Here is a 72,089-nt window from a genome sequence, read left to right on the forward strand (position 1 = left end):
GAGTGGTGTCCACCTTTCACACCTTACTTTTCAGGTGCCCTATTGTGCAAGACCCTGGCCAGGAGCTGTGAGAGAAACCAGGAAATGTAAGACAGAACCCCACCCTACCCCTGAAGAGTTCACAGTCTAGTAAGTCTAGTATGGGAGCCAAGACCCAATTGTGTTTTGATTTTTTTTAAGAGCAGCCATAAGTGGTCTGCTCCATGAGGGGGGTGGTATAGAAGAGAGGATTGTCCCATGCAGTAGAAATTTTTGTGGACCAGGATAGTCAGACAGGTCTTCATGGAAGAGGGTGGATCTTTGAGAAGTAGATGATGGATTTGAATGGTGGAAAGAAGAGAGAATGGTGGAAAGAAGAGAGTGAGGGTAGCCAATGATATTTATTTATTGAGGATTTATGAGGCAGGATATTCAAGACTGAACATTGCAATTCACTTTTCAGGCACCGCCTTGGTGCCTACAACCTAAAGTTGTCATTTGAAGAGACTTTTGGTCATTTCAAGTTGTAATCTTCTATTAGAGGTTTTTACCATTGTGTGTACGTGTGTGTGTATTTGGCTTGATCATGAAAAAACTTGTACACGTGTTTGAGGCAGGAGGAAATCTTTCCTATGGTCTGGGCAAGCTGATCTCTGCTTCTATGGAGGCACATGAGCCTGAATAAGGCAGAACTAGTGGAAGAGTTCTTGCCAGTATCAACTGGAAACTCCCTTGACACGTTCTTTTTAGACTAATCAAATGGGAATTTTCCTTTCTGAGCATCATCTTTGCATACAGTATGATTGTTCCAACGATGTTCATGTTGTGGGGGAAAGGCAGGAGCTGTGGGAACCATCAAGACTTGAGTTGAAGCCTGGCACTGCTGTTCACTAGCTGTGGAATCCTGGGCATGGTTTGTCTGAACCCCAGATCACTGACTTGTACCTCCCTAGAAGAGATGCAGCAAAGGATCAAGAGAGAGCCTGCAGATTTGCCCAGCCAGCCCTCTCCCCCAGGCTCCCCTTGCTCAGAAACCACCACCAAGCTCACGGCCATCCCACTGAGCGTGGGTATGTACCAGAGTCATAGAGAACCGACTGAAAGAGGAGTTGGAAGTTGCATAAACTCAAATAGTGAATCAATGTCTGAATCAGGAACAGAACGAGTCCCCCATCACCTGCCACTGTAGGGTCTTTTGCTCCACTCTGCCTCTTGTTGACAGAAGGTCCCGTATCACTTCCCCAGAACCCCTATTCCTCCAACCAGGACATGCTTGGTGGTGTCTCCCCACCACCCCTGCATTATCAGGACTGCCTCCTCCCTGCTGACTGTAACCATGCTCATGCTTTCCTTCTTAAAACAACACAACACAAGCCTCCTGGGGGCTTGCATCCCTCCGGTTAGCTGGGATCTCCCTCCTCTCAAAAGGGTAGCCTGAATGCCCTGCATCCATTTTTTTTTTTTTTTTACCTCTCATTCATTCCTCAAGTGTAGTTTGGCATCCACTCCCAGCTCTGGGAAAGATCACCACCAACTCTGCCTCAGGCACCCCAACAAGTCCTCAAAGTCTTCATCTGTTCAGTGTTCTCTTCTGCACCTGACACTGTCAATCACACACTGGTCTAGATACCCTCTCACAACCTGGTGCTCTCTTTCCTGGTTCTCCTCTTACAGCCCCAACGTTCCTTCCTGCTCTCTTTGGCTGGTGTCTCCAGGATCCTTCTCTGCTCACTCTTCACTCACTATCTCGAAAATCCATCTGTTGCTGTGACTTCGGTTACCATCTCTGGCCACCTCTTAATGGGAGATGAGAGAGAGGGATCCCAGATTATCCAAAACCACTTCAAAACAACACTCCCAGTGACTCTCTGCAATTCAGGGATGGGTTCCCCTACCTGCCAATTGCCATGGCTAGGATCCAGCAGAGGTCTGGGGTCTGTATATCTCCCCGGCAGGTCCCGTGGCTGTCCAGCAGCTGCTCAACTCTGCATGTGCTTCTTCAGCCAAGCATGCACATACACCCTGCAGGGCACAGGGAAAGAATCAGCACAGCTTGGAGTCCCTTCTGACAGCCCCATGAATCACATTTTAAGGACTTTCTTCCTCTATTTCTGCCTCCTTCCAGGTTATTGTCATCCCCAATTCAGAATTCTCCTTCCAGCCAAAAATCTGACTTTGTTATGTCCCTGCATTAAACCCTCCCATGGCTCTCCCTGGCCTTCAGGATAAAGTTCAAACTCCTGGCAGAGATTCCAGGTCTTCACGACATGGTCCCAGCTGGGGCAACCCGTCTCAGGCCTCCTCCTCATATGAGCTCCTCCATGGCTCCCTGTGCCCAGGCTGTCCCTCTACTTGCAGCCCCACATCAATGAAGCTGCCTGTGCTGGTTTGAAGCTGTTATGTACCCCAGAAAAGGCCATGTTCTTTTAATCCATTCCTGTGGCTGTAGACCTATTGTGGGTGGGATCTTTTGATTAGGTTATTTCAATTGAGATGTGACCCACCTCATTCAAGGTGGGTCTTAATCCCCTTACTGGAGTCCTTTATAAGAGGATAAGAACACAGAGAAAAAGCCCAGAGAGCTCAGAGAAGCCCCAGAGAAGCTGGGAGACACGGACACACCCACTGAAGCTGAGAGAGGAAGCCACTGAAGCCAGAAGCTGAAAGCAATGGAACCCAGGAGAAAACGACCAGCAGATGCCAGCCATGTGCCTTCTCATATGACAGAGGTGTCCCAGATGCCACAGCCTTTCTTCAGAGATGGTATCATCTGCTTCATGCCTAGAGTTGGACATTTTTTTTACAACCTAAGAACGGTAAATTGCAAGTTAATAAATCCCCATTGTAAAAGCCAACCCATTGCTAGTATATTGCATTCTAGCAGCATTAGCAAGCCGAAACCCTGCCCAAATTCCCCATCCCCCACCTCAGCTGTGGGTGCAGGATTGCACAGCTATTAATGAAGTGCAGCCATGAAGGCAGAACTGTTATCACTCTTCTATTGATGAGGTGATTGAGTCTTGAAGAGGTTGATATACTTGGTCACACAGAGCTTGTAGCAGAGTCCTGGGTCTTAGGCTCCAGGATTTAAACTGGCCCAGAGCAATCCCAAGGGGATGGTGTTTATTTTTGCAGAAAAATAGCTGGAAAGGCTGGCTGCAGTAATTATCATTTGTTCTGCTCTCTGAGGAGGCTGCTATCTTTGGCAAACTAATTACTAATAAGGTTTGCTCAACAGCCAGTGTAATCACTAGAGAAAACGATCTTTAAGGACTTATTCTGCCCAATTTGAGGTTTCGTGTCACAGGCCTCACTGCTCCAAGCAGCTCTGGTCTGTGAGTGGGAGGGTCAGTGCACCGGGCCTTCTGGGCCAATTGTGCCTCTCTGTACCTGAAAAACGACCTCCTTCTGGCCATCCCTCCCCAGGGGACCCTGAGTGGGCAGAGAGGGGCCCCCAGGGTCCTCCAAGGTGAATACAAGCATGTTCAGAGCTGCCCCCTGTCCTCCCCTGCCCCTCGTCCTCCACCACTAACAGGGCAGCTACCCTGCCTTTGGGGTCATTTTTAAATTTTCTTCTCCGTGAATCCTTGACATGAGTCCTGTAGTGAAAGAGGCATCCAAGTTGGAACCCCAGCTCAGCCATGAATCTTGGGTGAATTTCTTCATACGTAAAATAAAGATAATGATACAGACCTCATAGGGAGGGGACAGCAAATGAGGTAGTGCATGCAAAGTACCCAGTGCAGTGCCGGTGCCCAGCGAAGGATGCTGCCGTCCTGTCTGCTTCCTGTGGCACACAGAAGCACGGCTGTGGCCCCTTTCCTTCTTGGCTTGTTGATGGAGAGGCTCTTGTATGCGCCCATTCCTGTAAACCTGACAGCCTCTAGAAGGATCTGGAAACATGTTCACCCAAATATCAATGATGTTTCATTATCTCTGTGTGGTTGGATTTCCACTTTTTATTTGCACCTTCTTGAATTATTTTAATTGTTTATAAAAAGTGTGCGCCATGTTTACAATCAGAAACAAATGCAAAAAGTTGCGAGTCAGCTGCTCAGAGCCCTCTCCACAGCCCCAGCTTTGTGCAGGGGACGCCCGACAAGCTCCCTGCACTGGTGGAGACGCCAAGGGCAGGCTGTGTCCAGCCCAACAGCTCAAGAGGCAGAGTGTCCAAAAAGCAGTTCAGGCACCCAAGTTTTATCATTTTAATTAAAACATATTCTGCTCCCCTTGACTCCTTAGAGTGTTTAAAATTGAACCCAGGGCTATGGGCTGTGCCTTCCATGTCATTGCCAATCACGGAAGTCATAGCACATTTTTCTTGTCAAATGCTCCGAACCAAATGGAGATGACTTACTTTCTGTAAAATGTACATGTTTCCTCTCCTAAATCAGTTCCCATTGATTTATTTCTAAAAGCTGGTGTAGGTATTCTCTCTAGTAGCTACTAGAAGTCATAATTATGGATTTAAGAATTTAAAGAAAAAGAAAAAACCTTGGGAATGTTTCCACGCCTCCAAAGCTCCTTTGATGTAATAAGGACCAGTTGTTTTCTCCAGCATTGTTTCTGGTGGGGGCACCGAGAAAAGAGCTGTAGACTGGGGCTAGAAGGCTGGGGCCAGAGCGCTGCCCTGATTGTTATCTGACCCTGGGGGGACCCTCCCCCGCTGGGCCTGGAGCCCGTATTTGTAGGAAAAGCAGTGGACTTGAATGCTCTCTCAGCCCATCACCTGGTCCAAGGCTGAGAGCCACAGGAATCCTAACCCCAGAGGGCTGGAGGGCCTGGCAATTACACGTGTGAGCTCCAGGGTCTGTGCTCCAGGGTTTCAATCCTGTCCCACCTCTAATAAGCTGTGGGATGATTCTCCGTGCCTCAGGTTTCTCATCCATAAACTCAGGATGATTGAAATAGCACTGCCTCAGAGAGCTGTCTTGAGAATTGAGGGTTTTATAATTCTAATTCAAAGTAACTTAGCACCGTGCCTGGTGCTCAATTAGCGTTAGCTATTATTATCTGGAGAAGGTGGCTGGGGGCAGGGTGCACATTCTGCAAAAACGCCCTCCCCTTTGCCTAACTTCTCTGCCTTTCTCATCACCTCGCTCCACACATGTCATTTCCTCTCATGTCTTTTCCCCAGAGTCTTAAAAATCTTTGTCAATATATTATCATTAAAAGTGTTGCAAAGGCAGTGCCTTTGGAGGATGTGCTAACAGGGAGGAGCCCTCTCCTGTGGCTTCCCCTTAGCTGCACTCGTGACCTGAGCAACCTCACACCCTGGTTCTTTGGGAAGATGGTTCCCGGCCAGCCTGAAGCAGGTGTCAGGGCCCCAGCCCCCTGCCCTGCTGCTTCTCTCCTCGCTGCCTGCCTGAAACTTGGAGTCCTGCTTTTCTTTCCCGACTGCTGGAATTCTCCAGTTCTCCAGATCTTAACTTCCTCTTCTCCCGCGTACCCCTTCAGCTTCTCCCTCCTGCTGTGGCGGGGTGACAGCAGCCACCTGCTGTTGTTACATCCGCCTGAAAGAGAAGCTGGTCTCCTCCAGGCCGCCTCCAGAGACAGGGAGCCTTTGCATCCATCGGTGAGTCATTAGGCAACAGACATTCCCGGAGGGCCTTCCACAATCCTGGCAGGCAATGTAAGGTCCCGGAGGGAGAGGATGAGGGTGGCAGAGGAAGGAAGAAGTCACCGTCTGTTGAGTGGCACCTTCTCCAGCTCAGATAGTAGCCTATGTTCTCTCTGATTCACACGAACCCTGGGGTGGGGCGGAGGGGGGGTAGCGCCACTTCCAATCCCGGGGTGATTAAGTAATCCATCCAATGTAACAGAATTAACTAAGAACGGGAAACAAGGACTGCCTGGCTCCAAAACCCTTGTTCTTACCACCAGATGGTGTTTTGCCCAATAGATCAGAGACACCTGATTCAAGAGACAAAGTACTCAGCTCCATGACAGGGCTTTGTCTAGTTAGTGGGTACACTAAGACAGCCTGGAATTTCTGGGACAGTTCTTTATTTCAAACAATCTGTCTCATTGTGCTCATAATCCATGAAGATGCCTTGGAAACTCCAGTATTTGGGCACACAGACAACATCTTCCAGAGTCCCTCCTACACCTTTAAGTCACCCAAAAATTTATCCCCAGGGAAGGGTCCCGGAGTTGGCATCTTGAGAGTAAGGAGACTTTTTTTCCATCTCGGCATCCTCCCTGGGAATGAAGGAGGCACTCCACACACGAGATAATTCTCTCCTGCCTTCTAAGGGCAGCAACGGTGTCTTATTCCTCTTAAATTCCCTGGGCCCCAGGCAGGGTTTGTCAGGGTATGCTCAGCTCTCGTGGAGCATCAGTTCCACAATCATCCAGTGGTAGAGTGAGTGTGTGATTAAGGCTGGCTCTCAAGAAGAAAATCAAAAAGGATGTCTGTCCAAAGGGCTAAGGAGACACAGTGCCATCCCCCAGAAGCTCGACTTATTTTGTGTGGCACCTATCCCCCCATACAACTTAAGTAAGGTTGCCAGTGTTGGGAACATGGGAAAACAGCGATGGTGCCCGTACGAGCATAGCTCCCTCCGGCCAGTATCTTCCCATATAGTCGAGAGTGCATCCCCCTCAAGGCTCACCTCCCTATACGTTAAGGTAAACGAATTCCTAGATCATCATATATTAGCGCCGCCTGGTGGGCCCTACACCATGCTACGTGGCATGTGTGTCAGGTAAGACAACTGACTAGGTTGTCAATTCCTGACTCAACTCCCCAAACCAGGCATAACCCTAAATTTTCCAGCCCAAAAGAGGGATTAGCAAGCAGGATTGGCTTAGATGCTCCAGAATGATTCTTCCCAGCACCCCTGCCAGTGGCAGTGGGGCCAAGACAATTACTTGCAGGCTCTCCAGCCTGATATCCGAGACCCTTCCCAATCCGAGCCCTACTGCCAAGTCTCGCCCACCAGCCTCGGGTTCCCACTAGCTTGTCTATTCAAAGCCACCAGCCCTGGTCTTTACTGAGCCAAAGCCAGGGTCCCTATGGGTCCCCTGTCCAGGTATCCAGAAGAAGAGATGGAACTGCCTAACTTTTATTCATTCAACAAATACTTTCTAAGCCTCCCTAAGCTCCAAGCCCTGTTCTTGGTGCCAGAGAAATGAAACATCTCCTGACAGAGCCTCTTCCTTCAGTAAGCTCTCCACCTGCAAGGAGAGACAAGACACACCCCAGCCACTCGTGGAGACAACCCGGTTTGCCGATGCCCTTCCCAACAAAGAGTCATCTCCTCTGAGCCTCCTCAGGACCCTGTGGGTTCCTAATTCCTCTGAGCCCTGAATCCTTATTTTTCTTGGCCACTACCACCTCAAACAGAATCAGCCATGGAGCAAATACTTAGAGCTTGTTGAATAATAACTGTGTTGAATGAACTGTGTCATCTGCCTCAGGGCGAGCTCTGTGTCTCTATCTGTAGAAAGGGGAAGGTTGAACTTGGTGTCTCTCAGGCCTTTCCAGTTGAAAAGCTCTTTCTGCTTTTGGAGCAGGGAGTGGAGGCCTGGATGTGTGCATGCGAATGCGTGTGTGTTGGCGAGAGCCAGGGGAGCATTGCTTCGGTGTTGGAAACATCTCCCTCTCCACTCTGGGATGGAGGCTGAGAGCCAGAAGCAAGCTGGGAGTGGGGTGGAGGCAGACCGAAGAAGGGTCCTCTGAGGATCCCCTGGCATCCTCCCCGCTTATGGCCACTGGCTCTGCAGCCACCTCTGGCCAGGTCCAGTGTTATGCTCTATGATTATTTGCAACCCACAAAGAAATTGCTTTAAAAGATTTATTTTTAAAACTTGCTTTGGGCCTCACAGAGTTTGATAGAGACTGAAACAGAGAGAGAAATTTAAAGTCTTCTCTTTCCTATAAAAATCCAGGCCAAAGAAGGGGGGTTTGATGGTGGAAAGGCCCCACCAACGCAGCTATTATTAGTAACTGCATCTGCTGTCATCATAACCACCGCCAGGCTGCCCGCGAGGGGCTGGCACTTCCTCAACTCCCCGGTGGCCTCTGCACTGATGCTCACCAGTGACAGGGGGCACGATGTGTCTGGAGACACGGCCCAAACATGGTTGCTCATGGGGAGGGGCTGTGAAGGCAGTGACTGCGGGGAGAGGCTGATTATCACAGCTGAAACAGCCACGCCTATGGAGCACCCACCATGAGCAGGTGCCCTCTGGGTCCTGCCATCCCCCACGCTTCTGTATGCTCAGGCCTGCGGGGTGGTGGCATCTCCATTTTAGGAACCAAGATTCAAGGAAGGAAAAGGATGTTCCCAGGGTCCCACAGTGATAAGTGGCAGAACTTGGATTTTAACACAACTTTTGGAGCTGAGATCAAAACCGCACACTACAATACAGATGGGGTGGGGAGGATGTAGCATGCTTTATTTCCTACGACTGCCCCTATCTTTCTCGCAAGACCCCTTCCATCTATGTAGTAGGAAATAACTTAAACTTGCCAATTACAGATATCTCCATTTCTCTAGGTTTAAAACATCTTTTTGGTCAGCTCAGTCTGTCCTGCATAGATACTCCTTTACAGAGTTTCTTCCCCACTGTTGCTCCTTCCCAAGAGGGCAGAAGGTGCAAGGGATATGGCGAGGGCAGTCGGGCACAGAGAACTCGAGCCCATGTGCTCCTTTCCTCAGGTCCTGGCTGCCCCCTGTTGAGCTGCCTTGGCCCCCGCACAACTGAAGGAGCTGGTGCCTCCACCTGCTCCTGCAACAGGGCAGCAAGGAAGTCTAGATTCACTCGCACTGTTCCCCAGCCCTGAGGAACTGGCAGCGCGCTCTCGGGCTCAGTTACCTGGACCCTGCCCTGCTCACTGCTCTTGCACTGCCTTGCCTCGCTGGGAATGAGAGGCTCCCCTTCTGCTTCCTGTGGGCCCAGCACCTGCCTTACACTATAACCCGAGTTTCGCTTCTTTGTGGTCCAAATCTACAGGCCCTTGTTTTTATATGTAGAGGAGATTGTTGGAATTTTAAAATCCCTTCTTTCCCCTGATGAAAGCTGGCTGCTGTCTTGCTCTCTAGACTTCAGGAAATCTAATCTAAAGGCAAAGCTGGAGCTGAAAAGTGCCTGGTGTCCATTCTTCCCTTGAGGCACAGGAATCCATTGCCTCAAATGGTGGGGACCTCAGGACACCATGATTATGGAAGAATGAAAATATGCATCTGTTTAGTATCTTCCATGAAAGTACACCGATTAAACCTGTCCGACTCCAAAGCCCACTCTCCTTCCCCACCTCGCTGATGACACTAGAAGGCCCCAGTGCTGGTGCAGGGTGGGGACGCCCCAGCTGAGATGCACACAAACAAATGTTACCCTGGACTTTGGGGCTACAAGCAGGGTGACCATACAATGTATCGTCCAAGCCCAGTGATTAAGGTTATTAGTAATTACACCAGAACAACAGGCATAAGTGGGGGCTGTTTCAGGCAAACTGGGACATGTGGTCACCCTAGCCCTAAGCTATAGTTTATGGGTAGCACCCAAATGAAATCCTCTTTCCCATCACTCACCTACTGTTCTTCACCCATCCTGCTGTATAGTGTCAGGACTCTGCAACTTGAACCCCAGGCTCTTCTTCTATAGAACAAGAGAGCAGAAGCAAAAGTAGGCTTTGGAGTCAACCAGACCTGGATTTGAATTATGGCTTTCCCTGGCCTTGTGCAAATTGTTTAATTTTTCTGAGCCACCCTTTCTTCATCTATAAAATAAGAATAATACCACCCTACAAGATGGTTGCGAGGAACAAATGTGCCAAATGACTCATGTAATACTTGGAACATAGTAGGTGCATGATAAAGAGTGAGCAGTCCCCTCTCCATCAATTTCCCAGCAGCAACAGTGACTCCCCAACCTTTGCAAAAGTGCAATTAATCTGCAAGGTACTTTCACATCCATTTCCTCATTTGATCTGTCTATTTCTCTCTCCACCATTCCTTTGGCACTCATTTGTTATCATTCTCTTTTAATCCATGCACCCACCAAGGCATACTTCAGCACTTCCTACATGCCTGGGCTTGGCCTTGGGGGTGCCACGGTCAATTGTCATGGTGTCTCCCACCCACCAAATGGAATTCACCAGTTGGCTGCCTCCTGGCCCATCGGAGCCCAATAGAGACTTACCCCACTACAGCCACAACTCTGGATTTGGTCTACTTTCCTGAATGGCTGCCCCTCCCACTCGCTGGGGGTCTCCTTTGCCTCAGAGAAGACACTTAGGAATTGATTTTTAAATGAATAAGATAAATGAAGGAACAAAGATGAATAAGAATCTCCCTGCTTCCCAGGAGATCCTAGACTGAGGGAGGACTGAGGCATGTACACGACAAATTATTCCAGCACTGTGGTCACAGATACCTACTGGGGACAGTGGGATGGGGGATGAGGAGGTGGCTGGACAAAAAATGAAAAGGAAATTTTTGAGTATTACACAAAATGAAACATAACTTCTGGCAGAAAATGTGCTCGGTATCCTAACAACACTATCCTATAAGTGCATCATCTCTAATTTACCACATTAAAATCCAGGCTCAGAGGTCACATGGCCTCACCTACGTTTTCAAAAGTAAATCAAGACCTCAGAAGCCTGGGGAGTATCAGATGAAAAAGGAACTGATGGAAAAGGGCAAAAGGGAGAGGGTCGGGCCACATCCCGGGTCCCCCATTTTCCCACACGTGGGGATCCTGTGTCTTTGAGGTAAGCACCCTGCACCCCCCGTGGCCGGCCAGGAGCCCACCAGGAACCCGCTGCACCTCACAGGGATGCTTGCCTGTTTTAGCTGTATCCTGGGAGTGATGCTTGAAATGTGGGCGAGGACCAAGACTTTGGAATATTTTAAATGTTACACACGAAACTGCTATGGAAAATGGGGCCGTACCCCTGCCCTTTGAGGTTTTCGGCTCTACTTGCTCATTCTGCCGCTCCCCTCAATGAGAGCATTTGACCTTTACTTATTCATCCACTGATTCACTTCTTCACTCAGTCACCCATTCATTCATTCATGTGTTCACTCACTCATTAGTTCATTCACTCTCATTCACACGGTCTTTCACATAGTCAATGAAATGTTTATCCATTCATTTGTTCATTCAAGCACTCATTCGTTTATTCATTCTCCTCTGGGTGCCTGCTATGTACCAGCATTTGACCAGGGTCTCAGGAACACGGCTGAATGTAACCCCATGCCTGCCCTTGAGAAGCAGTGGGACAAGTAAATAATTACAGTTAACTGCATGCAAGTGTTAAAACTGAGGGCTCTAGAAAGCAACGTGGGAGCCCAGAGGCAGGAGGGCCTTTTTCTGCCTGAGGATATACAGACTTTCCCTGGAGGGGTTCCAGTGTATTAGGTAGAAGAAACAGCCTTGCAGAGGTGTGACTGTGAGAAAGGGCCCGGCATATTTAGGGCATGTAGGGGAGTAAGTGGGGTGGGTGATCAGCAAAGCAGCCAGAGGGGCGCAAGGATAGAGTAATGTGAGCCGAAGGCCACCAGCTCAAGGTTACGGGCCAGATGGATCACACAGCTGAGGACATCCATGACTGCAGAGGAACAGGCTTGCACCCATGTTCATGGTTGTGTGGTAAGGCCTGTGGGGCACTGGGCAGAGCTGGCCCCTCCAGACCCACTCCCTGCCTTGCTCCACCTTGCTCTGTGCCCAGGAGAATTACCAGAATGCACAGCCTCAGTGGTCCCCTGTGCTCTCTGGCTTCTGGTGGGCTTTGGCACTTGCAGGAGCTCAGTGGAAGGAAGAGTCAAGATGGGGTACTGATCCCCCAGACTCCTCCCTCCAGGTTGCCATGGGCAGCCACCTCCTGACAGCTGTGGTCAGGTTGTCCTGTCTGGGTCCAGGTTCTAGGAACCTCTGCCTCCCTTGTCCCTTCCAGCATCCGGGGAGTAATAGGCTCTGTCACAAGATTCAGGGTCCTGCACAATCCCTGACGTTTTCTAATCTCCGCCCATAACTATGCAAAAAGTTCCTGTAGTAAACTCTTCCAATTACCTGATTTGCATGTGCCACCTGGTTCCTGCCGAGACCCTGACTCTGCTCAGTCCTGGCCAGGTGCTGCCAGGCAAGAGTGCAGGTGCAGATTCCAAGCACCACCGGGGACTGTAAGGCTGAAAGACTCTGTGCTGGTTTGAATGTATTATGTCCCCCCAAACGCCATTGTCTTTGATGTAAGCTTTTGTGGGCAGATGCAGCAGTGTTAATTAGATTGTAATTCTTTGACTGTTTCCATGGAGATGCGCCCCACCCAACTGTGGGTGATGACTTTGGCTGGATAATTTCCATGGATGTGTTGCCTCGCCCATTCAGGGTGGGTCTGAATTAAATTCCTGGAGCACCATATAAGCTTGGACAGAAGGAGCGAGCTTGCTACAGCTAAGAGGGACACTTTGAAGAATGCACAGAAGCTGAGGGAGTAGCTGCAGATGAGAGACAGTTTGAAGATGGCTGTTGAAAGCAGATTTTTGCTCTGGAGAAGCTAAGAAGACAAATACCCCAAGAGCAACTGAGAGTGACATTTTTGAGGAACTGCAGCCACATCCTGGGAGAAAGTCATTTTGAACACATAATTTTGGAGCAGATGCCAGCCACGTGCCTTCCCAGCTAACAGGTTTTCCGGACACCATTGGCCATCCTCCAGTGAAGGTACCCGATTGCTGATGTGTTACCTTGGACACTGTATGGCCTTAAGGCTGTAACTGTGTGACCAAATAACCCCCCTTTTATAAAAGCCAATCCATCTCTGGTGTTTTGCATTCTGACAGCATTAGCAAACTAGAACAGACTCCAACAGCGTGAAGCTCTACACAGGCCTGGAATTCGGAGGATACAGGGGCACTATTGCTGGTGAAGGAAGACCCCAAGCAAAGGCCTGGTCCTACAGCCTGACGGAGAGCAACAGGCAGCTCATGACAGCCCTGATGGAAGGAGTGTTGCAGTAGCCTGAAGCTGTATGTACCCCACAAAAGATCATGTTCTCAAAACCAATCCACTCCTGTGGGTATGGACCCATTGTAAGTAGGACCTTTTGGTGAATAGGGTCTTAAGTTGAGATGTGACCTTCCTCATTCAGGGTGGGTCTTAATCCTCTTCTTGGAGTCCTTCATAAAAGGATAAAAAACAGAAGACACAGAAAATGGAGAAGCTGAGACCAAAGCTAAAAAAAGAGAAACACACAGAAGCTCAGAAAGAAAGTCACAGATGGAGCAGCTTAAACAACCAAACCCAGGAGAGCAGGACCAGCAGACGCCAACCATGCTCCTTCCCATGTGACAGAGGAGACCCGGATGCCATCAGCCTTTCTTCAGGAAGAAGGTACCATCCATCCTGTTGATGCCTTGAGTTGGACATTGCACAGCCTCAGAAATGTAAACTGGGAAGCTAATAAATCCCCATGGTAAAAGCCAACCCAGTTCTGGAATATTGCATTTTGTCAGCTTTAGCAAATTAAAACAGGCATGAAGGGGAGAACCAGGAGACGGGCTAGAGAAGTGGGCTAAGCCTTGCCACAGGAGGCTTTGAATGTGAGTCTAAGGGGCTTGGACTTTATACTGCAAGTTTGGGACAAAGAGGATCCCCTGCAGAGCCTTCTTTAGGTTGGTAATTCTGATGGTGTGTGAGAGGCAGAGAGATGGTGAATGGAGACTGGAGCAGGAAACAGCAGTGGGAGCACAGGATGGTAAGTGGGGTGGTTGCATTTTAAGTTATTTTCCTCATTGAGGAATGAAAATCTCTGTCTCTGGACCTAAGGAAGGGGTGTGTTTTGGAGACACCCACTGCCCAGGGTCTTTGCAAACTCCCTGCTCCTCCTTATCTGCCTGAGACTTCCCTCCTGCCTGAAGATCAGGTGTCCTGACCAGGGGGGGCCTGAGGCTGGCCCCACCTCCCAGACTCTCATATTCTCTGGCCCGAGGACAGTCTTGTGAAGAGCTGTCAGTGGCCTGGAGGTGGAAAGCACCCCTGGGGCCACCCCTGCAGGTGCTCTCTTCCTAGGAGGAAGGCCGCCAGGTTATGTGAGCTGCTCTTTTGTGCTCTGGGTTCATTCTACAAGCCAGTGTTGACTAAATGTCGACTGGAACAGGGCATGGAGCTAGATCTGGAGGAATCTACCTGAATCACAGAGGGGGTGGATTGATGGGTTCCGCAGAGTGCAGTCCAGATCACCACACCCTGACTCTGGCCCTGCTTCCAGGGCTCTGAGCCAGTGGCTCTCCATGTGTGGTGCCTGGAATCAGCCCATTGACATTACCTGGAGAATTATTTGAAATGCAAATTCTGGGGTTCCACCTCAAACCTACAGAATCAGAAACCCAGGGGGTGGGGGGCAGCCATCTGTTCTCAGGGACCAGGGTCTTCTGGTGCATGCTCTAGGGTGAGAACTACTGACCTAAAGCTGCCATTTTATAAAAGCAACCCAAGCTCAGTCTCTAGCCCCAAAGAGCTTGTGGACCAGACAACGCCATGCCAGGCTGGAGAGTGGCGGGTGCCGTGGAGAAGCATACACCAGGCACGCTGGGTCAGAAGGTGGGATCTGGGTTGATTCGTAAAGGCATACAATGAGGAAGGCACTGGATGTGGAGCGGGGGGAAATGGCAGTGGGGGGGTTGTGGTTGGAGCAGGATCAGGGCAGGTGGGAAGAGACAGGAGTTAGAGCTTGTAGGGCCTTGAAGGACGGACTAAGGATAGGGGCCTTTCCCAATGGGCTATGGGGAGACAAGGGCTCTTCAGTGCTTGAACAACCCTTCTGCAGTTCAGCCCCTTCCCCTAGGCAGTAGGACAGGCCTGGACTAGATTTCTAGCATCTTCCTCTTTGTTAGTTTTTGGTTCTCCTGGAGCCTTTAGAAGGCTGGAAGAGAATAGCTGCTCAGTAAAAGAAGGAGGTGAGATGATGTATGTTAAATACTTTGTCTATTATAAAATGCCCTATGACTATGAGGTATTCATATTTAAAAGATGACAAAGGGATGTTGGTGAGTCACAGACGGAGGATCTCAGGCAGCCACGTGGAGCCATTTGGAAGAAGGAAGGCTTCCAGAGCCTCTCTGTTCACACTGCAGAGAAGAAGACACATGCACACTGTCAGCCCTGCACACGCCCATGTCGACCAAGAGCTAGTGTGGCTCCAGTCGGACAAGGGCCTGGAGGCTCCAGGTGGGGCTGGGGGCTCTGCTCATACCACCCACATTTGTCCCCAGGCCCAGGAGCCCACCCAGGCAGACCACCTGGGGCAATGAAGCCTACAGCTGGGGCGAGCTCAACAGCAGGGCCTGCTCACACCTCCTGCTAGGAGCAACAGGGCCCCTTTCAGTGTCCCCCAAAGGGTTTCCGACTGCGTGCTCCTCCCTGCACACTCAGCACCGGCTACAGAGCCTGGCTCAGAGTGGGTGCTCAATAAATGGTAAGCATCACCCCATTGTGGCACCCCATGTTGAAGGTGGACCCCACCTGTTGGTTCAGCCCCATAGCCGCTGCTGGAGGAACCACTCAGCCTCAGAGCAAGCCATTTCCCCAGGGAGGACCCCTACTGAGTTCCTAAGTGTGCCGGGCCCTGTACTCAGAGCTCTGCAGGCACATGGCACTTTGCTGTTGCAAAGGCACTGGGAGGTGGGAGTGCTGGTCCCCATTTTCCCAGGGGAGTCTGAAGTTTGGGGAGTCAGGTTACCAGCCCCTCTCTCATGGCTAGGAAGAGGTCGAGGAAGGTTTGAAGCCCAGGTCTGCATGGTTAACACACCCATTCTATTTCCACCCCATTACCCTCCAGCACATAGCTGCAGCCCTCCTGTCCACATCCCCGGCAATGCCAGGCCCCGAGGAGGCAGCCCCACTCATCTGTTTTCTGTCTGGCATTGCCTAGTACACCACCGCCTAAACCACGGGGCCACATGGAGGGAGCCAGGAGACGTGCTCAGCCACCCTAATTTTCCACCCTGGACTCCAGGCAGTCTACAGAAAAGATGGTTTTAGAAAGAACCAGGCAGTGGGTTAAAAACAAACAAACAAAAGCAGGAGGTAAAAAGGGTCTCTTGAGCCCTGCCAGCTAGGTCTTGATTAGGCCCGACAGCGGAAGTGTACCGAGTCTGTTGATCTTCCCTCACCCAAACAGGTTGTGGGGGAGACGAGGGGAGACGACTGGCATCCTTTGGCAATCTCGGCTATATTAAGATCAATTGCTTTGTGCAACAAACATTTGAATCATTACCAGAACCCTAACTGCCTGGATTTGAATATGTATGAGAAGCTGCCCAGAAATTACTAAAATACATACATATATGTATATAGTCAAAAACCAAGATAGATCTAGAGTGAAGAGTAACAAAAGGCAATTTGCCACTGTGATGAAAGGGTGTGTGATCAATGTGGGGTTTTGTGCCGGATAAACTGATAAGTCTCATTCAAAATCGTGCAAATCCAGGGGCTGGAGCAGAAGGTTTACCCATGTCAGACCCTTCCATTCTCATCCCAAGCCTGCAAGGTAGGAGTTATTTTTCCCATTTTACAGATGGGGAAACTGAGGTAGCAGAGTTAAGATCATACACTGGTGAGTCACAGAGGAGGAATTTGAGCTATTTTTCTCTGGGCCCAAATCTCTCCCCTTTCTATGCACAGTACTATATCAGACTCTAAAAAGATTCCATCCTTGCTCAACATAATCCTCTAGGTTCAGGCTCCACAAACCAGCGATGACTCCTACCTCCAGGATTTCCATACAAGCGGATAGTCGGGAGGGACCAAGAGCTGAGATGGAAAAGGAACAATCAGAAAACAAAGACTTCATGGAAATTAAAATACAAAATTCCAAACAAAAGTCAAGCAATTAGATGAATGACAAAATAGAACACTAAATTAATTGAACACTAAATTAATAATAGAAAAGATAAAGCCAAGGAAAATCTTCAAATAAAGACCAGAAAGGAAAAAAACAGAAAAATTAATATTAATACACATATAGAATTGATTCACAATTTTCAACAAGGGTCCTCACAAGAAAGAACAGGTGACATGCAAGAGAGAAAATAAAGCAATAATCAAAGTAAATTTCTCTCGACTTAAGAAAGACTCAAGTGTTCAAACTGAAAGACCTTACCAAATATTGAACAGGAAATATTTTAAAAGATGCACACTTCCTGGGTAAAAACTTGACATCTTGATGAAATGTCATGTCCTGAAAGAATTTCAGAACTCCAAAGATACAGAGAAATCCTAAAAGACTGCAGAGTGACAGGTCAAACGACCTGCAAAGGCACAAAAATCAAATTGGCCTCAGACTAATTAGCCTAGAAAGGACTGTCCAGTCAGATTGTCAGTACCATGTGAAACCAAAATAAAAGCATGCTCAAACATGCACAGACTCAGTTTATCATTCACAGATTTATCCTGTTACACTCAAGGATATATCTCCAGCAAAACAAAAAAGGAATCCAAGAAGGAGGATTACACTGTAGCCAAGAAAACACAGATCAAACCCAGGGAGGTTGTTACAGGTTGAATTTGTTCCCCCAAAAGGCATGTTCAATTTGCGGTAAATCAAGATGGCAGCATTAGACACTCCAGGGTGCTGTACCCCACAGAATCTTTGAACAACTAGCAAAAGCTGGCAGAGCCGTCTTCCTCAAAACACAAGAAAATGTTAAAGAGTTGCAATCACTGGGCAAGTGCTGAATCAAGAAAAAACAGCCTGAAAACTGTTAGGTGAAGCTCCTGATGCCCTTGCTCTCTCCACCTCCCCTCCCAGTGCAGTGTGGAGCCAGGCTGTGCTCCTTTGTGGGTCCCCGGCCTTGTTCCAGAGGGAGCCGAGTAATCTCTATGTGCATACTGGAGTGCCTGTATGTCAGCATTAATCTATCCTGTGGAAGCTTGAAAGACTGAACCAGGAAACTCTTGATTCACCTTCCCAGAATTTGCCCTTAAGGCAGAAGAACATCTTGCAGACAAGTAAAGCTGTGTAAGAAACGATTAAACAGAAGAGGCAAAAGACTACCTGCATTAGGTTATATACTAGAGAACCCAGGAATGGGTGAAAATCTATTTCAAAAGGAATAAAGAGGATCTTAGAACGCTGGTAAACTGTTAACAGAGGAATTCCTGAGACCACAAGCAAGAACAAACCCAGGAAAAGAAGCAGGCCCCAAGGCTCCATGCAGGCTCAGAGAAGACAGAGAGGACCCTGCACTTCACATTCAATTCAGGCTGATCTTCTGGAGAGAAGGGCTAAGCTCTGAAGGAAATCACCAGCTAGACTAAAACCAATTTAGACTGTGAAAGGTGCTTTCTGCTTTGGTTTGTTTGTTTTTGTTCTCTCCTGTAACTCAGGGAAATCTGTCAAATCAATAGCTGTATATAAACAAAGAAACAGACAGTATAGGGAATAAATCCCAGAGCTAACACATTAAATATTAAAATGTAGAGTGTGCAAAAAACGATTACAAGACAAACAAAGAAACAGGAAGTGATGAACCATCCGAAGGAACACATAAAAATCCAGAAAACATCAACAAAGAGGACCAGGCTTTGGATATACCAGACAAAACTTTTTAAAATATGATCCTCAATATGGTCAAAAAGGTAAAGGAAAACACACACAAAAAAGGAACTATAAGATATGAGAAAAACAATGGATGAAGAATATGAGAATCTCTTTGAGATTCTCAACAGGAACCAAAGAGAAATAATGGGGTTGAAGGCCACAATAAATGAAATGCAAAATTCTCCCAAAGGGTTTCAACAGCAAATCAGAACTGGCAGAAGGAAGAATCAGTGATTTCAAAGAAAAGAAAGTTGAAATGATTCAGGCAGAGGGAAAAAAAGAAAAATGACTCTCTAAAGGCAAACAGAACCTAAAGAGACCTATGGGACACCATCAAATGTACTAATAAAGACAATATAGGAGTCCCAGAAGGATAAGTAAGAGAGAAAGGGGAAAAAGGAATATTCAAAGAAATAGTATGCACATTCAAGGATCCCAACAAACCCCAAACAAGATAAACTCAAAGAAAACAACACCCAGCACATAATAGTCAAACTGTCCAATGCCAAGAACATGGAGAAAGTTCTGGAAAAAGCCAGAGAAAAGCATCAAGTAACGTTCAAGGGAACTCCAATAAGATTAAATGCTGATTTCTCATCAAAAACCATGGGGGCAAGAAGGCAATGGGACAACATATTTAAAATGCTGAAAGAAAACAACTGCCACACAAGAATTTAATATCCAGCAAGAATGCCTATCAAAAATGAGGGGAAAATAAAGACACTCTCAGAGAAACAGGAGCTAAGGGAATTCATCAACATTAGACTTGCCCCACAAGCAATGTTAAAGGGAATTCTTCAAATTGAAAGGAAAGAACATTAGACAGTGGGTCAAAGGGACATAAGGAAATAAAGACTTCCGGTCATGGTAACCACAGGGTAATTAAAAATGCCAGTACTGTTGGTTGAATTTTTTGGCATGTAAATCCACTTTTTACTTCATACATGTCAAAAATGCAAAGGCATAAAAAGTAATTATAAACCTATGGATAGGGACATACAATGTGTAAAGACATAATTTCCAGTAAGTACAACAAAAACTGAGGTGGGGTATTGAAGGGTATAGGAGCAGTGCAGGTGTATGCTATTGAAGTTAAGTTGGTATCTCATCAAACGTGATTGTTACAGATTTAGGTTGTTAAAGGTTAACCCCATGGTAAACACAAAATATGTATAAAATATATTCAGAAAGAAATGAGAAGGGACTCAAATGGGATAATAAAAAATCAAATAAATATGAAAGTAGGCATTAATGGAAAAACTGGGGGTCAAAAAAGATACGACTTACAAAGGCAGCAAAAATCCCTACATTATCTGTAGTTACTTTAAATGTAAATGAATTAAATCCACCAGTCAAAAGGCAGAGACTGGCAGAATGGATAAGAAAAAAAAAAATGCCCCAACTATGTGCTGTTTACAAGAGACTCACCTTAAATTCAAATACACAAGTAGGTTGAAAGTGGAAGGATAGGAAACAATATACCATGCAAATAATTACCAAAAAGAGATCTAGGGTAGCTATAATACCATGCAATATAGACTTTTAGTAAAAATTGCTATGAGGGACAAAGAAGGTCACAGTATATTGATAAAGGGGTCAATTCAATAAGAAGACATAACAGTTATAAATATATATGTACCTAGGCAGAGCACCCAAATATATGAAGCAAATATTGACATATTTGAAGGGAGAAATAGACAGTTCTACATTAATTATAGGATACATCAATACACTACTTTCAATAATGGATGGACATCTAGACAGAAGACCAATAAGGAAACAGAAGACTTGAATGATTCTCTAAAACAACTAGAACTAACAGACATATATAAAACACTTCACCCAACAGCAAAAGAAGACATATTCTTCTCTAGTGCACATAGATCATTCTCTAGGATAGACCATATGCTAGGCCACAAAATAAGTCTCAGTGAATTCAAAATTACTGAAATCATGCAATGTATCTTCTCCAACTACAGTGGATTGAAGCGAGATATCAATAACAGAGCAAGAAATGAAAAATTCAAAATATATGTGGCAATTAAACAACATATTCATAACCAATGGGTCCAAGAGGAAATCATAAGGGAAATTAGGAAATATTTGAGGTGAATGAAAATGAAAACACAACATTCCGAAACTTGCAGGATGTGCAAAGATAGTGCTGAGAGGGCAATTTATAGCTCTAAATGCGTCCATTAAAAAGGAAGAAAGATTTCAAAACAGAGACCTAATGTCAAAACCAGAGGATCTAGCAAGAGAGCAAACTAAACTCAAAGCAAGAAGAAAATAAGAAAAGAATAAAACAATAAATATTAATATAGATGGAATTTAAATGAAACTTAAAAACAATAGAGAGAATCAAGAAAACCAAAGTTGATTCTTTGAAAAGATAAATAAAATTGACAAATATTTAGCTAGATTAACAAAGAAAATAAAAGTTATTATTTACTCAAATAGCTAAAATAAGAAATGAAAGGGGGGGCATTACTATCAAACCCCCAAAATAAAAAGGATCACAAGAGGAAGCTATGGACAGCTGTATGTCAACAAATTAGATAATTTAGATGAAATGGACAAATTTCTAGAAACACACAAACTAACTACACTGACTCAAGAAAAAATAGACTATCTCAACAGACCAATAACTAGTAAAGAAATTTAATCAGTCATCAAAAACCTCTTGACAAAGAAAAGAGCCAGACCACATGACTTTTTGTTCAAACATTCCAAGCAGAATTATCACCTATCCTGCTCAAACTCTTCCAAAACGTTGAAGAGGAAACATACCTTAACTCATTCTATGAGGCCAACATCACCCTAATACCAAAGCCAGATAAATATACCACAAGAAAAGAAAATTACGGATCAATATCACTTATGAATATAGGCATAAAAATCCTCAACAAAATTCTAGCAAACCAAATCCAACAGCACATAAAAAAAAACTATACACCATGATCAAGTGGGATTTATTCCAGATATGCAAGGGTGGCTCAACATAAGAAAATCAAGTAATGTAATATACCACATTAACAGAACAAAGGAAAAACAACACACAATCCTCTCAATTGATGCAGAAAGAGCTTTTGACAAAATCCAGCACCTCTGCTTTGTAAAAACACTTAGAAAACTAGGAAACTTCCTCAACTTGACAAATAGCATATATGAAAACCCACTACTAACATACACTCGATGAAAAAAGACTGAAATCTTTCCCTCTAAGATCAGGAACAAGACAAGGATGTCCACTATCACCACTGTTATTCAACATTCTACTAGAAGTTCCAGCCAAAGCAAGTAGGCAAGAGAAAGTAAGAAAAGTCATCCAAATTTGAAAGAAAGAAGTAAAACTTTCCCTATTTGCAGATGACATTATTCTATATACAGAAAATCCTCAAAAACCTACAAATAAGCTACTATAACTAATAAATGAATACATGCAAATGGTTGGGTAAAATATCAACATGCAAAGAATCAATAGTGTTATTACACACCAGCAACAAACAATCTGAAAAGGAAATCAAGGAAAAAATCCTTCTACAATGAAAACTAAAAGAATCAAATATCTAGGAATAAATCTAACCAAGGATGTAAAGTACTTTTACACAGAATATGTTTAAGAAGTTAATTCTACCCAAAGCAAGTTACAGATTCAATGCAATCCCAATCAAATTTTCAGCAGCCTTCTTACCAGAAATGGAAAAACCAATCTTCACATTTATATGGAAGGATAAGTGGCCCCAAATAGCCAAAGTCACTGGAAAAATAAGAATGAAGTTGAAAGAATCTCATGTCACAATTTTAAAACTTATTACAAAGCCACAGTAATCAAAACAGCATGATAATTGCACAAGGCCAGCCATACAGACCAATAGAATCAAATTGAGAGTTAAGAAATCAACCCACATATTTACAGCCAACTGATTTTTGACAAGTGTGCCAAGTCTACTCAATGGGGAAAGAATAGTCTCTTTAACAAATGGCGCTGAAGGTGGAACCCTACCTCACACCACAAGGCCAGAACTATAAAACTCCTTGAAGAAAACGGAGGGAAGTATCTTCAGGACGTTGTGTTAGGCAGTGGTTTCTTAGGCTTTACAATGAAAGCACAAACAACAAAACAAAAACTAGGTAAATGGGGATCTCATCAAAATTAAAAACTTTTGGATATCAAAGGACTTTATCATGAAAGTAAAAACAACCTATGCATTGGGAGAAGATATTTAGAAATTACACACCCAATAAGGGTTTAATATCCAGAATATATAAAGAAATCCTACAACTCAACAACAAAGGGACAAACAACCCAATTTAAAAATGAGCAAAAAACATGATTAGATAGTTCTCTAATGAAGATATACAAATGGCCAAAAGAAGCATATGAAAAACTGCCCAACATTATGAGCTATTAGAAAAACACAAATCAAAACCACAAATAGACACCATTTCACACCCACTAGAATGGCTGCTATTTAAAAAAATGAAAAATTAATTACAAGTATTGGAGAGAATGTGAAAAAATGGGAAAACTCTTTCTTTGTTGGTTGGAAAGTAAAATGCTCTAACTATGTGGAAGGCAGCTTGGTGCTTCCTCAGAAATTTAAGTATTACTTACCATGTGATCCAGTGATCTCACTTCTAGGTATATAAAGAAAAGAATTGAAAAAGAATTTAAAGCAGGGACTCAAACAGATATTTGCACATCGATGTTCCCAATGGCATTATTCACAATTGCCAAAAGAAGAAAGCTATAAACTGATGAATGGACAAACAAAATGTGGTAAATACATACAATGGAATATTATTCAGTAGTAAAAAGGAGAAAAGGTCTGATAACATGCAGCAACATAGACAAACCTTGAAGACATCATGTTGAGTGAAATAAGCCAAATACAAAAAGGACAAATATTGTATGATCTCACTGTTATGAAATAATTAGAATAATCAAATCCACAGATTTAAAAACAAGAATATAGGTCACCAGGAGTTGGATGGGGGTAGAGAATGGGACATTAATGCTTAAATTGCACAGATTTCTATTTGAGGTGATAGAAATGTTTTGTGATGGCAGCACAATGTTTATAAAATAATTAACAGCACCAAATTATATGTTTGAATGTAGTTAAAAGGGGAAATTTAAGGTTTTACATATGTTATTAGAATAAACATTTTTAAGAAACCATAGATCTGTGCAACACTAACAGAGAACCCTAATGTAAATCATGGACTATAGCTAATGATAGAATTAGAATAATACTCTTTCATCAATTGTAACAAATGTACCACACTAATGCAATAATGTTAATAATGAGGGTGGGTGGTAGGATATGGGATCTCTGTATTATCTTCATGATTTTTCTGTAAACCTACAACTTCTCTAATTTAAAAAAATCAAGAAATTTTAAAAGAAGACAGTCAAGTCTTGTCTCCCTGTCCTGTGAATGTGACCTTATTTGAAAAATAAGGTTTTTGAAGATGTTATTAGTTAAGATGAGGCCAAACTGGATTAGCGTGGGCCCTGATCCAATAGGACTGTGTCTCTATAATAAAGGGAGAACTGGATACAGACAGAGGGGAGGATGTCCCTGGACTACTAAAACATAGACGGAAATCCAAAAATTGCTGGTAAAAACAAGAAGCTAAGAAGCGGCAAGAAAGGATTCTCCCTACAGATTTCAGACTTCTGGCCTTCAGAACTGTGAGATAATAACCTTCTGTTGTTTTGATCCACCCACTTGTGGTTTTTTTGTTACAGCAGCCCTAGGAATCTAAGATAGTTGCAATGTGAAAAAATCATGGGTTGAAAACTGCAGCTGATCTCAAGAGAGCAAATGGTGCCTAACCAATCAGAAAATTAGAAGGTTGTAAAAAGAAAGCCTCCAATAGGAAAAACACCTTCATTTTTAACAAATACTGTAATGAAGACGCTGGATAATCCCAATGATATGGAGAAAGCATATCAAAATACTAAACATTTTTACTGATGCACTGCCCCCATTGCTTAGTGGCAACAGATTCCATTGCTTTCTCCACATCTGCAATGAAGATTAGTTACACAATCAGAATACTGAAAGTGTTTATTGGTCTAAATTTGTTTAGACTTAGTTGATTGTCAATGCACAGAAATAATTATAGTTACAGAAATGAGTGTAAATATTATAAAGATTGGCAAAGTAGAAGTTAAGTGTATGGAGCCCAGAGAATGAGCATAAAGATCAGGAGAGAAGGCAGAGGGAAATACAAGGGCCTAATCTCACTCTTTTGTAGTTGAGAATCAAGAGATAATGCCTAGAGTTGATGTGTTGAAAAACAGAAGTTTAAGTACATTGTGTAAAGCAGTAAATACAGAACTAAAACATTTTTAGTGTGACTTGAAGAACTTGGGATTGCTGGGAAGTGTTAACATAAGTGAGCTAAAAATTGCTCATTTCATAGTGGGGTCAATTCATTCATGCATTCATTCAACACATACTTACTGAGCACCTACTATGTGACAGATATTGTGCTGTGTTCTGGGGATTCAGTGGTAAGCAAAAACCCATTCCTTGTCTTCAAAGGATTGACAGTCTAGAGGGGGAAACAGGTATTTATCATGTAAGTAGCCATATAGTTTAGTTTCCTAGGCTGCTTAAAGCATATACCAGGAAACGGGTTGGATTAAACAATGAGAATGTATTCGATCACAGTTCGATGCTGTGAGAATGTCCAAAACAAGGCATCATCAAGGCAATGCTTTCTTTCCAAAGATGAGCGGCCACATAGTGGCGCCTGTTGGTCTCTCCCTCTTCTTCTGGGTTTTGTTGCTTTCAGCTTCTTGCTTCTGTGGCTTTTTCTCTGTATATATTCATTCTGTTTATAAAGGACTCCAGTAATAATACTAAGATCTATCCTGAATGAGGTGGGTCAAACCTTAACTGAAGTAGCCTCATCAAAAGGTCCTATCCACAGTGAGTTTATGCCCACAGAAATGGATTAGATAGAAAAACATGTTTTTCGTGGTGTCCCAGTTTGAATGTATTGTGTCCCCCAAAACGCCATTATCTTTGATGCAATCTTGTGTGGTCACACTTACTAGTGTTGATTAGCTTGTAATTCTTTGAGTGTTTCCATGGAGATGTGACCCACCCAACTGGAGGTGATAACTCTGATTGGATAATTTCCATGGAGGTGTGGCCCCACCCATTCAGCTTGGGCCTTGATTAGTTTGCTAGAGCACTATATAAGCTCAGACAGAAGAAGAATGCACAGAAGCTGAGAGAGGAACTGCAGTTTACAGAGACATTTTGGAGATGGCCATTGAAAGCAGACTTTTGCTCCAGAGAAGCTAAGAGAGGACAAACACCCTAAGAGCAACTGAGAGTGAAATTCTGGAGAGAAGCTGCAGCCTAGAGAGGAATGTCCTGGGAGAAAGCCATTTTGAAACCAGAACTCCAGAGCAGACACCAGCCACACGCCTTCCCAGCTAACAGAGGTTTTCTGGACGCCATTGGCCATCCTCCAGTGAAGGTACCCAATTGCTGATGACTTACCTTGGACACTTTATGGCCTTAAGACTGTAACTTTGTAACCAAATAAACCCCCTTTATAAAAGCCTATCCATTTCTGGTGTTTTGCATTCTGGCAGCATTAGCAAACCGGAACATGGGGGAACATGCAGCTTCAAACCCCCACACCATGTAAATAATAATCATATAAATAAGGGTAAAATCACAACTGTAATGAGTATCAGCAAGGAGAAGTGCTTTGGGTGCAATAAGAGTGTAGCATAGAGGAATTTGACCTGGACAGGGAGGTCAGAGAAAGGGGTAATGAGCAGGTTGAAATCTGAAGCATGTAAAACTGTTAAGTAAGCAGAGAGGGGAGAGAAGAACATTTCCATCAGAGAGAGTGGCATGTGCAAAAGTCCTACAGCAGGAGGGAGCATGAGACTGAAAGACCAATAAGGCTACGAGGGTGGAGAAAGAGAGAGCAAGTACTGAGAGAAAGACTGGGAAGGTAGGTAGGAAAAAGACTCTGTGGAGCTTTGTGGATTTTGGTCTAAAAATACTTGGATGGTTTTGGTTATCTAAGCAGATGGAACTTGAACATATTTACAGTTAAAGATACCATTCAAAGTTGATAAATCAAAGCCAAAAGCCTACTACTTATGCAACAAATACATAAGTGGTGAGAACTTGGGAGTGAGACTTGGGGAAACTTTTATATTTTAATTTATACCCTCCTCAACTGATTAAATTTTTAATTAAAAATGTTCCCTGAATAAGCTTCAAGCCACACACAGGTTACATTCTCTAACCATAGCACAATAAAGCCATAAAGTAATCCCACACAGACAGACATACAATTTTTAGCAAAAAGAAATCTATCCATACTGAAAATTTAAAATACTCTTCTAAATAATTATTGGGCTAAGGAAGAAACCAAACCTCAATTTACTGACTATTTAGAAATAAATGGTAATGAAAGCTCCACCTGGCAAAAGGTATAGGATATAAAAAGTGGGACTCAGAGAAGAATGTATCTCATTAAAAGCTTTTTATTAGAAAATAAAAAGGACTGAAAATAAACTAGTCAATCTAAAGAGGTAAGAGAAATCTACAATAAAATAAACTAAAAGAAAGTAGAATAAACATATAGACTGACATATCTATGGCCAATTGATTTTCAACAGTGGGAAAAGAACTGTTTCTGGCACAAGTGGTACCGGGGAAACTAGATATCCATCTGCAGAGAATGGAAGTTGACCCCTACCTCACACCATATAGAAAAATTAACTTAAAATGGATCAATGACCTAAATATAAGAGTTAAAGCCCTAAAACACTTAGAAGAAAACATGGGGGAAAATCTTCAGTACCTTCTATTTGGCAATAGATTCTTAGCTATGACACCAAAAGCATCAGCAACAACAAAAAAAAATAGATAAATTGAACTTCATCAAAATTTAAAATCTCTGTGAAGCAAAAGATATCATTAAGAAAATGGTAAGACAACCTATAGAATATATTTGCAAATCATACATCCACTAAGGGCTTAATATCTCGAATATATAAAGAACTGCTACAACCCATCAACAAAAAGACAACCCAGTTTAAAAATGGACAAAGGACTTGAATAGTCATTTCTCAAAGATAGACAAATGGCAAAAAGCACATGAAAAAATGCCCAGGTGCTGGGCTAGGCTGCAGGGACTACAGAGAGGTAAGACACAACAAGGGCAGACAGGCAGCAATGACAAGGCAATGAGGTAGATACAAGGAGGCTGAGGAATTCAGAGAAAAGAAGCACATTCAGACTGTGGCATCTGGGAGGGCTTCCTGGAGAAGGTGACCCAGTGGATGATCTTAAAGAATGAGCAGGAGGTAGTCAGGCTGAAATGAGGGGAGTTCTACCACATTCCAGCCGGAGGGAGCAGCACAAATAATCGCTGAGGCATGAATAGAAAGGCTAGGGGTGGAGTAAGGCAGCTGCAATTGTTCAAGTTTATGGACACTGAAGTCCTCTCTCCTCAACATCCATTTCTCCTCCTTGCTGTAACTCCCCTCCACCCCCTTGTGGTGGCTTCAGAAACCCATCCCGGGAATAGTTAGGTCCTGGCAGTCCCAAACCACAGGACTGACCCAGTTCTGGCCAATGAGAGGCAAGGGGTTGTTTGCTAGGGGAAAATTCTTTACTAAGACCCGGGCAAGCAGAGAAGAGCCAAGAGCAGTCAATGGAAGAGAAAAGACAAGCACATGCCAGCCTGACACCCCACCCCAACCCATTTGCCCCCAGGCACTTGCTGTTAAACCTTGTATGGCCTACTAAGCTGGGTGGCAGCCTGAGGACTGCAGAATTGGTGCCTATCCACATAAAACAATTGTTTCCTTTTTTTATTAAATTACTTTATTTATCAAATAAAAAAAATTCCAAACAAAATAAAGCAATGGGAGAAACAAATATCCTGAAATAGCTTCATTCCTTTCAAAATACTCCTACCATACCAAAAGAAAATTAATGAACCACAGTCACACCTGAACATTCTCATATCATTAAGATCACTGTCATGCTTCCAGTTCCCCCAGGTACAAGCCAAGGTGATGGGAGTGGTCATTCAAGGTTTAGGATGACAGGCAGAGAACAGAGCCTCATTGCTAGGAGAGAGAAGCTCCCAAACTCAAAAGACTGGACCCGACAAGATCTCTGTATCTGGCTGTAAACCAAGGAAAGTCCTCTTAAGCTTTTAAGGGAGGTTTGTTTCAAAGAAACCCTAAGTCAAGTTCACAACAGCTTCATCTAATCAGTACCTAAGGCAATTCCCAGGGCTCTCATCTTTGTACCCACTGGGAGTGGGTTACTAGATTGATACAGGACTGGGAAAGGAGCCCTTGGAGCCACTTGGAGGACAAGGAAGAGTATTCAAGAGGACAGAGCCAGGGATTGTGGAGGACAATGGACTAGGGTGGGAAAACAATGGGCTAGGAACGTTTTCCCCAAATGCCTTTGAGAAGGCTGCCTGCCTGTTTTTTCCAAATAGCTATTCCTGACTAGCAGGATGTGATAGATGCTAGAGGCCAATATGCTGATTTGGATATATTATGTCCCCCAAAACCATGTTCTTTAATGCAATCTTGTGAGGGCAGACATTAATCTTTTCATTGAGTGTTTCCATGGAGATGTGACTGGCAGACACCGGCCACGTGCCTTCCCAGCTGACAGAGGTGTTCCAGAAGCCATTGGCCTTTCTTCAGTGAAGGTATCCTCTTGTTGATGCCTTAGTATGGAGACTTTCATGGCTGTAGAACTGTAAATTTGTAACCAAATAAACCCCCTTTGTAAAAGCAAATCCATTTCTGGTATTTTTGCATAACAGCAGCATTAGCAAACCAGAACAGATTTTGGTATCAGAGAAGTGCAGTGCTGCTAAGTTTGCAAATACCAAACATGTTGGAACAGCTTTTTAAAAGGAAAAGGGGAAGAGTCTGGAAAAATTGCCAGGAGCTTGACAGAAAAGGCCTAGACTGCTTTGAAGAGACTGTTGGTAGCAATAGGGACTCTAAAGATAGCTCTTACAAGGCCTTGAACAGGAATGTTGAATGTGTTATTGCAAACTGGAAGAAAGGTGATCCTTGTTTTAAAGTGGCAGAGAATTTGGCAAAACTGAGTCCTGGTATTGGACACAAGGCAGAATTTGAAAGCAATGAGCTGGGATACTTAGCTGAAGAGATTTCCAAATGAAATGTCGAAAATGCAGTCTAGCTTCTCCTTGCAGCATATAGTAAAATGTGAAAGGAAAGAGATAAGCTGAGAACTGAACTCTTGGGTACAAAGAAATCAGAAATTGATGGTTTGGAAGATTCTAGCCTTCCAGAACGTGAGACCCCAGAGGCCCCATATGAGGATTTGTCCAAACATAAAACCTGAGCACCATTTCACTACAAGCCAGAATTGGAGATGGAGATATTCAGAAAGGATTTGTGATGATGGTTTTGACCCCTGTATGCTGCATGCCAAGCCAACAAAATTTTTGTGAGAGCTGTATAAATGGAACCACTGCCAGTCTGAACTGAAAGGGACAGAAAAGGGACAGATTGAAGGAGAAATTTCTTCAAAGACAGAACCATGGAAGTTGAGGTCTGGAGTCAAGAAATCTTGGGCCAGGAGAACAGAGCCACCAATGTGCATGGAAAGGGTGAGTTTGCCCTGGAGGCAGAAAGTGAGCCTTTCACCTAGATGCTCAGGAAGAGTGCTGCTACCCCAAGCCTCAGAGAGCGTGGAGCACATTCCGCAGGGATTGGAGAGAGCCTGGCCACCACCCCACTCTTCTGAAGGCATTGAGTTTGAGCCCCAGAGATGGAAGAGAGTCTAGGTGGTGCCCTGATGCTTGAGGAAGGTGGGGCCGAGAAGAAGGTGATCTCCCCAACATGTGGATATACTGGAGCACTCAACCCAGCATTTGGAGAGAAAAGGGCTGCTGTGTAAGCCTTTGGAAATGGTGGGACTACTGCTCTCTCAAACCCTGAGGATAAAATATCATTCTATAAATGACTCTCAGGCTTTGAAATCTAATGAAGATTGCCCTGTGGGTTTTGGGAAATGTTTTGGCCCTGTGACCCCTGTTTTCCTTTCAGTTTCTCCCTATGGCAATGGGAACATTTATCCTATGACTGCCCTCCTTTGTATATTGGAAGCAGATAACTTGTTCTAAGTTTCACAGGTCCACAGCCAGAGGGGAATTTTGCCTTAGGATAGACCATGCCTGTATCTGATTTTGAGAAGATCTTGTACTTACTTATGGTTACTGAAATGATTCAAGTTTTTGTGATATTGTGATGGGATGAATGTATTTTATATTTGAAAAGAACATGTCTTTTTGGGGTCCAGGAGGTGGAGTGGGCCAGTTTGGATATATTATGGCCCCCAAAAGCCATGTTCTTTAATGTTGTGAGGGCAGACATTAATCTTTTGAATGAGTATTTCCATGGAGATGTGACTCTATCAACCGTGGGCAAGACCTTTCATTAAATTATTTCCACAGAGATATGGATCCTGCCCATTCAGGGTGGGTCTTAATTAGATCACTGGAGTCCTTCAAGAGACTCTTGGAAGCCAACAGAGATGCCATTTGCTGACCAAGATGCTTGCTGACTCTTAGAGATGCTTTGAGATGCAGATAGAAGGATGTTTGGAGATGGGCCAAGAGAGACCCAATGATATTCTGGAGAACACTGTATTTGAAATGCAACCTGGGAACAAAGGACCAGCAGATGCCAGCCATGTGCCTTCCCAGCTGACAGAGGTGTTCTGACTGACATCAGCTGTTCTTCAGTGAAGATACCCTCTTGTTGATGCCTTAGTTTGGATACTTTTATGGCCTTCAGACTATAAATTTGTAATGAAATAAACCCCCTTTTTAAAGGCCAATCCATTTCTGATATTTTGCATAACAACAGCATTAGCAAACCAAAACAGCCAATAACAGCTGGATTGCTTGTTTTCCAAACCAGAGCTTTTTGCTGTCATTGTTCTGCTCTTTCTCTGATATTTAGTATTTCATGTATGTTCGTAGTAGATAATTTATCCATGGCCAAGGGTCACCAAACTGTGGGGCTCAACATCCAGACCTGAGGGGGATGGAGGCATTTCACAAGGGCTGGTTGACTTGGGCACTGGACGCAGTAACTGGGTGAGCCTTTGGGAGCCTGCCATGAAGAAGGAGATATTTGAATTGTATATAAATAGGAAAGGTGTGTTGTGCCCGTTTGAATGTATTGTGTCCCCCAAATGCCATTATCTTTGTGGTCTTGTGGGACAGACGTTTTGGTGTTGGTTGGATTTGCTTGGAGTGTGCCCCACCCAGCTGTGGGAGATGATTCTGATGAGATGTTCCCATGGAGGCGTGGCCCCACCCATTCAGGGTGGGCCTTGATGGGTGGAGCTATATAAATGAGCTGAGTCAGAGAGAGGGAACTAACTGAGTGCAGCTGGGAGTGATGTTTTGAAGAGGAGCAAGCTTGCTAGAGAGGAACGTCCTGGGAGAAAGCCGTTTTGAGTTCGGAGCTTTGGAGCAGATGCCGGCTGCCTTCCCAGCTAGCAGAGGTTTTCCAGACGCCGTTGGCCATCCTCCGGTGAAGGTGCCCGGTTGCTGATGTGTTGCCTTGGACACTTTATGGCCTTGAGACTGTAACTGTGTAGCGAAATAAACCCCCATTTTATAAAAGCCAATCCATCTCTGGTGTTTTGCATTCTGCAGCATTAGCAAACTAAGACATGTGTGTAAGCTCATGTTGATGTTGGAAATTACACATATGAATATGTGTACCTATCTGTTTGTGTGTGTATCCCATCAGAGCATGGACTTTTTTCTTTGCGGTTCACTGTTTTAGCCTCAGGGGCTAGAACAATGCACATAGCAGATGCTTAATAAAAATTGATTGCATGTGTGTGTGTGTGAATAGTAGGTGGACAAAAGTGAGGTCCATGGGTGTCTCCTCAACATTCAGGCCATCCTCCCCCCAGGTAGTTTAGGGATTGACCCGCTTCCAGGCATAGGCTGTAAATAGTCCAACCGTAATAATCTCATCCCATGTCAGTGATGGTTGCAAGAACTCAGACCTCAGCAACTGGCCTTCCTCTGACCACAAAAATGGAATCAGAAATGGGCATATAACTTGACTTACACCAATATTAAGTAAGGGGATATATGCTGGGAGTTTCTGGGAGAGTTTTCTTCATTGTAAAATGAGCCACAGGAAGAGAGGATCCCTTCTCTCACCTCGTACAGGTGAGGCCCAGTTCTGCTGCAGCCAGCCTGCTACCACGAAGCCTATAGGCAGAGGAGGCAGAGCTGGGAGAATTACAGAGAAAGGGAGCCAGAGCCCCTAGATCGACCCTGCCCTGACACCCACCTGCCCCTCAGTCTAAGGTCTGTCCCTGTTAAGTCAGTGTGGATCAGGTATTCTGATCACTTGTGGTCTGAAGTATCCCAATGGATGCACTGTGAGAGCAGAGAGAGAGAGAGCAATGAGAGAGAAGCAAGCCCTGCAGCCTCTTTATGAGGCCTTCAAGTTATACAAGGAATCTAGACCTCACCCTGTGGGCAGTGGGGGTGTTTCAAGCAAAGTGATTGCTTTACTTTGATTGTGGGGGAAAGACTGGAGGCAGGAGACAAGTGAGAGGACTTCCGTAGTGAACCTGTCATTGCAGATGAGGGCTCAGACCCCCTGGCTGCCCTGTAGCTTTGCCCCTCCTGGGCCCCCAAGGGTGCCCTCCTCTCTGGGGGATGCTGGCCTCAGGCAGTGCAGTGGGTGGAGAAGTCCCCTTGTATTCTGAGTGTTGCTCACACTCTAAGAAGAGCGTGAACTCACAGCCAGGACCCAGGCTCAAGACCCGCTGGAAGCAGAGAGGGAGTGACAGGTTAGGGAGAAGGGGCTGCAAATGCTAAATAAAACAGCCAGGCCTCTTCCTGGCTCCCTAATAGGATCCTGCCTTTATTGTGCTCCTCGCACTGAGAGAGCTCCTCCATCTTTGAGGCGCGGCCCTCCCCAAGGGCTGCAGGGGCAGTGTGGCAGGAAGAGGTGGCTGGCAGGTTAGGCTGTGTAACCGACCTGGATCGGCTCTGCTTGGAAAGTGTGTCATAACCCTCTTATTGTTTACTGCCAGTGCTGGGGCGGGCAGCCGGCTGCCCTCTCAGAGAACTCACCCTGCTAGAGCAGGCAAGGACCTCAGAGACCACCCAGGCCAAACCCACCCACCCACCCGCCCCACGGCTGGGGAGACCGAGCACCACAGGGACAAGGGACCCAGTAGAAGTCACCACCAGGATGGCAGCCCCCTCCCCCCATCCCCCTTCTCCCCAGCTGCAGCCTGGGAGTTCCAGAAAGAGAGGGAGGACAGGGCCCTTAGACACACCTGGTAATTTTGGTAGGTGTGAAAATTATACAGTGCTTAAGAAGGAGAATGTCCTTATTTTTCGGAGATGCATGCTGAAGTATTTAGGGGTACTATGTCTGCATGACTGACATTTATTTTCAAAGGTTTAGCAAAAATGGTAACTACTAAGAATGGCTGAATCTAGTTTGTGGGTAGTTTGAGTTCATTATGATATTCATTTTACTTTTCCATGTGTTTGAAAAAATCAATAATAGAACAGTGAAAAAGAAAGAAAACACTGGGACCAATAGTTCTCAAAACAGGTGTTTTGGAGGTGCTCTGGGACAGAAGAGAGGCATGGCACCCTCTCACCTCTGGGGATGCAGGTGGCCCCAGAGAGTTGGGGTGCTTGCCAGAGGTCACCCATCGCAGGCTGGATCCCAGGTCTCCAACTTCTGGGCCAGCAGTGGGGTCTGACCCAAGAGGGAAGATGGATGGGGCGAGCCAGGCAGATGCAGCAGCCCTGAGGGCTCGGCCGTGGGCAGGGACCAAGAACTCTACGGAAGGCTGCCTCAGTGGGGCAAACACTCCAGCTCCCCACCTGTGAGCTTTCTGACCAAGCAGCTTTCCAACTTCTTCACCGAGGAATCAATGAGGTGTTTGCTTGTTCGATATAAACATTTAGGCGCACATCTCTGTGCCCAGCAGGCACAGGGGTTGGCACAGGATACAGAGATGGGATGTGGTCCCCACTGCCAGAGCCACGCGCAGAATGTAATGATGATGATCTCCACCGAAGAGATGGTCCAGGTCTGCTCTGGTCCCAACCCGCCCCATGGCACCCTGCCGTGCACATAAGTGGGTGATAAATGAGTTCATTCCATACAGATTTGTGATGCACTCACTATGTGCCAGGCATGGTTTAGGTGCTGAAGATACACCTGTGACCCATACACAAGCCCTGCCTTCACAGAGCTCACATCCCAGTACAGGCCACTGTCGGACAACAAGCAGCCTGAAGGTAAGGCAGGTGAGGCAGCGGTCAGCGGAGGGGCTCAGGGTCCCCAGGGGAGGGCTCAGTCCCAGCGGAGTACTCTGGAAAATCCTAGACCTGTTGCTTAAGGTCTCCAGGCCTCAGCTTTCTGAAAAATGTGCCAAAGGCCCGGCATAGAGTAGGTTATCTAGAGATCCTGGTTCCCTGCCAGCCCACCCCATAACTCTGGCCACCCACTCTCCACGCCTGCCTGGTTCCAGGAGCAGAATGAGGCTCATGGGGGTGGAGGACAGATTAGCCTGCAATCCCTGCCTTGTTGGTGATTAGCCGTGTTCTTGGGGAAGGTAGATAATGTCAGCGGGAAGGAGCAACCTCAGAGCACAATAGTAGTCTAACCATCTTTCTTCTTTCGTTTAGGAGGCGAGAATTGATGTGTTTTATACACACACAGTCTTGCATTCATGACTCTTTATTTTCCAAAGGACAGTCACTGTGTGCTCCCACCTTTGTGACGAGTGGAACGAGGTGGACTCTCCTCTGGCTGTGACATTCTGGCCTTTAAAAGGCAGAGAGGTTTCAAAGCAGGTTTGGAATGTGCAAGCAACTGTTTGCAAGGTACTCGCAAGATGGCATTGGCAGCCACCCCCATGCGCCGGTGAGTGGAAGCTGTTCTCAGGGCCTTATTTCAGACTATCAGGGTCAAACCTTAAGCAGCAGTGGGTGGAGATGGAGGTGGGGGAGTGGGCAGACGGGGACAATGAGGATAGAGCCAGGTGAAGGGTTCTGGTTCCAGCAGCCACCAGCTGCTGTGTGACCTCAGGCAACCACGAGGCTTCTCTGAGATCCGAACATGTTTCTTTATTTCCATGGGTGTAAAATGAGATAGAGTGCTCCCAGGATCTCTACAGGCTGGTTTCTGCCCCCGCAGAGCCAGAACGCTCCCTCTCTAACCCCTTCCCTACCTCTGAGAAGGGAAGATGGCATTTCAGCCAGGTCGTGAAGCCTGGACAGAACTTTGACAAGGAGAAAATTGGGAGGAGAACGATAGGGAACATAGGAATCCGTGTGCACAAGCAGGGAGGTGTGAACTCTCCAGGGTTTGGGATGTGAGCACCTGGTCTGGCTGGCACGTAGGGTTGAGGGCTCGTGGGAGGAGTGGAAGATGAAGCCAGAGAGATACTTTGGAGCCCTATCGTAGAGGGCCTTGAATGCCAAGCTCAGCAGCAGTCCCAACTTTACTCCGTGATTGTGGGGAGACACTGAAGGGTCCTAAAGAGGGAAGGAAAGTGATGCGCTCTGGCTTGCATTGCCCACCCCGCCCACCCCCCACCCAAGGGCATGGTGTGGATGGCGCCGTGTTCTTTGAGACTCCGCTTTACCTAATTTACCTATACTCTGGCCGGGGTCCCTCCCAGGCTGCCCTCAGGGTCTCCACTAGGACCTCCCTTGGGGCCTGTGCTCTAAGGGCCATGTCAGCCCCACCCTGCCAAATCCAGGAGAGAGCAGGACAAGTAGAATGTGGCAATGACAAAGCGCCCGGCATAAAGCAACAGCTCTCAACAGCATAGCTAACATATGCACAAGCAAGAACCTGGCCTACATACATTAATGTTTGCACCTTCTCCCCAGACCCAGGCTGCCACGGTTGAACCAGAGAACAGCCTCCCCGCCAAGCCCTTGTCAACAGGCATGATATTTTGTGTTTGGGGAGAAGACATGGCTGTCAGCAAGCACCCACCCAGAGCCAGGCCTTCCCTCACCTGCAGCCAAGCCCCTTGCTGGGGAGTGACGCAGAGTCTGGGTGGAGTGAAGGGCTGCTGGGGGCACACCGGCTGCACAGTCCCCAGGCCCGAGCTGGAATCCCAGACTGACCTCTCTCTAGCTGTGTGGCCTTAGGCCAGTCACTGGGACCCCCGGAACCTCAGGGTTGCACTTGAAGCCAGACCAGTCACCCCTTTCTGGCCAACTGTAAGGAGCATGAAATAAAAGTGATGACAGCAGTCCTGGCACTGAGTCTGGCTGGCTGACTGAAAGCTATATGCTCAAAAACAAAGAAATGACTAAGCACAGAGCCTCCCGATTCTTGTTCTGTTCTTTTCCTTTCGGAAACCCACGTCCACCCCGTAGCTACATCTTGTGCTGCTACAAGTGGAGAAAAGCATTTAAGGGGACCCCCCACCTCAAATCATTAGGTATTGGCAGAGGCCCCTTTCAAGTCTGCTGGTAAAATGCTTGCTAGTGAGCAGTGATCCCGGAACTGTCCTCTCACCGGGGAACGGGTGGGCGGCCTCACTGGAAACACACAGCCCCCCACCCTCCCCATCCTTCATCTCCCTGGGAGATGGCAGGAGACTCGGGGAAACATCTAATTATCTTTTCTGGGGAGGAAGGAGGAAGGGCCTGGCTGGGACTTAGCAGCTTCCTCACAGCCCACATGGAGGGTGAGGCAAGGGCCCTCGGCTTCAAAGCTTTCCCCACACTGGCCTGTCACCTGTCTGAAATGCCACCATTAGTGGGACCCCTTTAGATAAAGCCATAAAACACCAGGACCATAACCCTGGGCAATGACTAGTGTCTTCCCTGCCTCCCCATCATGCTTCCTCATGCAAGTGTGTGTGAAACAATTTAAGGTCTTTACTATGCAGACTGATTGTTCTACCGGCCATTTTCACAGTTTCCCCCATTTTCTAGGATTCCATTTCACTGTTCTGTGTGGTACCTCCAGTCCTCAGACAGTAGGTAATAAGTTCCTGTCATCGCCAAGTTGGATCCTGAACCCTGTGTGGCCCTAGCATCTGCTCCAAAGCTGCATGCCCAGGGGACATATGTTTTCCTTCCCTTTCTTCTCTTAAGAAATACAGCACCTCCAAACCAGTACACATTTACGAAGTGATGCCAAAAGGAATGAAGGGAAATTGAATTATGGTCGTCCTTTATCTTATTAGGAAGCTCAGTTTCAAGTATTACATGGAGCCTGGCGGATGCTGAGTTCAATGGCAGCCAAGAGAGTCCTGAGCTGGCCGTGGGTAAGTGCGTCAGACTCCACCAGGTGCAAACAAAGAGGCTGGGAGCACCTGGCCACCGGCCTGTTGCTTCTGCTCTTTGGGCCTCAGTTTCCCCATCTGTAAAGCTGAGGATAACCAGCTCACCGCACAGAGTTTCGTTTGTGAAAGTGCCTCCCACATGCTGGGCAACATTAATCCATCCCCACACTCAGTTCAGAGCCACAGTTTTCCCATCTGTAAAATGAGGGAGTTGGAGTAGATGATCTTTACTTTCATTTGAACTTGGATATTCTGCAGTTCCAAGAAACATCTCTCTCTCTCTCTCTTTCTCAATAGAAATGAGTGTGTTATAAGACGGTTGTCAGATTTGCTGCAGCTGGGGGAGAGATGGGGAAGCACTGACACACTGTGAAACAGAGGCCAGCAGGAAGGGACAGAAACAGGTTTCCGAAGCAGGAGCTGGGGACTGGAGAGAACTGGGTGCAGGAAACCAGGAGTTGGGGTTCTTGGTAGGAAAGAAAGAAGGGAGCTGTTCCACCTGGGGACTTTGGGAGGAGGACACAGAAGGGAGGCCTCTTACTTGTCAGCCCTGCAATTCCCCTGCGGCTTCAGAGCGGCTCTCACCCCCTCGCAGCATCCTGCAGCGTGCAATCCTCTTCCTGCCTCCTCCTCTGGGAGAGCACCTCCTCATTCTTAGATACCATTTCCTGCAGCCCAAGGTGGGTAAACTTGAGTTGTAAGGGTCCAGAGAGTAAACATTTCAGGCTCCGAGGGCCATATGATCTCCGTTGCAACTGCACAACTCCACCATCGGAGTGTGAAGGCAGCCAGAGACGAGAAGTAAACAAGGGAGCTTGGCTCTGTTCCAATAAGACTTTATTTACAGACATTGAAATCTGAATTTCATATACTTTTCATGTGTCATGAAATATTCTTCCTTTGAGTTTCTTTCAACCATTTAAAAATGTAAACACCCATTCTTCACTCATGGGTTAAAACAAAAACATAAAGCAGGCCAGGCCATAGTCTGCAAACCCTGCTCTAGACTCTTGCTGTTCAGTGTATGTTCCAAGGCTCAGCAGCTACACCCTCATACAGGATCCTATTAGAAATGCAGAATTTCAGGGGCCCACCCAGATCTACTGATCCAAAATCTACATTTTAACAAGATGACTCATGTGCACTTGAAGGTTAAAAAAAATACTGATGCCTGGGTGTCACCCCCAGAGATTCTAATTTCATTGGTATGGCATGCAACCTGAACACTGGTTTTTTAAAAAACAATCTTTCCAGGTGGTTCAAATGTGCAGCAATTTGAGAACAAGTGCCAGAAAATTTCGCCAGGGAGAGAGGGCTGCCCCTTCTCCTTGCCCCCAAAGACCCCTGGTCACTCCTCCATGACAAAGCACATCACTGTGTCAGGATGATTTGTCACCATCTGAGCTCCTTGGGACCAGGACCCAGTCTAATCCTAATCTATGAAGGATCTCAGGTTTACCGTCTCTGGGCTTTGTCCCCACACACCCACAATCCCTTCTTTCCTAACCCAGAAGCCACAAAGCCCTCTCTTCCTTCCCACAGAGCCTTGTTTGGCCACCCCAGCCCTCAAATCCATCCTTGCCCTGGGTGGTCACTTGATTCAGTGTTTATTTTTATGGAGAAATTCATGAGGGAGGGATGCACAACACTGGCTCAGGGCCTTGCACCCCAGAGGGACAGCCCTGAGCCTCTATCAAGTGGTTCATCTCCAAGACCCCTACAACGTGGCCACTTCCCACCCCCTGGAAGTCCCCACCACAATGCAGCCTGTAGACTTTGGAATCCTGGAATGTCAGAACTGGAAGGGCCCTGAGAAATTACCCCTCTTTATACAGATGGGGAAACAGGCCCAGAGAAGGGGCAAGACCTGTGCGGGCAGACCAGGGACCACCTCCCACCCCCCACAGAGGAAGGAAAGCCAGAGCTCTGCAGTGAGAAGAAGGTGGAAAGCCAGAGAGAGGGCCTGCCAGGGCCAACTCCATGCCAAGGGGACCTGCCTTTGGCTGAGGACAGTGTGGCAATGCCCTGCCCCCCCTTCTCCCCGATCCGTATGCCCAGGCCAGACCTGCAGAACCCATAGCAGGCGATTGTGCATCTCACCTCCCTCCCAGCCCACAGTAACAGCTACCATTTATTGAGCTGTTACTCTGTGCCAGGCACTGTGCTAAACACCATGAGCCTCTCATGTAATTATTACAACCCCATTTAATAAATTATCAGGATGGGGATCAGAGAGGTTAATCCACAGACCTAAGGTCACACAACTAGTAAGGCAGTTGGGGGTGGGGGAAGGCACTAGAAAAAAGTGTTTACAGCTCAAAAGCATCTCAGAGATCTTCTCCACATTCCACAGGCTTCAAACTCAGGTCTGTCTGATTCCATTCCCCTGGACTCTCACTCTAGGCTGGCTACCTGGGACCATGTTCGGATTTGTCCATTCAGGTGGTATCTCAGAAGTGTCCATGGGTGTCCATGCTAGAAGGAAGGATGAGCTGGAGGACAGGCATCCCCACACTCAGGAATCCAGTGCCTCTCCTGGTCTGGACACCCTCCCCTTGAGGGCCCAAATAGGCACTTCCACCCCAAGGCCACCTGGTATCACCTGGTCTCAAGAGGGAATGCATGGACTATGGGATATCATCAGACCTTGGATAGAATCCCTGCTATGTGAGACCCTGGGCCTCAGTTTCCCCATCTGCAAAACGGGGATACCCTTCTAGCAAGGTTGCTGGAAGGAACAGAATTTGTGAGGTGAGCCCCACGCAAATAAATGGTAACCATGCTGCTCAGTGGCCCCTGCTCTGTGAACTCTTCTCCCTCCTGGGAGTGCTCAGGGACCAAGATTTACCCCAGAAGGAACAAGAAGGAAAGACTCACCAGCCCAGAGCTTCCTGGAATGTGGCGAAGTGCCTTGGCTCTGAATCCTGCAAATGAGCTCTTCTTTAATTAGCTCCCAACTAAAAATAGCCCCCCCAGGGCTGCACAGACTACCTCCTGGCCTGGCACCGGCGCATGACTGAGCCAGGTCTAGGGGGCAATAGCCAGCCTGTGACAGAACCTGCAAGCCGGGTTGGGTGCAAAGAACAGGAGGCTTTATTGAAGGAGATACAGAACCAGGCACAGGCTCCTGCCACCAGCCAGGCCACAGCCTCCACTCACCCCACGCAGCCCCGCGGCACCTGGACACCTGTCCCTCTCCACTGGCTCCCGGGCAGCCAGCAACACGAAGGGGTCTTACCCAGCCTTGTCAGAGGTGCCCAAGAGGGCCTTCAGAGTCCTGTTCAGGAGAGGGAAGGGGGAACAGAGGACATCTACTCTGAGGCAGTTGCTGACACACCTGTCCATTCACCCACTGGTCCAGTCTGTCTCTGCTGGGATGGCTCTCATCACTTGCAGCTCTGGAGCCGGGTCCTGTGGTGCTTCTCCTTGGTCAGGAGGGGGATGAAGGTGTCACTGTGGGAGATCTTCAGCCGGCTATTCCACCTAGACCCCTCCTTGCCATCAGACTCTGGCGGGAGGTTGTCCAGGTCACTCCGGGAGACCCCAGCCTTACCCTCACCTCCACTGCTGGAGTTGAGCTCCATCAGCTCCAGCTCGTGCTTGGCTGCTGTCTCCAAGACCCTCTGCTTGTTGTAGTACCTGACAAAGTTGTTGATGATGGGGTGGATGGGCAGGGCGATGGCAATGACCCCACACAAGAAGCTGATGGCCGCGTTGAGCTTGCCCAGTGTAGTCTTGGGGTAGATGTCACCGTAGCCCACGGTAGTCATGGTGATGATGGCCCACCAGAAGGACTGGGGGATGCTCTTAAACAAGGTCTCCGGGTGGCTCTGCTCCATGGTGTAGCCCAGGGCGGAGAAGACGAAGATGCCCACGGCCAAGTACATGAGCAGCAGCCCCAGTTCCTTGAAGCTGCGCTTGAGCGCGTAGGTGAGGGTCTGCAGGCCCGAAGAGTGGCGCGCCAGCTTGAAGATGCGGGCGATGCGCATGATACGCAGGGCCTGCACGGCCTGTTGCACGTTGGTCAGCTCCATCATGCGTGCGCCCAGGTGCGTGAGTGTGAGGCTCACATAGAAGGGAAGGATGGCCAGCACGTCCACGATGTTCATGAATGACAGGGCGAAGTGCAGCTTGTTGGGCGAGGAAAAGAGGCGCAGCAGGTACTCCAGCGTGAACCAGCCGATGCACGCCGTCTCTACGTTCTCCAGCGTCGGGTGCTCCACGCGGTTGCCCTCCGAGTCCAGCACCTGCAGCTCGGGAATGGTGCCCATGCACATGACCACTGAGGAGATGAGGATGAGCAGGAAGGACAGCACGGCCACCGCGCGCGCCGGGCAAGACGACTCCGGCTTCTCCAGGAACTTCCACACGCACTTCTGGCAGCGCCGCCAGCGGTCCTCGGCCGCGTCCACGCCCAGGTCGTCCAGGATGAGCTGCACGCGGCGCGCGATCTCCTCCAGCTCCTCGCGCTTCTCGCTCAGGTGGCTCTTGCAACAGTCGTCCAGGAACTTGAGGTCCACCTTCCAGAAGTCCATCTCGTTCTTGAAGCAGATGGGGCAGATGCCCTTCTTCATGTGGACCTCCCCAAAATAGTACACCTCGATGACACACTTGAAGGCGTCGGGGTCCCTGTCAAAATAGAACTCGCGCTTTCCGGGGTCGTAGTCGTCGCACAGGGAGAAGATGGTGTCGTAGCCCCCGGCCAAGCAGTTGATTAACTCGGCCAGCCGGGTCTCGGGGTACTGGCTGAGGAGGTCTCCGTACAGCACCTGCCGCACGCCCCCCACATTGACGACGATCTCGATGTCCTCTCCGGCTCCGGAGCCCTGGCTGCCCGGCTCCGGGAGGCTGCGCTCGCCGGACTCGTCCATCCTCCCGGCTTTTGCCCTCGCAGCCTCCCGCTCGGCGCCCACTGCCGCGGCCGGGGTGTCCGGCGGATCCCACAAGCGCGCGGTCCTCGGGTAGTCTTAACGGCGCCCGCCAGCGGGGAATGGGGGAGTCACAGCGGGCAGCAGCCGGCTGGGGAGCGCCGCGGGGGCGGCAGGCAACAAGCGGCGGGGTTCCGGGAGGGCATCGGGGGGCTGGAGCGCGCCGGCGGGGGGCAGGAGGCCGGCAGCGCAGCCGGAGCTCTCCGGGACACCAGGCTCGCCGAGGGGCACTCACCCAGCTCCGGAGAGGCGCGATCGGCCGCTGCGGCTCTACCTCTCCGGCTGGAGTTGGGTCCGCTCATGGGCTGCGGGCACCGTCGTCCGCCCAGAGGCGGGCAGGAAGTGGCGGGCCAGTCCTGGAGCTGCACGGATCCTCGCGTGCGCCCCCCCACCCCCACCGCTGCCCGCAGGACGTGTCCGGGAACCTCCTGACCCTCACCGTCCGCGGAGGTGCGCACAGAGCTAACTTGGGCTTGCTCTGCCCGAGCCGTTTCTAAACACAATGGAATTCCAGCCTGACCTCGAGAGCTTTTCAAACTGTACCCTCTTCTGGTGAAATTCTGCAAGGCACGCGCGGCAGCTGCAAGGGAACGGGTTAACCCTTGGGCAGACGGCACAGCTGCCGCGCCAGCAGCCGCTGCCCCCGGGCGACCGCCGGCGCAACCCCGGGCACAGCGGGGGGCACCGGGGATCACCGAGGGGCCAGCATCCCGAGGTTTAAAGCGCCACGCCGACTCGAAGCTGGAAAGTTTCTCTTTCGCTGCTGTTTCTTGGAAGGTCGATGGCGAAAGAACGCGGCTTCCTGTTGCTCGGCAGAAAAACGTGCGCAAAGAAGCCCCCGAAAAGTCTGCGTGTCCCCCTGGGTGTCTTAGATTCGCGCCCGTCTTTTGCCGTAGAGCGCCAATCCTGCCTGATCGCGGAGCGCTTCCTTCCGCTCCGGAGCGTGGCCGAGCTGTCGGTGGAACTGTCCCACCATCCCCGTGAACACCGTAATGCGGACATTTAGTCCGACCCCCTCATAGACGAGAAGGAACTTGTCCAAGGTCACTCAGTGAAATGGGAGAAGAGCCAAATTGGCCCCTTCTAATCCAGAGCCCTCCGCTATCGCTGCTGATCGCCCCAGGCGGTTTTACAGATTTAAATTCTGTTTTGAAGTCTTGCTGTAGACCACTTCCCATTTCTGTGCGATTCAACCCAGGCAACGCCACAACTAGGTCCAAGGCCCCAGACCCTGAAACCCCAGGGTTCCTGCTTGCCCCGCTCTTCCACCCACCGTCACCAAGCCCGTCTGCTCTTCCTGTCCCAAGCGCGTCCCCTCTCTCCCGTCCATATTTCTTTCACACTCTCACCTGCCTGCAGCATTGCAACAGCTTCCAAACTGGCTTTAGTTTAAAGCTCCCGGCTCCCCAGCATCATCCTCAGCCAGTATCAACACTGCGAATTATTGAGCATCTTCCGTTGCCTAGAGACCGTGTTAAAGAGTCTAGACTGTATTCTATGGACAGAGTATTTTAAACTCAAGGTCGTGCCCATTAACGGATCATGGAATCAATTTACTAGGTCACTGACAGTAATTTTTTTCTTTAATGAGATAGTCTAAAACTGAATGTATGAAGATACATCACACATAGCAAGTATTGTTTGATGAAACTCCTTTTTACAAATTTTATTTCATTTCTATTAAAAATTGGCCTATGATATGTTACTGCAGATTAAGAAATCAAGATGCAGGAAGGTCAAATAAGAATATAATAACAGTTAATATGGATTATAGGTGTACCATGTGCCAAGTGCTTTCTGAGTGCTTTACACTTTGCTCATGTGACCCCCACAATAACTCTCTGAAGATGGTGTGATTAGTCTCACCATTGACAGGTGAGGAATAGGATGTTCATTGACTTGCCCAGATCAGTCGGCCAGCAAGCGGCAAAGTTGGGGACTGAACCCAGACAGCCTCGTGTCACCGCCCACACACCTGACCTCCCACATCCTAGTCACCCAGCCGGTAAGGGCTAGAGCCAAGATTCAAAAGGAGGCCTGCTTGCCTCCCAGGACTATTCTTCTCTCCAACATAGCACAGCATGTCCCCTCCTGCACACAATCCATAGTCATCTCCTAATGCTTACTCGTGTTACTCCCCTTCTCATTTGTCTTCAGTTGCTCCCTAGTACCTAAAGAGTTAAGTTCAAATTATACCTTAGTCAGAGCTTGATGGGCTTAAAAACACCCGTTCATGCAATCATTGATTCATTGGCACATTTGTTGAGCCCATATCGTGTACATGCACATGCACACACACACACACAAATGCACACACCACATGGCTACGTGTCAGGGGGAAGGAGTGTCACATTTTAGTGCAGAATACATTATTTATAAATAAATAATTGCAAAGTACAGTCATTAGTATAACAAAAGAGGTAGGAGAAAGCCTGATGGTTTCTGGATTTCCCTGCAGGAGGGGCTTTGGAGTGGCAGAGGGTTTGGAAGATGGAGGGGCTGCATTCGCTTTGAAGCACAGTGTTGGCTTGGCTCAGGTATATTTTGGGGATGCGAGACAGAGATGGCTCAGGCAGGTAAAGCCCAATGGGTACTAGTTCCTTGGTGCTGTCATGATGTACAGGATGCTGCCAAAGCCCAAGGAGGGGCTGGAGACTCGGGCCTCAGAAAAGGAGGTGCTGGAACTGAGCCTGGAGATCTGAGTACCAGTTGCGTTTGCTCGCCTCGCACGGGGAGAGGCGGCCTGTGAAGAGGAAAGGGCTGGAGGTGGAGTTGGCAGAACCTGAGACTGACGGTTTAAGCCAGGAACAGACCACAGAGGGCCTGGCAGGCCCTGTGAGGAGCCTGGCCTATGAGTCAATTTTTCAGGCTCGGGCCACCTCGCAGTGGTTGGTTCAGAAAACAATTTATTGAACATTAACCGGCAATTTTTTATGAGATAGTATAGAATAGAAAACAGTACTTCAGACATGGTAAAGATAAGCATGGCTTAAATCCAGTCATAGTATCCAGAGGACAGATTCCGGCTCCAGCACCTTCAGTCAGCAAATCCCAGGGGGGAGGCTGGTCTCGAGGGTAGTATGAAGGGAGTTGACAGCAGATACAAAATGCAGCAGAGAAAATGTCCCCAAACGGACCATAGCAGAACAGGTGCCCACGGATAACAGGGGCAATGTCAAGGCAAGGGAAGTATTTGAAATCAGAGTCAGCAACAAAAGGAGGGCTTGGAGAGTGGCAGGCAGCCCCTGCTTGGAGCAGGCTAGGGCCAGAGGGCAGAGGAGGGGAAGGTGCAGGGCAGGTCTCTGATAAATAATGCTCTGTGAGAAACAGCCTGGCATCCCTGACAAAGTGGGGCAGGAGGCTGACACTCGCTCATCCCTCAGTTTCCCAGCTGTAAAACGGACACAGTGGACATTAGGCATTCACCTGTATTCATTCATTGAATAGAGAAGTTTAACATAGTGGCTATGAGTGAGGCCTTGCCAGGCACTGACATTTACTGATTGTGTGACCAGAAGCAAGTTTTTAACTTCTTTAAGCCTCCAGGTTTGCATCTGTAGAATAAAGACACAGTCACGGTACATTGTTACAGGGCCCATGGAATACAGGTGCAGGCCAGGTGCTGGAACAGGTATGGACTGCGTGATGGGACAGGTGGGGGCCAAGGGCTGTAGTTATTCGATGTTTGGGGGCTTTAAGAAAGGCTTCATTGAGAAGGTCCATTTATCCATCCAGTTAAACATCTACTGGTTCTTACAAAGTTCCGGGCCCTGTTCTGGGTGCTAGGAATACAGAGGAGCATGAGACACACTGAGTGGCTGATCTTGCAGAGCTTGCAGATTCGAGGTGCAAAGACTAAAGAGCAATACTTATAATGGGAGATGAGCGTTAGGCCAGAGGACATGGGGGAAAATCTGGAAGCACAGAACAGCAGGCTTGGCTGTCTAGGGCAGCGCAGCACTGTCCAGTGAAACGCTCTGCTGTGATTAAAATACTCCAGCCTGCACATTCAATACAGTGGCCATGAGCCACATGTGATTATTGAATACTTAAAGTGTGGCCAGTGTAAGTGAGGAAGGGAATTTTCAATTGTATTTAAATTTTTATGGTTTTATTGAGATATAATTCACATACCATGTAATGAACCCATTTAAAGGGGACCATTTATGGTTTTTAGTATACCCAGAGTTGTACAACCATTACCACAAATTCCTTGAATCACCATAAGAATTATAGGGTCGGCTTGTAAGTTTTTACAAAGAAGCCAGCTGGGAATTTGATAGAAATTGTGTTGAGTCTGTAGATCAATTTGGAGACTATTGCCATCTTTATAATGTGAAGTCTTCTGATCCATGAGAACAGCATGCCTTTCCACTTATTTAGGTCTTTAATATCATTTTTCTAGTCTTCAGAGTATTCATTTTACACTCTTATTCTTAAATTTTTAAATTATTTTATTCCTTCTGATGCTATTGTAATGGAGTTGTTTCCTTAATTTCATTTTTGATTTGTTTATTGCAAGTATATAGAAATACAGTTGACTTTTATATATTGAATTTATATCCGACAACATTACTGATCTTCTTTATTATGTTCTCATAGCTTTTTTAGTGGGTTCCTTAGGGCTTTCTATAAATAAGATCATGACATTTACAAATACAGATAGTTGTACTTCTTCCTTTCCAATCCAGATTCCTATTAGTTTCTTTTCTTCCTAATTGCCCTGGCTAGAATTGAATCCTCCCCCCTTTTTTTTAATTAGAAAAGCTATAGGCTTACAGAAAACTTATGCAAAAAATAGAGTTCTGAGATACCATCTGTGGTGGTTTGAAGCAGTATGTACCCCAGAGAAAACACGTTCTTAAACCTAATCCATTCCTGTGAGTGTGAACCCATTTTAAATAGAACCTTCTGATGAGGCAACTTCAGTTAAGGTGTGGTTCAACTCAATCAGGATGAGTCTTAATCCTATTAGTGGCATCCTTTATAAGCAGAATGAAATTCAGACATAGAGAGAGAAAGCCATGAAAAGTAAGAAGCTGAACATCAACAGAGAGACTAGGAGACACTGCCATGTGCCTTGCCAGGTGACAAGCTAAGCACCAAGGATCAGCAGCAGACAGCCCCAGAATGCCAGTCTTCAGGAAGAAAGCATAGCCTTGACGACACCTTGATTTGGATTTTGTTTTAGCCTCAAAACCATGAGCAAATAAATTTCCATTGTTTAATACAACCCATTTCATGATATTTGCTTGAACAACCCAGAAAACTAAAATCTGCCCTGTTATCAACACCTTGCATTAGTGTGGTAGATTTGGTACAATTAACGAAAGACTATTTTGTAATTGTACTATTAAATAGTCCATGGTTTACTTCATACCTAGAAGTGGGATTGCCAGCTCATATGCTAATTCTATATTTAACTTTCTGAGGAACTGCCAAATTGTCTTCCACAGAGACTACACCATTTTACATTCCTGCCAACAATGAATGAGTGTTCCTATTTCTCCACATCCTTTCCAATGCTTGTAATTTTCCATTTTTTAAAATAGTAGCCATTCTAGTGGGTGTGAAATGGATCTCATTGTGGTTTTGATTTTCATTTCCCTAACGGCTAATGACATTAGTCATCTTTTCATCTGCTTTTTGGCCATTTGTATATCTTCTTTGGAGAAATGTCAACTTAAGTCTTTTGCCCATTTTCCCCCATTCTTTGTTTCTTTTTTCTTTATTAGAAAAGTTGTGGGTTTACAAAAAAGTCATGCTTAAAATACAGGATTCTCATGTACCACCCCACCACTAATACCTTGCATTGGTGTGGAACATTTCTTACAATTGATAATAGCACATTTTTATTGTTGTACTATTAATTAAAGACTGTGGTTTAACTTAGGGTTCACTGAATAGTGTAGTTCCATGGATTTTCTTTTAATTTTTATTCTGTCAACATATGTAAAACCTAACATTTCCACTTTTAGTCATATTCAGATATATATTTCAGTGCTGTTAATTGCATTCAAAAATATGGTACACTTCATGAATTTGCCTGTCATCCTTGCGCAGGAACCATGCTAATCTTCTCTGTATCATTCCAATTTTAGTATTTGCGCCACTGAAGCAAGCACTGCCCATTTTTAAATTGGGTTGTTTTCCTTCCTGCTGTTGAGTAGTGAGGTTTTTAATATATATATTCTGGATATTAAACCCTTATCAGACACACGGTTTCCAAATATTTTCTCCTATTCTGTAGATTGTCTTTTTACTTTCATGATGAAGTCCTTTGATGCACAAAAATTTTTAATTTTGATGAGGTCCCCATTTATCTATTTTTTCTTTTGTTGCTTGTGCTTTGGGTGTGAAGTCTAAGAAACCATTGCCTAACACAAGGTCCTGAAGGTGCTTCCTTATAGGAGTTTTAGACCTCTGGTTCTTTGATCCATTTTTAGTTGGTATTTGTATATGGTGTGAGGTAGGGGACTACCTTGATTCTTTTGCATATGGACATCCAGTTTTCTCAGCAGCATTTGTTGAAGAGACTATTCTTTACCCATTGAGTGGAAATGGCAACTTTGTCAAAAATCAGTTCACCATAAATGTGAGGGTTTATTTCTGAACTCTCAATATTATTCCGTTTGTCTATATGTCTGTCCTTGTGCCATTACCATGCTGTTTTGATTATTGTGGCTTTGTAATAAATTTTAAGTTCAGGAAGTGTGAGTCAACTTTTGTTATCCCTTTTCAAATTTTATTTCACTATGTGGGACTCTGCCCCACCCCCACCCCCCCCACAGCCTTACACTTCCACATAAATTTGAGGATTGACTTTTCAGTTTCTGCAAAGAACTTTGTGGAAATTTTGATTAGGATTCTGTTGAAATTATAAATTGCTTTGGGTAGAACTGACATCTTAACAATATTTAGCCTTCTAATCCATGAGCATGGAATGTCCTTCCATACATTTAGGTCTTCTTTGAACTCTTTTAGCAATGGTTTGCAGTTTTTCTGTTAGTCTTTTTCATCATTGGTTAGATTTAATTCTAGATATCTGATTCTTTTAGTTACTACTGTAAATGGAACTTTTTCTTGATTTCCTCTTTAGATTGCCCATTACCCATGTATAGAAAATTACTGCTTTAGGGTATTGATCTTGAACTCCACCACTTTGCTGAATTTATTAGTTTTAGTGGCTTATTTGTGGATTTTTCAGGATTTTCTGTATATAGAGTCATGTGAGCTGCCAAGAGGGAACATTTTACTTCTTTCTTTCAAATTTGGATGCATTTTATATCTTTCACTTGTCTAATTGCTCCAGCTATAACTTCCAGTACAGTGTTGAATAAGTGGCAACAGTGGGCAATCCTTCTTTAGTTCCTGATCTTAGAGGGAAAGTTTTCAGTCTTTCACTATTGACTATGATGTTAGCTGTGGGTTTTTCATATATGCCCTTTGTCATATTTAAGGAAAGTTCCTTCTCTTTCTAGTTTCCTAAATGTGTTCATCAAGAAGGGGTTCTGGACTTTGTCAAATGCCTTGCCTGTGTCAATTGAGATGATCATGTGATTTTTCTCTTTCACTCTGTTAATGTGGTCTATTACATTAACTGATTTTATTATGTTGACGCACCCTTGCATACCTGGGATAAATCCCACTTGATAATTGTATATCATTCTTTTGATGTGATGTTGGATTTGGTTTGCTAGATTTCACTGAGGATTTTTCGTCTATATCTGTAAGAGATATTGGTCTGTAATTTTCTTTTCTTGTGGTATATTTATTAGACTTTTATATAAGAGTGATATTGCCTTATAGAATGAGTTATGGAGTGTTCCCTCCTTTTCATTTTTTGGAAGAGTTTGGACAGGATTGATGTTCATTCTTCTTGGAATGTTTGGTGAAAATCACCTGTGAAGCCATTTGGTCCTGGGTTTTTCTTTGTTGAGAGTTTTTCATTACTGATTCAATCTCTTTACTTGTTATTGGTTTTTTGAGATCTTCTATTTCTTCTTGAATTATGTAGGTAGTTTGTGTGTTTCTAGGATTTGTCCATTTCATCTAGGTTATCTAATTTATTGGCATACAGTTGTTTATATTATCCTCTTCTAGTCCTTTCTCTTTCTGTGGGGCCAGTAGTAGTTTCTGATTTAGTTATTTGTATCCTCTCTTTTTTCCTTTGTCTAGCTAAAGTTTTGTCAATATTATTGATCTTTTAGAAAAACCAACCTTTTTGTTTTGTTGATTCTCTCCATTATTTTTTTTTATCCTCTAATTTCCTTTATCCACTTTAATTTTGTTATTTCCTTCCTTATGCTTTTTTGAGGCTTACTTTGCTCTTCTTTTCTTAGATCCTCCAGTTGTGAGGTTTGGTATCTGATTTGAGATCTTTCTTCTTTTTTAATGGAAACATTTAGAGTTACAAATTGCCCCCTGAGCATTGCCTTACTGTATGTTTTGGTATAAATTTTGGTATAATGTATTATTATTGTCATTTGCCTCAAGGTATTTCCTAATTTCCCTTGTGATTCTCCTTTGACCCATTGGTTGGTTGAGTACATTGTTTAATTTCCATGTATTACTGAATTTTCCATTTCTTCCTCTGTTATTGCATTCTAGCTTCATACCATTGTGCTTGGAGAAGATACACTATGATTTCAAGAGTTTTAAATTTATTGAGACTTGTTCTGGTTTCAACAGCTGTCTCCAAAATATCTCTAACAATTTTCTCTCTAAGTGTCTCTGAGCTCTCTTCAAAATGTCTCTACCTTTTATCCTCTCATAGAGGATGCCAGTAAAGACATTTAAGACCCACTTGAATGGGTGGAGTCACATCTCCATGGAAACAATCTAATCAAAAGATCCCATCCACAGTAAGTCTGCCCCCACAAGATTGGAGTAAAAGAACTTAGTCTTTCCCAGGGTACGTAATAGATTCAAATCAGCACATCCCTCATAACTGTTTCTGTCTTAATGTCTATTTTACCTGATGTCAGCATAGCTACCCCAGAACTCTTTTGGTAATTATTTTCATGGTATATTTTTAATTCCATCCTTTCACTTTCAAGCTACCTGTGTCTTTGAATTTAAGATGAGTCTCTTATAAATAGCATATATATGAATCACATATTTTTATCCATTCTGCCAATCTCTGCCTTTTGATTAGAGGGTTTGATTCAGCTACATTTAAAGTAAATGTTGATAATGCAGGACTGTATTCTGCCATTCTGCTATTTTATCTTTGTAAGTCTATATCTTTTTTGACCCTAAATTCTTCCATTAATGCTTACTTTTGTATTTATTCAGTATTTTATACTGTACCATATTGAGCCTCTTTCCTTTACTTTCTGGATATACTTTTCATGTATTTTATTTGTGGTTACCATAGGGTTAAAATTTCACATCCTAAATATATAGCAATCACTTTTTTCTTTATTAGAAAAGTTGTAGGTTTACAGAACAATCATGTATAAAATACAGGATTCTCATACACCACCCTACCACCAACATCTTTCATTGGTGTGGAACATTTGTTACAATTGATGAGAGCACATTTTTATTATTGTACTGTTAATTAAAGGTCATGATTTAACTTATGATTCACTGTGTTGTGTAGTATGAATTTTTTTAAATTTTTTATTCTGTTTCCATATATACAATCTAACATTTTGCCTTTTAATCATACTCAGATGTGTATTTAAGGCTGTTAATTGCATTCATAAGGTTGTGTTACCATCATCCCTCTCCATTACCAGAATATTTTTATCATTCCAAATAGGTACCTTGTATTATAACAATTATTTTTTATTTGAAACCAACTTAATTTTAATAGCATGCATACACACTGTTCCTATTCTCCTCCAATCCCAGCTGTTCTTTGTCCTTTTTACAAATTATATCTTTGTACATTGCAGTGGTTTGGAGCTGAAAAAAACATGCTATTATACTTAATCCATCCCTGTGGCTGTGAACCTATTGTACGTAGGACCTTTTGATGAGATTACTTTAGTTAAGGTGTGTCCCGCCTCAGTCAGGATGGGTCTTAATCCTATTACTGGAGTCTTTTATAAAGAAAATGCAATTCAGACAGAGAAATAGAAAGTCACAGGAAGTAATAAGTTGAAATTCAGTGGAACTCAGGAGAGAACTGAGAGGCCAGGAGAGGCTGTTATGTGCATTACCATGTGACAGAAGAGCCAGGAACCAAGGATCACCAGCAGCCAATCTCAGAATGCCACAGTCTTTGGGGGAGAAAGCAATGTTTTGATGATGCCTTGACTGAGACTTTCTCCTGCTCTCAAAACTGTGAACCATTAAATTCCCATTATTTAAGCCATCCCTTTGCATGGTATTTGCTTGAACAGCCTAGGAAACTAAACATACATTGTATGTCCAAAACCAGAGATTTATCATTACTTTTTATGCATTTGCAATTTAGCATCTGTGAAAAGTAAGAAGTGGGGTTGCATACCAAAAAATACGATACAACGGTACTGACATTTATAATTACCCACATAATTACCCTTTCCCAGAGGTCTTTATTTCTATATGCCACTTTAAACCACTGTCTAACAGCCTTTCCCTTCAGTCTGAAGAACTGCCTTCAGCATTTCTTGTTAAGCAGATCTAGTGGTGATGAACTTCCTCACCTTCTGTTTACCTGGAAATGTCTTAACCTCTTCTTCGTTATTGAAAGAAGTCTCACCAGATCTAAAATCATTAGTTTGCAATTGTTTCCTCTCAGCCCTTTAAGAATGTCAACCCACTGCCTTCTTGCTGCCATGGTTTCTGATGAGAAATCAGCCCTTACTATAACTGGAACTCACGCATAACACATTTCTCTTGCAGCTTTCAGAACTCTCTCCTTATCCTTTTCATTCAACAACTTGATTACTATTGCCTGGGCATATTACTGTTCAAATTTATCCTGTTTGGTGTCCATTGGGCTTCTTGGATGTACATTCCCATCCTTTTGCTAAGTTTGGGATGCCTTCTGTCATATTTCCTTGAATACTACTTCTGTTCCTGTATATTGGTAAGCTTGATGTTGTCTCACAGGTCTCTTAAATTATTTTCACTTTTTCTAATTTTTTTTTTCTTTCTGTTCCTCATCTTGATTCATTTCAATTGTCTTGTATTCAAGTTCACCAATTCTTTCTTCTGCCAGTTCCAGTCTGGTATTACGGTCTTCAATCCCAGTAGTTCTGCTTGGTTCCTTTTTAAAATTTCTATCTCTTTATTGAGATTCTCATATTGTCCATTCATTGTTTTCCTGATTTCCTTTAGTTCTTTCTCTCCTGGAGCATATTTAAGATCATTCTTTAAAAGTCTTTAAAAGTCTTTGGTCATCCCTGAAGATTGGCAAAGTGATTAAACTAGAGGAAGGGGTAGAAACAGACAAGATAGAATTCAACAAAGGATTATGAATACTGAATCTTTATATAATTTTTTTTTCTTATTTGCTAGGGTATTAGAAAAGCTAGAAGGAAAGAACTGAAATAGTGGAACTGTAACCCATAACATCCTTTGAAATTTGCTCTATAGCTACTTGTTAAATTGTACTTTGAAAGTTAACACCTATCTGTCTATATATTGTATTTCACAATAAGGAAATAACTGAATCTATGGTACTATAACCCATAATATTCTTTGAAATTTGTTCAATAGCTACTCATTGAATTGTACATTGAAAGTTATCACCTTTATGTATATATGTTATATTTCACAATAAGGAAATAACTGAAACTGTGGTACCATAAATCATACCATTCTTTGAAATTTGCTCTCTAACTACATGTTAAATCACACTTTGAGAGTTGTCACTTTTATGTATATATGTTATATTCTACAATAAAAAAATGAAAAAAAAGTCTTTGGTATATCCATAGTCTGCTCTTCTTCATTGATGTTTTCTGGGTTTTTATCCTCTTTCTTTGGGTGGGCCATTTCCTGTTTCTTTGTTTGTCTTGTAATCTTTTGTTGCCACTGTACATTTAATATTTTACAGTGTTAAATCTGGGAGTTAGTCCCTGAGCTGTCTGTTTCTTGAGTTTGTATCCAGCTAGACAGAGATTTACTTGAGTGCCAGGAGCCAAAAAAACAAATAAATCAATTCAGAAAAACACCTTTCATAGTCTTTGCATTTTGGCTTTTCCTTGACCAGTGCTCTCCTTCAGAGTTCAGCCCTCCTGTTAGGAAGGTCAGCCCAAGGAGTATGCAAAGTACAGGGTCCCTCTACTCCCTAGAAAACAGACTTTCTCCTTCTCTCAGGTACTCCCCCACAAAACTTAAAGCAGATAAGCATTACTCCAGGCCATCCAAGTAAATTGTTTCTTACACTGCTTTCACTGTCCCACACTGCTTTTTCCTGGAAGGCAAATTCTGGGTGTCTGGGGGGACAGGGCAAGCTATAGAAGAGCTTCCTAAGGCAGCCTTTGCCAGCCAGAACGAGGTCAGGGACCCACAATGGGAAGAGGGTGGGGCCAGCAAGGGTGCCACAAGCTTCTCCTATGGCTATTTTTTTTTTTAAGAATGAATAGTATCAATTTTATTGCTACTACTAATATATAAATTTTTTCCCAGGATGTAATCCCACATTTATTTCCTTTTTTTTTAGAATTCATTTTTATTGAGATATATTCATATACCTGCAGTCATACAAAGCATACATTCAATAGTTCACAGTACCATTATATAGTTGTGCTTTCATCACCAAAACTAATTTTTGACATTTTCATTACCGCACACACAAAAATAATAAGAATAAAAATTAAAGTGAAAAAGAGCAATTCAAGTAAAAAAGAACACTGAGTGACTTTTTTTCTCCCATTTTTCTACTCACCCATCCATACACTTTACAAAGTGGAGTGTGGTCCATATGGCTTTCCCAATCACATTGTACCCTTCATAGGCTACATTTTTATACAATCGTCTTCAAGATTCATGGGTTCTGGGTTGTAGTTTGATAGTTTTAGGTATTTACTGCTAGCTATTTCAATTCATTAGAACCTAAAAAGGGTTGTCTAAATTGTGCGTAAGAGTGCCCACCAGAGTGACCTCTCGGCTCCTTTTGGAATCTCTCTGCCACAGAAGATTATTTCATTTCTTTTCACATCCCCCTTTTGGTCAGGAAGATGTTCTCCATCCCACGATGCCAGGTCTAGATTCCTCCCTGGGATTCATATTCCATGTTGCCAGGGAGATTCACTCCCCTGGGTGTCAGATCCCACATAGTGGGGAGGGCAGTGATTTCACCTGCCAAGTTGGCTTAGCTAGAGAGAGAGGGCCACATCTGAGCAACAAAGAGGCATTCGGGAAGAGGCTCTTAGGCACAATGATAGGCAGGTTTAGCCTCTCCTTTGCAGCAACAGTCTTGCTAAGAACAAGTCCCATGGTAGAGGGCTCAGCCCATCAAACCACCAGCCCCCTATGTCTGTGAGCACATCAGCAACCATCGAGGTGGGTGTGTCAGTTTGAATGTATTGTGTCTCCCCAAATGTCATTATCTTTGATGTAATCTTGTGTGGACCAACCTATCAGTGTTAATTAGATTGTAATTCTTTGAGTGTTTCCATGGAGATGCACCCCACCCAACTGTGGGTGATGACTCTGACTGGATAATTTCCATGGAGGTGTTGGCCTGCCCATTGGGTGAGTCTGAATTAAATTACTGGTGCACTGTATAAGATCAGACAGAAGGAGTGAGCTGCTACAGCCAAGAGGGACACTTTGAAGAAAGCACAGGAGCTGCAGATGAGAGACATTTTGAAATGGCCACTGAAAGCAGACTTGCTCTGGAGAAGCTAAGAGAGGACAAATACTCCAAGTGCAACTAAGAGTGACATTTTTAAGGAACTGCAACCTAGAGAGGAACGTTCTGGGAGAAAGCCATTCTGAAACCAGAACTTTGGAGCAGACACCAGCCACGTGCCTTCCCAGCTAACAGAGGTTTTCTGGACACCATTGGCCATCCTCCAGTGAAGGTATCCGATTGCTGATGTGTTACCTTGGATACTATATGGCCTTAAGACTGTAACTGTGTAACCAAACAAACCCCCTTTTATAAAAGCCAATCCATCTCTGGTGTTTTGCATTCTGGTAGCATTAGCAAAGTAGAACAGTGGGGAAGCCCAACACCTCTGCATTCTCCACCAGCTCCTCAAGGGGGCTCTGCATATTTTTTTCACTGTATTTTTTTAATTAACTCTTTTTAAAAATTAACTGTATCAAAAAAATTTTTTAAAAAACATACAATAAAAAAACATTTTAAAAAAACCATAACAAGGGAGTAAGAAAAAGACAACTAACCTAAGATAACTACTTTACTTCCAACATGTTCCTACTCTACCCCAAGAAAATATCTAATATAGCAACATTTCTGTGAATTTCTTCCTATCATACCCATCAGAAATTAACAAACCATAGTCATTCCTGGGCATTCCTAGAATGTTAAATTTATCAATTATAGCTTATCTGTTCTTATTGGGTTATCATTCCCCCTTTCTTAACTGCTCTCTATTGCTAGGTCCCCTACATTCTACATTATAAACCATTTATTTTACATTTTTCAATGTTCACATTAGTGGTAGCATATAATATTTCTCTTTTTGTGCCTGGCTTGTTTTGCTCAGCATTATGTCTTCAAGGTTCATCCATGTTGTCATATGTTTCACGACATCATTCCTTCTTACTGCTGCATAGTAGTCCATCATGTGTGTATACCACATTTTATTTATCCACTCATCTGTTGAAGGACATTTGGATTGCTTCCATCTCTTGGCAATTGTGAATAATGCTGCTATGAACATTGGCATGCAGATATCTGTTTGTGTCACTGCTTTCAGATCTTCCAGGTATATGCCAAGAAGTGCAATCACTGGATCGAAGGGTAACTCTATATTTAGTTTTCTAAGGAAGCTCCAGACTGAATTCCAAAGTGGCTGAACCATTATACAGTCCCACCAACAATGAATAAGAGTTCCAATTCCTCCACATCCTCTCCAGCATTTGTAGTTTCCTGTTTGTTTAATGGCAGCCAATCTAATTGATGTGAGATGGTATCTCATTGTGGTCTTAATTTGCGTCTCTAATAGCTAGTTAAGCTGAACATTTTTTCAAGTGTTTCTTGGCCACTTGTATTTCCTCTTCAGAGAACTGCCTTTTCATATCTTTTGCCCGTTTTGTAATTGGGCTGTCTGTACTATTGTCATTGAGTTGTAGGATTTCTTTATATATGCAAGATATCAGTCTTCTGTCAGATATATGGTTTCCGAAAATTTTTTCCCATTGAGTTGGCTGCCTCTTCACCTTTTTGACAAATTCCTTTGAGGTACAATAACTTCTAAGCTTGAGAACACCCCATTTATCTATTTTTTCTTTTGTTGCTTGTGCTTCAGGTGTAAAGTCTAGGAAGTGGCTGCCTAATACAAGATCTTGAAGATGTTTCCCTACCTTATTTTCTAGGAGTTTTATGGTACTGTCTTTTATATTGATATCTTTGATCCACTTTGAGTTAACTTTTGTGTAGGGTGTGAGGTAGGGGTCCTCTTTCATTATTTTGTATATGGATATCCAACTCTCTGAGCCCCATTTCTTGAAAAGACTATTTTGTCCCAGTTCAGTGGCTTTGGGGGCCTTATCAAAGATCAGTCGGCCGTAGATCTAGTGGTCTATATCTGAATTCTCAATTCAGTTCCATTGATCAATATGTCTATGTTTGTGCCACTACCATGCTGTTTTGACTACTGTGGCTTTATAATAAGCTTCAAAGTCAGAGAGTGTTAAGTCCTTCCACTTTGTTTTTCTTTTTTAGAGTGTTTTTAGCAATTCAAGGCATCTTCCCTTTCCAAATAAATTTGATAACTAGCTTTTCCAAGTCTGCAAAGTAGGTTGTTGGAATTTTGATTGGGATTGCATTGAATCTGTAGATGAGTTTGGGTAGAATTGACGTCTTGATGACATTTAGCCTTCCTATCTATGAACAAGGAATATTTTTCCATTTTTTAAGGTCCCTTCTATTTCTTTTAGTAGAGTTATGTAGTTTTCTTTGTATAGGTCTTTTACATCTTTGGTTAAGTTTATTCCTAGGTACTTGATTTTTTTAGTTGCTATTGAAAATGGTATCTTTTTCCTGAGTGTCTCTTCAATTTGTTCATTTCTAGCATATAGAAACATTACTGACTTATGTGCATTAATCTTGTATTCCGCTACTTTGCTAAATTTGTTTATTAGCTCTAGTAGCTGTATCGTCGATTTCTCAGGGTTTTCCAGATATAAGATCATATCATCTACAAAGAATAACAATTTTACTTCTTCCTTTCCAATTTGGATGCCTTTTATTTCTTTGTCTTGCTAGATTGCCCTGGAGAGCACTTCTAGCACAATGTTGAAAAACAGTGGTGACGGCAGGCATCCTTGTCTCATTCCTGATCTTAGAGGGAAGGCTTTCTCTCTCTTACCATTGAGTACTATGCTGTCTGTGGGTTTTTCATATATGCTCTTTATCATATTGAGGAAGCTTCCTTCAATTCCTACCTTTTGAAGTGTTTTTATCAAAAAGGGATATAGGATTTTGTTGAATGCTTTTTCAGCATCTATTGAGATAATCATTTGATTTTTCTCTTTTGATCTGTTAATGTGCTGTAATATATGGATTGATTTTATGTTGAGCTATTCTTGCATGCCTGGAATGAACCCCACTTGGTCATGGTGTATGATTTTTTAATGTGTCTTTGGATTTGATTTGCAAGTATTTTGTTGAGAATTTTTGCATCTATATTTATTAGGGAGATTGACCTGTAGTTTTCCTTTTTTGTAGCATCTTTGCCTGGTTTTGGTATTAGATTGATGTTAGCTTCATAAAATGTGTTAGGTAATTTTCCATTTTTTTCAATGTTTTGAAAGCGTTTAAGTAAGATTGGTGTCAGTTCTTTTTGGAAAGTTTGGTAGAATTCTCCTGTAAGCCATCTGGCCCTGTGCATTTATTTGTGGGAAGCTTTTTGATGACCAATTTGATCTCTTTGCTTGTGATGGGTTGGTTGAGGTCTTCTATTTCTTCTCTGGTCAGTCTAAGTTGTTCATATGTTTCCAGGAAATTGTCCATTTCCTCTACATTGTCCAGTTTGTTGGCACATAGTTCTTCATAGTATCCTCTTATAATTTTTTTGATTTCTTTGGAATCTGCAGTAATGTCACCTTTCTCATTCATTATTTTGTTTATATAGGTCTTCTCTCTTTTTGATTTTGTCAGTCTAGCTAGGGGCTTGTCAATCTTGTTGATCTTCTCAAAGAACCAACTTTTGGTGTTATTTATTCTCTCTATTGTTTTTTTGTTCTCTATGTCATTTATTTCTGCTCTATTCCTTGTTATTTCTTTTGTTCTACTTGGTTTAGGATTGGTTTGCTGTTCATTTTCTAGCTTCTTCAATTGATCCATTAGTTCTTTGATTTTAGCTCTTTCTTCTTTTTTAATATATGCTTTTAGTGCTATAAATTTCCCCCTCAGTACCACTTTTGCTGCATCCCTTAGGTTTTTATATGTTGTGTTCTTGTTTTCATTCATCTCTATACATTTAGCAATTTCTCTTGCTATTTCTTCTTTAACCACTGATTGTTTAGGAGCGTGTTGTTTAATGTCCAGGTATATGTGAATTTTCTTGGTCTATGATGGTTATTGACTTCTAGTTGTATTCCATTGTGGTCAGAGAATGTGCTTTGAATAATTTCAAATTTTTAAAATTTATTGACACTTGTTTTATGTCCCAGCATATGATCTATTCTGGATAATGTTCCATGAGCACTAGAGAAGAATGTGTATCCTGGTGATCTGGGATGTAATGTTCTATATATGTCTGCTAAATCCAATTCATTTATTAGATTGTTTAGGTTTTCAATTTCCTTATTGCTCTTCTGTCTGAGTGATGTGTTGAATTCTCCCACAATTATTGTGGAAACATCCATTGCTTCCTTTAGTTTTGCCAGTGTTTGTCTCATGTATTTTGTGGCAACTTCATTGGATGTGTAAACATTTATGATTGTTATTTCTTCTTGTTGAATTGTCCCTTTTATTGGTACGTAGTGGCCTTCTTTGTTTCTCATAGCATCCTTGCATTTAAAGTCTATTTTATCTGAGATTAATATTGCTACTACTGCTTTCTTTTGGTTGTAGCTTGCATGAAATATTTTTTCTATCCTTTCACTTTCAATTTGTGTCCCTGTGCCTAAGATGAGTCTCTTGTATGCTACATATTGATGGTTCATTTTTTTAATCCATTCTGCCAATCTCTACCTTTTAATTGGGGAGTCTAATCCATTTACATTCAATGTTATTACTGTGAAGACATTTCTTGAATCAGCCATCTTATCCTTTGGTTTATGTTTGTCAGATATATTTTTTTCCCCTCTCTCTCTTAATGTCCTTTAACATACCCATACTGAATCTCTTTAGTACTAGACCTTTCTCCATATCTCTCTCTCCTTTCTTTGTTACTCTGTTGGTAAGGCTTCCTTTAGTATCTCAAGTAGGGCAGGTCTCTTGTTAGCAAATTCTCTCAGCATTTTTTTGTCTGTGAAAAATTTAAGCTCTCCCTCCAATTTGAAGGAGAATTTTGCTGGATAAAGAACTCTTGGTTTGCAATTTTCTCTCTCAGAATTTTAAATGTGTCATACCACTGCCTTCTTACCTCCATGGTGGCTGCTGAGTAGTCACTACTTAGTCTTATGCTGTTTCCTTTGTAAGTGGTGAATTTCTTCTCTCTTGCTGCTTTCAGAACTTTCTCCTTCTCTTCAGTATTTGACAATCTGATCAGAATATGTCTCAGAGTGGGTTTATTTGGATTTATTCTATTTGGAGTTTGCTGAGCATTTATGATTTGTGTATTTATGTTGTTTAGAAGATTTGGGAAGTTTTCTCTAACAATTTCTTTGAATACTCTTCCTAGACCTTTACCCTTCTCTTCCCCTTCTGGAACACCAATGAGTCTTATATTTGGATGTTTTATATTTTCTATTATATCCCTGAGGTCCATTTTGATTTTTTTTTTATTTTTTCCCCATTCTTTCTTTTGTTCTTTCATTTTTCCATTCTGTCATCCTCAAGGTCACTGATTCACTGTTCTGCTTCCTCTAGTATTGTACTATGAGCATCCAGAATCTTTTTAATTTGGTCAACAATTTCTTTTATTTCCATAAGATCGTCTGTTTTTTAAATTTACTCTTGCAATTTCTTCTTTACACTCCTCAAGGGTCTTCTTCATGTCCTTTATATCCTGTGCTATGCTCTCATTGTTTGTCTTTAGTTCTTTCATTAATTGCTTCAAGTACTGTGTCTCCTCTGATCTTTTGATTTGGGTTTGGGTTTGGGTTATCCATATCATCTGGTTTTTTCATATGCTTTAAAATTTTCTGTTGTTTTTGGCCTCTTGGCATTTGCTTAACTTGATAGGGTTCTTTTAGGATATGTAGACTGATTCAAATACTTATCTCTAATTTGTCAGATCTACAGCTTTGTTGAGTACACTTTCTCTAACTAACCAGCAGGTGGCATCTGTGAGCCACCTATTCCCCTCAAGCCAGTTCTCCCTAACTTTGTCTTTGTGGTGAGTGGGGGCATGAGTCTTGTGGGGTACAATTGGTGCACCAAGTTTGCATGTGTAGTTGGTGTTGCCCGCCCTGAATGTTGAGTGTGTGTTTGAGCAGTTAGGGAGGGAGGGCGGCTTTAATAATCAAATCTCCTGGGTGTTCCTGAAGACATAAAGCTGTTGCAATAGTCTAATCCTTCAGTTCAGTCTTGCCACAGTTTGTCTTTGCCACTGACCCACAAGTCCTTGGTATTGGTGTATGGTCCTTGTGACTTACGAGTGGGTCCCTCTTCCAAACTGTGCCCTCCTAGGTCCTCTGCTGAGGGAAGACTGTGCTATGTTACAGGTGAGCACCATCCCCCAATGGAAGTTCTGGGTCACAGGGCTGTGTAGGGGCGTTCCCAGTCTGCTGAAAGGATGGCTGAATGGGGCATTTTAATTTCCCCCTTTTCACACAGCCCTGCCTTCCCAGCTCTGGGACAATTAGCTGTGGGTGGGTGAAAGGCTATTGTCCATGCCCAATATTGTGGTGTGTGCACGTGTTGTTGGAAACACTTCCTGTCATACTGGGCTGTTTGGGGCAGCTCTGGGCTGTGGTGCTGGTGTTGGGCAGGAACATTCCCAGCCCTCTGGGGAGATGGCTGTAGGGGGATGCCCCCCTTTTCTTGGAAGTTGTGGTGTTTAGCAAATTTTCTCAGCCACTGGACTTATTGCTTTGTCTCTCAGAACTATCTTAGCTCTGCTCTTGCCTGGGTCCAAACTGCAAGTCTTTTAGGCTTTCCATAAAGGGCTTCTTGGAGTAATTGTTTTAGAAAAAGAGAAAAAGGTTTAAAAAAAAAAAAAAAGGAAAGAAAGAAAGGAAAAAAAAAAAGAAGGGCCCTCCTTGCAGATCTAATGGGCTATTGAAATGCTAAGAGGCAAGGAGATTAGGGCCATTAAGGAACAATCAAGAAAGCAGAGAAACTGGCTCTTCAGACAAGGAAACTCGCCCTCTGGATTTGCATATGAGCCTGACTCTGCCTGAGCCCTGCCCTTCTCCATTCTATATTCACCAGAACACCGAAAAGTCTCTGTTTTTTTGTTTTTTGTTTTTTGTTTTTTGTTTTTGTTTTTTTTTTTTTTTTGCTGTTTTTGCTAGCCCTATCTCCTCTCCACTGGGCTGAATGCTTCTGGATTCTCCGGTGTCTGGTCTCAGTCTATGTATGTTTGGAGTTTGGATCAGCAGTCTGAGTTTTCAATCAGCCACATCTTTAGTTCTCCCTTCTTGTTCCCAGCACTGATGGCCCCTCCTCCCATGGGACTGAGCCTGGCAGGGAGGAGCACAGGGCCCCTGGCCACGAGAACTTACAGATTTCGCTGATCTCAGCTGTTCCACACATTCATGAGTGTTGTATGTAGTATGCCCAAAGTCAGATTGCTCTGCTGTGTCCAGTCCACAGTTCCTGGCTTTCTACCAACTGCCCTGGGGGAGTAACCAAAACCCACACATCACCACTCTGCCAACTTTCCCTGCCTCCCCCTCCTACGGCTTTTGAAGTTGCTTTTCTTGATTTGGACCTTGCCCAGTTAATGCAGCCCTTAAGTAGTTTTCCACAGGTCTGAGAAAGGTTACTGCCTTTACGACTCCTCTGGTGGGTTGAAACAATGGCCTGAGAACTGGGCCCCCAGCTATCTGAACTATCTGATCAAAAGCAGTGATCAGCAATCAGACCACACCCCCACATCTGGAGGAATAGGTCTTTATATCCCACACTGGCACTAGAAAGCTGCACCAGGAGCAGGGTTGAGGACCCCACTGCTGCCTGCAGAGGCTGCAGAGAGTGAAATTCACTAGCTATTACCAGCCTCTTCCTCCTGCTGTTCTCTGGATGCTGCACAGTGCTCCATTAGGCACTCCAGGCTCCAGTTGATGCAGACAGTTCCTGCCAGCGCAATAGCTATTTCGGTGGAGGGACTGAACCCTGGAGCTTCCTACTCTGCCATCATCCCACAATACTCTTAATACTCTTGTATGTACTTTTAATTGCTTTTAAATATCCTTATGTGACCAGTGGCTACCACATTGCATAGCGCAGCATCTGAGGAAGCTGAGCTAGGTCAAGGATGTGCAGGATGTGAGGAAAGCTGGGATGGGATGTCCAGACAGAGTGGCAGCTGCATAGGCAGAGGCAGGAAAGACCCTGTCGTGGGTCCGGGGGACCCTGAGCCAGTAGCATCAGGACAACACTGCACTGGCCTTCTTGCACTTGGCATGGACTCTTCCCTCTGCCTGGACTGCTGCCCCTACTCAATACTCACCACTGGGCTCATTCCTTCCCATCCTTCCAAGCTCAGTCCTCAGTATGTCTGCCACTTCCAGGCAGCCTCCTTGGGCTGCTCTCCTTCCCTCTCCTTCCTTCCCAGGGCTCAGAGTCCCTCCCCTGTGCAAGCACGATGTGCTCTGCCATCCTGTGGCACAAGGTCATTTTATACCCTGTCTGTAGACCTGCCCCACTCCATCCCAGGCCCCAGCACTCTTTGAATTATTCTCCTCATGACTGTGCCCTGTGCAGAGCCTGGCCTCCAGGGCTCAGTAGATGTTTGTGGAGGGAAGGAATGAGAGAATGCTTCTATTATATACAAATATTATGCACACAATTTAAAAGGCCACAGGCATCTTCAAAGTGGGTGATATGCCTTAATGTGCTCTGTCCTCCTACAGTGTAGTTTCCAAGGCATCACGGTAAAAAGAACTTTGTCCTCTGGGGCAGGTCCCATCCTTGCTGTGGGACTGGAAGCGAGTGGGGCTGGGCCATGGTGGGGAGGAGGCTTTTGGCAGCCAAAGGCTGGCCCCCTCCATGGTCAGGACACAGTCGTTTCTCCTCCACACCTGTTTCTAGCTTCCCCTCAGAGCCTTTGCTCCTGATATCTTCCCTCTTCTCATCCCACCCAACCCTGGCTCATCTTTCAGGCCTCGTCTCCTGATTTCCTCTCACCCAGGGCTCTTCACAGGCCCACACCACCTCCTCCTACTTCCTCAAATTTGCCGAGTCCTCCCCAAACCTCTCTCTTCTCCAAGGCTCTGGATACAGGCCCTTCGTCATCTGACCCCAGAGATCCCATCCTGATTTTGTGAAGGGTTAGGCTGAGATGTAATCAGTCAAAAAAAAAATCAGTTTGCTGCCTTCTCACTGAAAGTCACTGCTGCTTAGAAACTTGAGCCCAGCAGGTTAAATACATTTAGAATTTCCTGAAGGGGAAAAAAAGTCTGGACTTTTTGGCTAAAATGGAAATTTTCTTGCAGTATTCAGCTTTGCATATTATTTCCATTAGAATTGGACCTTTCATGCTATCATTGGTATTTGCAGGTATAGGAATGGGGGATACAAAAATACTTCTATTAGATGTAAGAAAAGAAACAATTTTGATTCATATGGGTTTTTTCATTTAAATGGGGAGCAAAAAAATCCACTTTGGATTTAAATGGTGAACAAAAAAAAAGTCTATTTTGTAAACAAAGGCATTATAAGCAGTGATTATTTCCACTGCATTTTCTTTATTAAATGTGTTTTTTGTCATTTGTTGAACAATAACATTTTGGACAACAGAATGCTCAATTTCTTCAGTACTAGTTAAAACCAGCACATGTGTATCTATCTAAGTGATTTGTCTAGACAGCTAATGATGCAAGCTGTAATCTATTCCCCTTTTTATGGAATAATCAGCTCTGTTCAGTGAAAATTTCTTTCTCTTTTGGTGAATTTAACAATACCTTTCATTAAAATTCAATTTTATTACTCCATTGAAAATTTACATTTCATTATTTGCTGTGCACCTATTGGCATGAACAATCTGCCCCAGGGGCCTCAAAGAATTGATTGACAAGAAGGCTCAGCCCATGTACTCCTGAGTAAACTGGTCTCTGGAAGTCAAGTGTAGGAGGCAGGCTGAGCCAGAGGTGGGGGGTGGTGTTGGATGGAGAACGGGGGTGGAGAGGATAATGATGTGAAAATGAACCATCAGTGTGCTGGTTTGGATCTATTATGTCCCCCAGAAAAACCATCTTCTTTAATGCAATCTTGTAGGGGCAGACCTTTTATGGGTAGGATCTTTTGTTTATGTTATTCTATGGAGAAGTGTCCCACCCAACTGCGGATGAGACATTTTAATTAGATTATTTCCATGGAGGTGTGACCCTGCCCATTCAGAGTGGGTATGGATTGGTTTACTGGAGTCTTTAAGAAAGCTCATGGAGAGGAGAAGCTTAGAGGAACTGAGAGAGACATTTTGGAGAGAAGCTAAGATATGTAATCCAGAGTTTGCCCCTGGGAGAAACTAAGAGCTGACACAGACCCAGACACTTGGAGACACTGGGAAGTGCAGACAAAAGGATGTTTGGAGATGCTAAGCTAAGAGATGAAGCCCAGAGTTTGCCCCAGAGAAGCTAAGAGAGAACCCCCAGACTCTTAGAGAGAAATGCCCTGGGAGAACAAGCAAGGATGCACAGGAGCTGAGAGAGAGAAGCTAAGAGAGACAGAAGCCCAGAGACATTTTGGTGAAAGTCATTCTGAAACCAGAATTCAGGAACAAAGGATCAGCAGACACCAGCCACATGCCTTCCCAGATGACAGAGGCATTCCGGATGCCATCGGCCTTTCTTCAGTGAAGGTGTCCTCTTCTTGATGCCTTAGTTTGGACACTTTTATAGCCTCAGAACTCTAAACTTGTAACCTTATAAACCCCCTTTATAAAAGTCCATCCAATTCTGGTATTTTGCATAACGGCAGCTCTAGCAAACCAGATCAGTAAACTTAATTTTGTTTGCTCCAGCTTCTGAACTTCTTTTCTTTTATATGCCTCAACGTTTTCATCTGCAAAATGAAACTAGTGACCCTTTCATTCCTGAGTGTGAGATCATATAAGGAATAAATAAAATAATGGGTGTGAACAGACTTTTTAAACTATAAGATGTTGCGAATATGAAGGGTAGGAAGGGAGGGAAGGGAGCTTGACTTCCTGCCGCCCCACACACACACACCCCACCACGTGGGCACACTTGAGCGCACACATGCCCACCTCCTGGCCACGGGCCCCTGTTCGGCTGTGACTCGGCCTGCCTCTGCGTGCTCGGGCACCAGGTGGGCGTGACTGTGCCCTCAGCAGGACAGCCACAAGTCTTCATTGTGTAGATGTCAGAGACTTGTAACCACCTGGAGACTGTGTGGTAGGACCCCCTGGGCTAGCTATTCGCATGGACAGGGTTGCTTTGACTTTCTTAGAGAAAGAGAAATGCAGTTGGAAAACAGTCAAAAGGGGGAACTCTCATGCTTCAGGCCCCACTAATTTGGAGTCACGAGGGGTGGTGTTTGCATTCACAGTTGCATTTAAGTCACATGGGAGTGTAAACACAATTGTTGAAGAAAAAAAATTCTCTTTAAAAACCAAGTCCTTTAGCAGGTTCCCTTTTTTCAATTGCAAAAATAATATATATTCATTGTAAAAATTTGAAAAACACGGAAGTCCCCTATTTGTATTCCCCAAATTTCCTGCTACCCAAAGATACCATACACAGTCATATTAATTTTTTGTAACTATGTAACAAATTGCCACAAATTTAGCAGATTAGAGCAATATACTTGATTATCTCATGTCTCCAAAAGTCCTCTGCTCAGGGCTGTGGTCTCATCCCAGGCTTAGGGTCCTATTCCATCCTCATGTGGTCGATTTCATTTCCTTACAGCAACAGAAGTGACAGCAGATTAATTCTTCTTTGAGGCCGGCAGTAGAATCCCTTTGATCTTAGGGATGGCCCAAACCAACTGTTATAGGGCTCACTGGATTAGGGCAGGCCCACCCAGGATAGCCACCCCCCCCCTTTTGATTACCTCAAAGTGAAACCTTCCTCTCCAACTCAGGACCTTAATCACATCTTCAAAATCCCTTCACCTGTGCCATATGGTCCAATCATGAGAGTGGTGTACCCATCATACTCAATGATCTCACCCATACTCAAGGGAAAGGGATCATACTGGGGACATAATCTAGGGGGAAGCAATTTTTGGAGCCATCTTAAGATTCTGCCTACTACACAGTTTCGTGTGTATGTTTCCAGGCCTTTTTAATCAATAGGTAGATAGATATAGATAGATTAGATAGATAGATTAGATAGATAGATAGATAGATAGATAGATAGATAGATAGATAGATAGATATAAAAAGACAACCCACAGAATGGAAGAAAATATTTACAGATCATATATATGATGAGGGACGAGGATCCAGAATATATAAGAAAAACTCATATAACTCCACAATGACGACAAATAACTCAATTTAAAAATATGTAACCAGGAGACAGAATGAGGCTAGAGAATGGGGAGTGGTTGCTTAATATGTGCAGAATTTTTAACTAGGTTGAATTTAAATGTTTGGAAATGGATAGAGGTGATGGTAGCACATTATTGTAAGTATAAGTAACAGTGCTGAATTGCACGGGAATGTGGTTGGAATATCAAAAATGTTCTAAAATTGACTGTGGTGATGAATGCATTACCATGTGATGATACTGTGAGCCACTGGTTGTGTACTTTGAATGGATTGTATGATGTGTGAATATATCTCGGAATAATTGCATTTTAAAAAAATGACCAAGAGATTTGAATAGACATTTCCCCAAAGAAGATATACTCATGCCAAATTAGCACATGAAAAGATGCTCAATATCATTAGCCGGGGGGAAATGCAAATTAAATCACAATGAGGTATCACTTTATGCCCACTTTAATCAAAAAGACAGACAACAATGGCGAGCATGTAGAGAAATTGGAACCATCATGCATTGCTGGTGGCAACGTAAAATGATGCAGCCACTTTGGAAGACAGTTTTGCAGTTCCTCAAAAATGTAAACATGGATTTACCACACGACCTGGCAATTCCACTCCTAGACATATACTCAAGAAAACTGAAAATATATGCCCATAAGTGCACAAATGTTCACAGCAGCGTTATTCATAATAGCCAAAAAGTGGGAACAACCCAAATATTTCCACTGGATAAACAAAATGTGGGTATATCCTTACAATGGAATAAAAAAATCCATAAAAAGGAATGAAGTACTGATGCATGCTACAACATGGATGAACTTTGACATTATGCTAAGTGAAAGAAGTCAGACACAAAAGTCTACATATTGTAAGATTCTGTTTATATAAAACATCCAGAATAGGCAAATCCATCAAGACAGAAAATAGATTAATGGTTGCCAGGGGTTGTGGGGGGAGGGAAGGATTGGGGAATGACTGTTAAGGGGTATGAACTTTCTTTTGGGGTGATGAAAATGTTCTGAAATTAGATAGCAGTGATGGTTGCCCAACCTTGTAAATATGGTAAAAATCACCAAATTGTACATTTTTAAATGGTGAACTAAAAAATCAACAAATCAAAGCCAACAATATAAAAAAGGAAAATACATCATGACTAAGTACAGTTTATTCCAAAAATGTAAGATTGGTTCAATACTTGAAAAACCTATTGATTCACCATAATAAAAAATGAAAAAAGAAAAACCATATGATCATCTCAATAGTTTCAGAGAAAGCATTAACAAAATTCAACATCTGAATTTAGACTGATAAAGGATATTTATCATAAATCTACAGCTAACATTATATTTAATGTTGAAAGACTGATGTTTTCCCCCTAATTACAGGAACAAGGCAAGAATGTGCTCTCTTACTACTTGTATTCAACATTACAACAAAGGTTTGAGCCAGTGCATTTGGAAAAGAAAAATAAATAAAAATCATCTAGATTGAAAAGAAAAAATGAACTTGACTTTATTGACAATGTTTTTCTAGATATAAGCTCCAAAAGAATCCAGAAAAATGCTACTAGAACTAATACATGCCTGCAAGAGTCTGCAAGGTTGCAGGTTCAATATACAAAAATCAATTTTATTTCTATTTACTAACAACAAGCATCAGAAATAGAAATTTAGAAAGCAACACCATTTACAATAACATCTTAAAATATGAAATACTTGGGGATAGATATGATAAAAGATATGCAAAATTTGCACACTGAAAGCCACATAGCACTGCTAAGAGAAAGTAAAGAACTAAATAAATGGAAAGATATACCATGTGCATGGGTCAAAAATTCAATATTTCTAAGATATCTATTCTCCCCAAATTGATTTATAGAGTCAATGCAATCCCAGTCAAAATTCCCAGAAGTTTTTTTTTTATCGATATTGACACATTTACTCTAAAATTCATATGGAAATGAAAAGGTTGTAGTATAGTGAAAAACTTTGAAAAAGGGAAACAACGTTGGAGGACTAACACTACCTGATTTCAAGACTTATTATAAATCTACAATAATCAAGATAGTGCATTGTTGGCATAAAGATAGACCATTAGATCAATAGAACAGGATGGAAAGATCAGACATAGACAAATGGACACAGGCTGCCCGTGGAAGGACAGAGGTCTGGGCTGGGAGTCCCGGCTTTGCCGTAGCCCCAGAACTCGCCCTCCCAGAGTTCAGTCTTGGCCCTGGAAGCCCCAGCTTCTCCTCTGGACAGGTTTCCAGACTCAGTCCCCTCTGGGGCATCAGGAGATGCAGCTGCTGAGCACCTGCCACTTGCCCGTTATTCATAGACTATCATTTTTGATCCCTGTTTATCGTTCAGACTCCACGCAGGTGCCACCTCTTCCATGCACCTTCCCTGACCTTCTCCCAGACCCCAAAGCTCAGGCCTCCACGAAAGCACTCGCCATACACAGCTGACCCCATTTACAGGCCAGCCTCAGCCAGCAACTGGGAGCCCCCTAACATCTCTGAATGTACTCAACAAGTGATTGTTGTTTTAAAGTAAATAACTAATAACAAAAAACAACGAATCTACCTGGGGTGTGTATTTCCATGTCCATAGTTTTTACTGTGCATAGCTGGCTTGTAGGAAATCGGATCCCCAGCTCAGCAAGGGGGGAAAAGTGAACCTGAGTCTTCAAGATAGCAGCAACTCCTTACACTCCTTACACCCCGGGTTTTCACCAAAGGGTGGCCATGAGTGAGGTGAGGCTTCTGACACTCACACCTCGGAGCTCCTCAACGCCCCATCCCGGGAAGTGTTTGATCAATGCTTGCCTCTTGGTGCCCCCCCAGCCCCCACCCCAGCTCTATATCTATGCCTGAGAATGTGAAAGTAGGGGATGCTTTATGGGGTCAAATGAGCAGAGAAAGAGCATGGTATGGGAAGCAGGTAGTGGTGTGGGCTGAAAGTGAACCAAGGATTGGGAAGTGGGATGGAGAATGCGGTGAGAGTTGTCAAGTAAAATAAAATGGTCACCTGCATTGGCATTGCCAGGAAGGACCCATTTCAGAGAAAGGATTTTCCAGGAGACAAAAACAATCGACTTGCAGCGGCTTTCTGAGAAAATGGAACAATGGAATGCACCCTATGAATGGCCAAAAAGCAACAGCTGGTGATAAACCAGTTTCAGTCCAGCAGATATAGCTTATCAGAATGGACAAGCAATGCACAGCTGCTCTCAATTTTGTAAGACACCCCCTATGTAGAATGGAAACTTAATCAGAACATTTGCTCACTTGCTTCTGCATTTACCCCATTTAGGCTAGAGCTCCTCTCCACGTGCGGTTTGCATGCTGCCCCAATTCTCAAATCAT

The 72,089-nt window shown here is 44.3% G+C and overlaps 1 protein-coding gene, 1 long non-coding RNA gene and 1 other non-coding gene across 3 annotated transcripts; 1 reads left to right on the plus strand and 2 right to left on the minus strand.

The window, feature by feature from the left end:
* The first annotated feature begins 5,218 nt into the window (after positions 1-5,218).
* On the plus strand, positions 5,219-36,907 carry LOC119516892. Its single transcript, XR_005213397.1, has 3 exons — positions 5,219-5,554; positions 35,362-35,534; positions 36,509-36,907. It is a non-coding gene; the product is annotated as an uncharacterized LOC119516892 (long non-coding RNA).
* Positions 36,908-38,717: 1,810 nt separating this feature from the next.
* Positions 38,718-43,228, minus strand: KCNF1 (potassium voltage-gated channel modifier subfamily F member 1). Its single transcript, XM_037813412.1, has one exon. The coding sequence runs from the start codon at positions 42,792-42,794 to the stop codon at positions 41,310-41,312; it is 1,485 nt and encodes a 494-aa protein (XP_037669340.1). The 5' UTR covers positions 42,795-43,228; the 3' UTR covers positions 38,718-41,309.
* A 5,641-nt stretch (positions 43,229-48,869) lies between these two features.
* Positions 48,870-48,976, minus strand: LOC119516988. Its single transcript, XR_005213419.1, has one exon. It is a non-coding gene; the product is annotated as a U6 spliceosomal RNA (small nuclear RNA).
* Positions 48,977-72,089: the final 23,113 nt, after the last annotated feature.

This window comes from Choloepus didactylus, chromosome 20 (assembly GCF_015220235.1).
Source record: "Choloepus didactylus isolate mChoDid1 chromosome 20, mChoDid1.pri, whole genome shotgun sequence".
Classification (NCBI taxonomy): Eukaryota; Metazoa; Chordata; class Mammalia; order Pilosa; family Megalonychidae; genus Choloepus; species Choloepus didactylus.

Bases quoted from the DNA above. Each gene is read 5' to 3' on its own strand.
- KCNF1 (XM_037813412.1), bottom strand. From the start codon at position 42,794: ATGGACGAGTCCGGCGAGCGCAGCCTCCCGGAGCCGGGCAGCCAGGGC.